General features: G+C 41.3%; 1 protein-coding gene across 1 annotated transcript; it reads right to left on the bottom strand.

The window, feature by feature from the left end:
- Positions 1-19121: 19121 nt before the first annotated feature.
- PRPF19 (pre-mRNA processing factor 19) lies at positions 19122-58473 on the bottom strand. Its single transcript, XM_072424525.1, has 16 exons — positions 58288-58473; positions 55910-56059; positions 52950-53026; positions 50874-51015; positions 49466-49539; positions 49303-49365; positions 47693-47734; positions 39319-39393; positions 37563-37638; positions 36541-36650; positions 33402-33557; positions 33245-33314; positions 33078-33163; positions 30690-30860; positions 27519-27624; positions 19122-19666 (listed from the first exon to the last, which is right to left on the bottom strand). The coding sequence occupies exons 1-16, from the start codon at positions 58304-58306 to the stop codon at positions 19569-19571; spliced, it is 1515 nt and encodes a 504-aa protein (XP_072280626.1). The 5' UTR covers positions 58307-58473; the 3' UTR covers positions 19122-19568.
- Between the last annotated feature and the right edge of the window lie 13616 nt (positions 58474-72089).

Below are 72089 nucleotides of genomic sequence, written 5' to 3' on the forward strand. Positions count from 1 at the left end.
AGCAATATTGTGAGATATTTAAACACATAGGAACTTTAATCAATGTTACATATATATCACATGGACATAAAGTTATTAGTAGTAACCCCTGTAATCATCTAGTAACTACTTAATACACAATACATCAAATAACATAGAATGCAATTCAGGAATGTGTAATAACTACCTGTAAAGATGTTGATGGGTACTCCATGAGCCTGATTCCCTAAGAGCTCCCATCATTCCCCCTTTCTCCTTTGTTATATTCCAGCTCCCCTTTTTATATATTTAAGTCCCATTAGGTAACATTGGGACTCCTTGATTGGTTAGTGGGTGTGTTTGGTACGATGACCATCAGTTGGCACCCACCCCAATAGATTGGGATTGGTTACTGTGAATCTCTTGCTGGAATCTAAAGGTAAGGGTCAAACAGAGGTCCAGCTGGGTTATCAACCCAACCCATCTGTTTGATTATGCATCCATCTTCTGCCCACTCTGGCTTGATGGATTAATTGCCCCTTGAAGGACCTACTAGTGATCTGTTTGTTATGGGAAAATAGGTCTTGTCTTCTGGCAGCTGTTGTATCACCTGTGTGTTACGCTGTGAAGTCCTTGAATTAGAGACCCCTAGGCGGGCCAGAGGCCAGTGCAAAGATACAAAAGGTTTTCATGTTTACTTAGATACAGTCTCACTATTAGGATATCTCCAACAGGGTACTATATACATAAATCTCTGAACACATATACCTATTCATACATCTATGAATGCATCTATATATATATATATATATATATATATATACACCCCTTTATACATATACATATCTATTTACATATTCATAAACAATCTTAAGGTGCAACAGGGTGATTTATGATGACCCGGACCTGACCCAAACAGCGAAGATAAACTTGGAATACCTAACTCAGGTGAGATGTCCCGCGGAAAAATATGCAGCAGAATTTCGGTGCTGGGCCACTAGTACTCGTTGGGGGAATGCAGCTCCCCTCTATCGGTTCTGTCAGGGCCTCAGTGATCAAGTCAAAGACCTGCTGTTGGGTCTCCCTTCTCCGTCCACCCTGGATCTTGCGATACAGCAGTCCATCTGTGTCGACCGGAGGATCTGGGAACGCCGTCTGGAAAAAGTCTTCCGTAGAACCATGACTCATTCGCCTTCTCAGTTCAAACCTCTAACTCTGGTGAATACTTCCAGTGCCACACCACCTGCAAAGTTTCCATCTTCTATGCCTGACCTGGGGGAACCCATGGAGGTTGGTTCATCCAAACTAGCCCCCGCAGAGCGCAATCTGCGTTTGCAAGGTGGACTCTGTCTTTACTGTGGTGATCCCGGTCACAGGGCAAGGACCTGCCCTTGCAAAGGACCTGAAAGGTTCCAGTGTATCGGGGATGCAGAAGGGAGCCTCTCAGACCCGTTGGCCTGGTCTCCACGACGTATCCTGGTTCCGGCTACCATATCCTGGGATGGGAAGTCCCGCCAAGTCATGGCTTTTCTTGACTCTGGGGCAGATGGTAACCTACTGGACCAAGATGTTGCCTCTGAACTGGCAATACCTGTCGCCCCTCTTGGGCCTGAATTGTCCTTAGCCGCCATCGATGGCAGCCCCCTTCGACAGGGTCTTACACCCTCTATTACCCCAGAAGTGCACTTAACAGTGGGAGTCTCCCATAAGGAAGTGATCCGCCTTATTGTGCTCAGGATGGTAAAAACCCCCCTGATTTTAGGCCTCCCTTGGTTTAAATCCCATAACCCTATCATTTATTGGGAGTCAGGTCAGATCATTCCGTGGGGGACCAAATGTCAGGCTAGATGCCTTACTCCAGTAATGCCAGTACAGGCCCTTGAGGTGTTACAAAAACTGCCCGAGCCTTACCAGGTGTTTGCTGATGTCTTCTGCTCCCGGTTAGCTGACAAACTCCCACCTCATCGTTCCTATGATTGCCCCATTGAGTTACTCCCGGGGTACCATGCCCCAAGGGGGTAATTTGTTCAATCTCACCAGGCCAGAGATAAAGGCCCAGAAAGATTATATCCAAGAAAACTTAGAGAAGGGCTTCATCCGTCCATCCTCTTCCCCTGCGGGTGCTGGTTTCTTTTTTGTGGAGAAGGATGGCTGGTTAAGACCCTGTATTGATTACAGGGGCCTAAACAAGATTACTGTGAAGAATCGGTACCCTCTGCCCCTTATGGATGACCTTTTCTCTCAGGTCAATGGGGCCCGATTCTTCACCAAGCTAGATTTGAAGGGGGCTTACAACCTTATACACATTAGGAAGGGTGATGAATGGAAGACTGCCTTTTACACCAGGGATGGGCATTTTGAATACCTAGAGATTGGCGTGGGAGCAGTCCTCTCCCAGTGCTCTGGAGAACCGGGGAGATTGCACCCCTGTGCCTTCTTCTCCCGTAAGTTCTCCGCAGCTGAGAGCAATTATGACATGGGCAACCGGGAGCTTCTGGCAATAAAATGGGCTTTTGAGGAATGGAGGCATTGGCTGGAAGGGGCAGAACATCCCATAACGGTCTATACTGTCCATAGAAACCTGGAGTACATTAAAGGGGCTAAACATCTCAACGCCCAGCAAGCCCTTTGGGCCCTGTTTTTTAAGAGGTTCAATTTCCAAACTACCTACAAGCCAGGTTCAAAAAACTTGAAGGCTTATGCCTTGTCCCATTGTTTCCCAGAGGCAGCTTCCCTTCCGGATCCGTGCCCTAGCCCCATTTTGTCCCCCCAAAGTTTGGTGTCAGCCATACAGACCCCACTGGTATTAGAGAATCTGATGACCCTCTTAGCCCCCCACCAGACTGACTACCCCCCTGCAAAACCTGAAGGGAGGCTGTATGTTCCCCTCCATCTTCGCCTGAAGGTTATCCAACAGCTACATGATTCTAGGACTGCTGGCCAACCAGGAATTAAGAAATCCCTAGATTTAGTAAAAAGACACGTTTGATGTCGAATCCTATGTTTGTGCATGCCCAGTTTGTGCTCGGAGTAAGTCCTTCCGTGCCGCTCCCTCCGGCACTCTAGTTTCTCTGCCCATTCCTGCTGCTCCATGGACCCACATATCCATCGACTTCATCAAAGACCTGAACTCCTCCTGCCCTGATCTTGGATTGTTTGTGACTACTCTTGCCTGCTGCCTCCTCTGACCTCGGATTGTTCCTGACCTGCCTTTGCCTTACCCTTCTGTACCACGCTTATCGGACCAATCATCTGTGATTAACCCTTGCCTTGTTTTATGACTACAAATAAAGCTTGACAAAAAGATTCTTGGAGTTGGCTGTGGTTTGTGGGCCCAGGCGCATTACAGATAGATAGATAGATAGATAGAGTCAGTCAATGTGTTAAATAGTCAGTCAGTGTGTTAAATACACGCAGCCAGAGGCAGGGTACCCTACCTTACTACGTGCACACTATCACACTTGTACTGAGAGACAGACACACAGACGCAGTGTATACTGCACTATATATTTTGTATACTGTGCTGCACATTACAAGCGTCACCAGTGAAGGAAAGTGCTGCAGTACAACACACACAGTGCACTTGCATTTTTGGTGTCAAACCTCCCCCCTAATAAAAAAATCCACACAATTCTACTTTGTGAAGCATATTAGCTACAAAGTATTTTGAAGGGTGTCGAGCCACACAAAAAAATTCTACAATGTCTGGCCAAAGAGGAAAGGGCAGCTTCGGCAGGGGTGGCAAGCAAAGCAAGAACAAACCAAGAACAAGAAGTGCTGCTGTTGGTGGTGGCTGTCCATTATTACCACACCATGAACAAGTGGTGGTGGAGTACATGACCCAGTCTGGGTCAAGTGATGGTATCCCCCCTTCATCCCAGACACAGGCCTTACAGGTGTCCCAAACAGGCAATGATAAACCTGTTCCTCCTAGTTTTTCATCAGCGGCTGGAAAGTCTCGTGTACTGCAGTATGTAGAGGAGTCCCACCGAGGGGTTGGAGAGGCGGAATTACAAGCATTCCTTCAAGATGCTCAGTTGTTTCAGTCATCTGACGAAGAGAGTCAGTTCACGGGCTTTCCCCCCACTTACTTTTCACCAGAACACTCTGAGCCAGACGAGCCAATTCAAACTGGCTCCAAAAGGCCGCTGCTTTCTATTGGCACATACAGGGAAACTGTCTCTTCTGATGATGATGATGATGTCCTTGATCTGACATGGGGCAAACAAGGAGATCATCATAGGCAGGAAGAAGAGTAGGAGGTTGCAGAGCGCCCTCAAAGGGGGAGAGGGAGGAAGAGGGAAAAAGCTGCCCACACTCTGCATTATTCAGGTACCAGTGAGGCAAGTCATAGTCATCCATCGTCGGAAGCTGTCACCACAGCTATGCCTCAATAACCGCGGGCCGCCACCACGAGCACCAGCTCCAGAGCACCTTTCAGCCCAGTTAGATGTTCGCCCATGTGGGCATTTTTTAATGTCCAAAGTGATGACAACACTATGGTCATCTGTAAACTGTGTGCTCAACACTAAAAACGAGGCAAAAACCCAAACAAACTTGGAACAAGTTGCATGAGCACACATTTAAAAAGCCACCACCCGGTAACCTGGCGGGAACACCGGGTCAAAGCACAGATTTCTGTGCAACCACCTCCGCCCAAGAAGCAAGCTCAAACTGCTTGATCTTCCTCCGCTGCCTTTCCTCCTTTTGCCGCCAAAGTTACCTGTGCTGCTGCCAGCAATTTGAGTGGGGCATGTAGCCGAGCATTACCTTTTTCAGGCTCCACCAGCAGTGAGCAGGAGCTCCACCGCAGATCGACTGCTGTTTGTCGCATTGCTAGCAGTCAAGACCAGGCATTATTGCCATCCCCCACAACTTCTACCCCATTGTCCAATCTTTCTGTGGTTAGCATTAGCAGCATCCGGCCTTCCATGCCCTAGATGCTGGAGCGCAAGAAGAAATTTGGCCCAAATGACCCCAAAACAGAGCTAATCAATGCGGCAATTGCACAACTGATTGCGTTAGAGCTCCTCCCTTACCGGCTGGTGGACTCCAATGCATTCCGTTACGCATTCCTCTGCGCGAACCCACAGTACATTATGCCTAAGCGACAGTATTTTGCAGAAAAATGTGTTCCTGCTTTGCATGAACACGTGCAGAGCAATGTGTCCATGGCCCTGCACCAACCGACAGTTGGTCAAGCAAGCATGGAGTGGGAAGATATACAGCTCACTGGGTAACTTTGGTGTCAGCAGGGGAAGATGCAGCTGCAGCAACAACCTGCAGTTTGCTATTTCAGTGCACAATTCAGACATTGCCAGGCAGTCCTGAGGTTGCAAAGCCTGGGTTCCCACAGCCACATGGGCGCAGCCATTCTAAGTGCCTTGTGGGAGCAGGAGGACATATGGCTAACTCCCAACAGACTTCAGCCAGGCAAAGTCGTGTGTGACAACGGGGCCAATCTGCTGGCGGCCCTGCATTGTAGGAAACCCACACACGTACCTTGCCTGGCTCACGTTATGAACCTGATAGTACAGCACTTCCTTAGAAATTACCTAGGCCTCTAGCCGCTGTTGCTGAAGGCCAGAAAGTTGTCAGCGCATTTCCGCCGGTGGTACACAACCTGTGCCAGATTGGTGGATTTACAGCAAAATCTCAACCTGCCAGTGCACCAGGTAATTTGTGATGTTGTCACACGTTGGACTTCCTCCTTTTACATGCTGCAGCAGCTGCCTGAACAACAGAAAACGGTGGTGGATTATGTGGCAGAGTCTGTTCATTTCAGACATATACCTACACTACCTTTCTTCAGCCCTGCAGAGTGGCTGCAAATTGAGGACTTGTGCACTGTATTGTCAGCTTTTGAAGAGGCTACCAGGATGATCAGCAGATCAGCCTGTGTCAGTGACACCATCCCCATCATATGACTGCTGGAACAGATGATGGTGAATCTGGGACATGACACAGAGTGGACGCTACAGCAGGAGATGACGTTTCAAACATCATCTTGGAAATGCGTGCCTACTAGGCATAGTGCACCACAAATCCAGGAAGAGGAGGTGGAAGAGGATGAGGAGGACATTGCAGGCATGGGAGAAGGGGAGGAGGGGGCAGAGGAGGATATTGAGGGTACATGGCATCCATCCACCCAAACACAAGGCAGCATGTTCCGTGGATGGCAAGACTAGGCGGAGAAGGAGGAAGAGGACGACACTGTGATGCTGTTCGACCCACAGGAGTGTGGGTCCAGGATTACCTCAGCTGTGGGGAGTTTGAGCCACATGACAGCCTTCATGCAGGAGTGCATAGCCAAAGATCCGCGCATACAACACATAAAAACGACTGAGGACAATTGGATTGCTACAATACTGGATACACGTTACAAGCCTGAGATACAACAACTCATCTTGCCCCAATACAGGGGACCTAAAATGCAGCCCTGCCAAGAAGTGCTTGTAAGGGACTTGTGCTCGGCCTTTCTGACTGCCAGCAGCAGCTGGGATCCCTATGGCAGTCCCACCAGCCATGGGAGCAAACAATTGCCTCAAGCAGCATGTATGGCAGCAGCAGTAGAGGTCGTCTAAGCCAAACAATGCAGGCTCTTTTTCAGCGGAAGCAAGCCGCCAGTCGTGCAGCAATTGCCAATGACACTCAGCAGCGCTACTTAGTCATGGTGCAGGAATACCTGAGCTCTACATGGGACACCTGCAACCTGCAAAGCCAGGACCCACTGGGCTACTGGGTATCCAAGCTTGAGCAGTGGCCGGAGCTGGCAGAACAAGCCATTCAGATCCTTGCCTGCCTGGCTGCAAGTGTGTTATCTGAAAGAGCGTTCAGTGCAGCTGGGGGCGTAGTGAGTGACAAGCAGATTCAGCTCTCTGCAGAAAATGTAGACTGAATCACTTTTATTAAAATGAATAAGGCTTCGATCGGCAAAGACTTCAACACCCCCTCTGCAGAGTGTACTGATTAGTCGTCAACTGCTGCATGGCCTGCTGACACCTTGATGGGAAGACACAGACACGGTTCACAGCCGTCGGCATCTCCTTCTACTCCTCCCCCTCGTGGCCCTCTACCTCTACTCTGTGTCTGAGGCCTATAACTTGCATTGAAGCTGTGTAACTGGCTAATTTTTTTTACGGAGCACCTCCCTCAGTGCCCTCTGCCTCTGTCCACTTTGAGGCCTATATCACTTGTAATGGAGCCCTGATTCATGATTAAATATTTGTATTTTTAGTAGAGAAATACATCTGTCCTACACTTGTGTACATTTCTGTACTTTTGGATAGATAGCAAAGTGGTATCAAAAATAAATATCTGTATTTTTTTTACAGAAATACAGAAGTTTTTATGGCTTTTTTTGATAGATAGCAAGTGGTATGAAAATTAAATATCTGTATTTTTTTATAAAGAAATACAGAATATTTTCTATTTTGATAGATTGCAAGTGGTACCAGAATTAAATATCTTTTTTTTTTTTTTAAGAAATACAGACATTTTCATTGCTTTTTGATAGATAGCAAGTGATATCAAAATTAAATATCTGTTTTTTTTGTTTTTTTTTACAGAAATACAGATTTTTTTATGGCTTTCTTGATAGTAAGTGGTATCAGAGTTAAATATCTGTATTTTTTTTAAAGAAATACAGAATTTTTATGGCTTTTTTGATAGATAGCAAGTGGTATCAGAATTAAATATCTGTATTTTTTTTACAGAAATACAAAATTTTTTATGGCTTTTTTTAAAGATAGCAAGTCGTATCAGAATTACATATCTGTATTTTTTTTACAAAAATACAGAATTTTTTATAGATTTTTTGATAGCAAGTGGTATCAGAATTAAATATCTGTATTTTTTTTACAGAAATACAGATTTTTTTAATGGATTTTTTGATAGCAAGTCGTATCAGAATTAAATATATGTACTTTGTTACAGAAATACAGAAATTTTTCTGTTTATTTTGATAGATAGCAAGTGGTATCAGAATTAAATATCTGTATTTTTTTTTACAGAAATACTATCTGATTATTAAAGGATGATGGCCTCAACCTCTCAGGCTGTCCTTGCTCTGTCTCAGGGCCCACTGCCTCCTCCACTATCTGTCAATAAAGGATGATGGCCTCAACCTCTCATGCCGTCCTTGCTCTGTCTCAGGGCCCACTGCCTCCTCCTCCTGCTGTTGCTGCTGCCGCCGCCTGCCCGATGACCAGCTTTGGATGGCAGTTAACAATGGTGTCCAAACTCTGTCTCAGGGCCTGCCGCCTCCTCCTCATGCTGTTACTGCTGCCACCTACTCACAGCCCAGTACCCAGCTCTAGATGCCAGACTAGACTCAAGCTCAAAAGGGTTTTCTTTCCCCACTGATTCCGCCAAGCCTGTTCCCTTTCATTTGGTTTCACTGCATAGTAGGTAGGGACAGATTGGAATCTTGTTCATTCATTCATATCTCCAATAGCTACAGCTGTCCATATAGGTGATGACCTCAACTTCTAATGCCGTCCTTACTCCATCTCAGGGCCCACTGCCTCCTCCTCATACTGTTACTGCTGCCTGCCCAGTACCCAGCTCTAGATGCCAGTTACCAATGCTGTCCACGATCCGTCTCTGCCACCTGTCAGTACTCCATTCCTAAATATGGTATTACAGCCATCTAGGTGACATTGATGATGCACTACACCCAGCTCTAGATGCCAGTTACCAATGCGTTCCCCGCTCCGTCTCCGTGCCCACCGCCTCTTCCTCCTGCTGCTGCCACCTGTCAGTTGTAACTTATAACAGCTGTGTAGCTGGCTAATTTTTTGACTGAAAGACCCCCTCAAGGACCTCTGCCTGTACTCTGAAGCCTGTGTATGACTTGTAATGGAGCTGTGAAACCTGGTGGCTAATTTTTGGACCAGAGGAACCTCCCCGTTGCCCTCTCTGCCTCTACTCGGAGACCGGTATAAAATCCAGCATTTGTTCCCTTGACCGTCCCATAAAATGGCCCTGCCAGCAACATAAAAAAGCCTTCCTTATTTTTTTTTACGTGTACAGTGTTGTGCAGAGCTGGGGGAGTCTTGACATGTCTTTTTAAATGTATTTATAGGCTGTAGAAGCTCTACACAGTCCCGAAAAACAACCCAAATTTTTTCCCCATTGACAATAATGGAGTTCGAATTCGACGTTCGGTCACCCAAATAATTTTGCAGTATTCGACCGAAAAGTGAGCTATTCGACCAACACTACTGGTAACCCAAATAACATTTTGGAGGAGGTTGAGCATCAGCTTGCAAAACTACTCTCAATCTACTCCATTTTTCGCTTCTGCTTCGGATAGTTTTCCTTACCTTTTTCTGCCCCAGGTTCCCTAGTAAAACACCTAGAATCAGGTATTACCAGTGCTGAGGTGCTTTCAGCCATCAAAAAACTCAAAATAGGTAAGAGGCAAAGAACCTGATAGGTTGGCCTTTTGACTCCACATTTGGTAGAACTTTTTAATAAAGTAAAGTACATCAAGACCAGGTGGGTTTATCCGACGCTGTCAGGCTGGTGATAATATCAGAAAAGTGGTCTTCATTATTACATACTGCCACTCTTTGCACACTGTTGTTTCTGTTGACTCATAGAGACATGGAAAAGGCTTTTGACTCCCTCTCATTGGAGTACATGTTTTATGTATTCTCCAAATAGGGCTTCCGCCAATCCTTTCTCCCCTGGCTGCATATGATCTACTCTGATCCCAGTTCTATGGTCTGATACTCTGGGTTTCAATCACACCAATTCCCTATTTGCAGAGGCACATGCCAGGGCTGCCTATTATGTCCTATGCTGTTTGTACTGGCATTGGAACACCTAGCCCAGTATATTGGACAATACCAAGATAAGTGGATGGCATGCACCATAAGCTTTGTTTGCAGATGAAATTTTTCTCCATTCTCACATCTACCCTCCTCTTTGCTCTGCAAGTTCTGCAATGGTTCGGTCAACTGCCTGGGTTGAAAGTTAACAAGTCCAAATCCTTGTCACCTAAAGTCCTGCAATATGTACAAAGAAATTTAAAGTTTACCTGGACTAATAGGCTTCCGTAACTGGGAGTTCACCTGGCTCCCTCTTATTAGGAGTTGTACCAAGCCAACTATCTGCCTCTCTTTAGGCATCTACAGTCAACATTGGATGCCTGGAAACACCTCCTATCTCTTGGTTTGGGGGTATAAACACAGTGAAAATTACCTATCTTCCTCGTATTTTTTTACTTCTTTAGGGTCCTCCCGGTTGCAGTGCAGTCTCATATCCTTTGCTCTCATCAATCTAAAATGGGGGCATTCGTTCGGGGCTCTACTTATCCCCGCATACGGCACGCTGTTCTATACTGTACCAAACTACAGGGTCGGGGGTCTAGGAATTCTGGTAATGGCTACTATGCAGCAGCTCACATTGCCTCCCTAACCCAGTTATATAGCACTGTGGACCCGCACTTTTGGGTGCTCTTGGACTTGGTCTGTGATCCAGTTGCTCCTACCTCTTATGTAGGTGCCTCCAGTATACTGGCTGCCCCATTTTAGTCCACCTTTACAGCACTTACTAAGGGTCTTGGATGGAGTCAAGTTCTCTGGAGGTGTCATATGTCCTCTTTCCCCCCGAAGTTGGAGTCTCCACTTTCAGGAGGTGGCTGTATATAAGGTTTGGAAATGTATACTCCTTCCTAACATTTGGTGAAGTTCCTCTTCCAATTTCGTCCCATGAGGCTCCAGAGCACAAACACTATCGATATTCCTGGTGTAAAAGGGAAGGGTCTGGGTTCTTAGAGCACTGGGCTGACTTTTCACTGGTGTACAACCTATATTCCAGAGATGGTTTGCACCTAAATGAAAGGGTCTGCTGAGCGAGGGGAAAGATTTAGGGTATGGTGGAGGGATATTTTAACTAGGACAGAGGGGGGTGGGACAGGTAAATAAGGTGGCAGAAAGGTCAGCCACTAGTGGAGGGTTGATTGGGGATAGTTGGGGTAGGATTATGGATAAATATAGGGAGCTTCCCATGTTACACACAAACAATGGATTGCCCAGTACTATTTGTACTGAAAAACAAAATGATTTGGCAAACAGTGCTGGTAAATGCAGCAATGGTTTAAAGAGCATGTTCACCAAAGTCTGGCAAACAAAATAGGGGAGGTAGAAGTATTATTGAAAAAAGAGCATTATGACTTAGTTGGTATTGCTGAATCCTGGCTTTGTTCTTCACTTAACTAGGCTATCAATATTCCTGCTTATTCCTACTTTCTTTCGTAAAGACAGAGACAAACCAAAAGGTGGTAGTGTCTATATGTGAGACATGATCTGAAAGTAAAAGTGTAAGAAGAAATTGTTGATAGAGCATGTGATGAGGTTGAGACATATGCATAATACACAATAATTATTGGTGTCTGCTATAGGCCCCCCCAGTGCTAAGGAAGAAATAGAGAATCAACTAGTAGCAGATAGAAAAGCAAGAAAAACTGGAAATGTTTTAATCATTGACTGGAGTAATGGCACTACATGAACAGCAAGGGAGGAAATTTATGAATTTAATACAATATAATTTTATGGTACAGTTTATACTAGAAATGATACTCTGCTGGACCTAGTTCTTTCTAACGATGCAGAGCTTATAACAAATGTGCAAATAAAAGAGAATCTGGGTAGCAGTGACCATAATATGATTTCATTTAATGTAAGCTGTAAACAGGAAGCAAAAAAAGGAAAGAAAAACATTTAATTTTAAGACAGCCAATATTTCATTATTAAGGACGACTTTTTGTGACTTGGACTGGGAGACAATTTTGTCCTCAAAGAACACAGAACAGAAATGGGAATATTTCAAGTCTGTTTTACACAAGCATACTGAAAAATATATTCCAATTAGTAATATGTTTAGGAGGCTTAAATTAAAACCTATGTGGCTCACAGCTGATGGTAAAAAGAAAAAACAAAGAACAAGTAAAGGGCATTCCAAAAATATAAAAATGAAGGATCACTTTCATCATTTGAAAACTATAAAGAATATACCAAAAGATGTAAAAGGTAGACAAAATGTGCAAACCTTAAAATGAAAGACAGATTGCAAGGAAAAGTAAGGCAAACATCCCAATTTATTTAAAAATATATTAATAGCAAAAAGATCAGATCTGAGCATGTAGGATCTATCTGGGTTGGTAGCTGGGGATAAAGAATAGGGGAATTAACTAAACACTTTTTTAGCTCTGTGTACACAAAGGAAAATAGCAGAGCTCAAGTCCAAATTCATATTAGCAAGTCACAGCCTTAAATGAGTCAGAATGGTTAAAAACTGATATGACTGGGAAAGAGTTGGGCAAAATTAGGGTTGACAAAGCACCAGGACCCAATAGATTACATCCACTTGTCCTCAAAGAGCTGAGCTCAGTTATTTCAAAGCCATTATTTCGAATTTTTAGAGACTCTTCAATCACTGGCATGGTACCAATGGATTGGCGTAAGGGAAGGTCATTACCAGGTAACTATTCAGGTTAGTTTAACGTCCATAGTTGGAAAGGTCCTAGAGAATTTGATAAAGAACCACACAGAGGACATTCCCCTAGAAAATATTATTATAAGTGATAGTCAGCATGGCTCCAAGAAAGACTAAAGTTGTCAAACAAATTTACTCTCTTTTTATGAGAAACTAAGTAAACAGGTAGACAATGGAATAGCAGCTGATATAATGTACTTGGACTTGCTAAAGCATTTGACACAGTACCCCACAGACCGTTATTGGGCAAGTTAGGGTCAATAGATTTAGAAAAGTCAATCTGTAAATGGAGAGAACTGGCTTAAAGATGAACATCTTTATAAATGATATTGTCACGGTCCCTTCTGTGACTGAAGTCAGAAGATCTGTGAGACAAGCTGCATGTGAGGTTGTCTGACTCTCTCTTTGTTTTTACTTGTTTCTGTGTTGTTGTTTGTAATGACCACACCCCTTGTATCAGCTGCAACTGATGGTCATTACTGCTCCTCCATTTAGTCTGGCCTCACACTTCATGCTATGCGGTTGATATTCACTTCTGGGATGTGAAGAGCTGGTGTGTTGTCCTCTCCAGAGTTCCTGATCTCTATTTGCTATTAAGTGAAGTTGAACTACTTTTGGTGTTTTGTTGTTCTTTGGTTGTTACTAGGCCTCAGGGAGACACTGGTTCTTTCATCAGGGAAGGAACCAGTAGTCTCAAGCCCAGTCACTACTCCTAGGGCTATGCAGGGCTACTAGGGCCTAGGTTCCAGTGTATGAGTATTCCCACCATCAGGGGATATTTATACTGTCAGGAGTTAAGACTAGGTTAGGGTGTCTGTAAGGGGTGACCATTCCCTTTTCCCTAGCCATTGGAGGCCTAGTCCCTTGTATTTACCTTTCTGTTCCCACCTCTCCCTGTTATCCGTGACAGATTTAGATTTTGGGATTAAAAGTACCATTTCTGTGTTTGCAGATGACATCAAACTATGTGATGGAATTACATAGGATGTCTATAAACTACAAGAAGACCTGGAAGTAGATAAATGTCTGCACTTGGGGGACTAACAACATGCATGCTTCATACTGTCTAGGGGTAATACATTTGACGGAGTCAGGAATGGAAAAGGATCTGGGGGTTCTGGTAGATCATAGACTTAATAACAACATGCAATGCCAAGCTTCAATAACAAAAGTCAGCAAAGTACTTTCTTGTATAAAAAGAGGAATAGACTGCAGAGATGGAGACATAATTCTGCCCTTGTACAAAGCAGTGGTCAGACCACATCTGGTATATGCAGTCCATTTTTCGGCACCAGTTCACAAAAAGGACATTGTGGAATTGGAGAGAGTGCAGGGAAAGGCAAATAAACTAATATGATGTATGGAGGAGCTCAGCTATAAGAAGAGATTAGCTGAACGGAATCTATTTTGCATTGAAAAGAGATATTTAAGGGGGTATATGATCAGCCTGTATAAATATATAATTGGTCTCCTCCCAAAAGGGCACTCCTTGCGTCTGGAGGAAAAAAAGTTTAAGCTCCTGGTAAGTAAGGGATTCTTCACTGTAAGGTCTGTGAAAATCTGGAATAGGCTCCCCCAGGAAGTAGTTTCAGAAACTACTATAGAATGCTTTAAGAAAAAGGGCCCTACCACACTGAACACTGTCATGAAGCTGGATGCTTGCAGCCCACACATGAGAGAGTACTATCATATTCCCAGAAATAAACCTTTTTTGGAAACCTACTATCAGGATCCATTATTTCTTTTACGGGAACAGACACCAATGGTTCTTAAATAAAAACCTCTTCATCATCATTGGGTACTTATACTATTTAAACCACATGCCAGTGTTACACCAGAGGTACAGTACAACACATATACAGAAATAACAATTTTCTGGGACCTAATCAACCTACTCCTCTCCAATATTTTCAACCTTTGCTCTCCCATTATTATCTCTTCAGGATTAAGTGAAATCCAAAACCATATTACTATAAATGCTTGTGTAAAATTTTGTTGATGTACTGCTACCTACCTGTGCTCCACCTAACTTGTCGGGTAATATGGCAAGTCCGTTATATGGTTATTTATGTGCACAATATGACAGATGACTACTGTATAGTGCCCTATAGGGTCTGGACTGGTATTATTATAATCACAAGCTATACAGTGAGGGAAAGAAGTATTTGATCCCCTGCTGATTTTGTATGTTTGGCCCTCTGACAAAGAAATGACTAGTCTATAATTGTAATGGTAGGTTTATTGTAGGTGTGAGAGATAGAATAACAACAAAAGAACCCTCAAAAACCCAGTGCTCAAAAGTCAGAGCATTGTAATGAGTGAAATAAGTAGTTGATCCCTTCGCAAAAGATGACTTAGTTCTTGGTGGCAAAACCCTTGTTGGCAAACACAGGTCAGACGTTTCTTGTAGTTTGCACACATCTCAGGAAGGATTTTGTCCCACTCCTCTTTGCAGATCCTCTCCAAGTCAGTAACGTTAAAAATATTGTTATATTTAATTTTATAATAAATGTATTGATTTATGAATAATTAGGGGGTGAATTTTGTTTGCTACAGTGTGAAGTTAGAATGCTAAAGTGTGAAGTTTGAATGCAAAATATTTTTTTGACAAGGGTGAAATTTTTTTTTGTGAAGTTTGGTTGCAAAAGTGTGAAGTCTGAATGCAAAAGTGTGAAGATAAAATAAGAAACCCTGTAATATGCTAATGTATTTTCCACATTGATTAAAGGAAGGCAACATACACACCATTTAACCACAGAACTACTGACTAGGAAGCTGACGCTCTACTGTATTGGCCAGTTTAAACAAAAGACAAAAAAATGAAAACAATGATAACAATTTATTTATTGTTATCAAGTCGCTATAAAATAGTAGCATAGCATGCATAAAAAACAGGAACAGGAACTTTACCAGTTTAAAAATATGAACCACATTCTTTGGTAGTTTTAAAACAAAAACAGCTTAACTACAAGAACAAAAACAAAAGCTGGAAAACCTAAAACAGTGTATATAATAAACTTGGAATATAGTTGTAAAGTAGAAAAGCTATTAAATGCTATCCAAAACTAACTCAATGTAGTGTTGTTCTAAGAAACAGAAATGCTTATGCCAGATGCTCTTTCATAGCGCTTAAATCTGTATTGATTATTTTTGGAGTTGAAAATAGTATTTCAACACCGACTTGGGTGGGTAGCATTGCTGTTACGGTTCTAACCACATCACTAATAATCTTTGTATAAACAAGAATGGCTTCTTCCACAGTCAGTTTCGATGAGCGATCATACTTTTCTACTTTTAATTCTTTAAAAAAACTCCTGCTGGAATCCCTTTATTTGGACATTTTCTGGTTATCTTTCACGCATATGCAACCTTGCTTTACTGTTGAAAGTTCCATTTTGCCCAAATAGGAATCTAAAGAAAATAGAAGTCTAATTCTTCATTTGAAGAGGATGACCCTGAGTTATGAATGTTTATGGCTTCATCCAGTGGTGGTGTTTCAGGTAGTAATCACTTCATGCGAAATGCTACATCAGGGGTCAGCAAACTCCGGCCTTTAGGCTATATACGACCTAGACAGTAGTTGGTTCCGGCCTAACGCCCCCTGGCCGATCTGGCCTAATGTCGGCCGGCAACCCGCGGCAAAACAAACTGCTGGAGCCGCATGCAGCTCCTGAGCCTCTGTGTGGTGACTCCCTTCCATATATGGTGGCCGGCGCTAACACTTCTGCCACCGGGGTAAATAGGTAACATTCCCTCTGCTTCGTATGCATTGCGAGGAAGGGATTTCCCTTTAGGAGGCGTCCCTGCTGGGGGGAGGAGCCATTAGGGCAGAACTCGAGAGAGAGTCCGGCCTAGTGTGCACCTGCTTAGTGGCCAAAAAAAGTTTGCTGACCTCTGTGCTTCATAGAGGGCCTTTTTTGCAGTATCAGTCTGGTCATCAATCAACAAAATTCGGCTCATTGGATCAACATAAATAGCAGCTAACAAGATTTGATTATCCAGTAATATATCCTCTTTTTTCTTTATTGAAGATACAATGCCATCAGCTATTAACCCACCACTTTTGTTCAGGCAATATATTAAGCTCTTCCATTTCAAGAAGAATTCACCAGGTGTTAAATCTTCAGATTGCAAATTCTTGGTGACAGTAAAGGGGTTAGAAAGTAGATTTTCTAGTGCTTTTACTTGTGTCCACTGGCTTTCAGTTATTAAAACATTTTCATTGTCCACTTCAAGAGTCTTTTAGTTCAAGCAAATGCTTTACCATCAAAAAAGTGCTTCCCCAGCACATTTGATCCACAGTGGCTCCTTTTCCTGCAGGTCTTTTCAAAATGGCATCTGTTTTAGGGGCCCTGGCTGCAACAGGTATTTGCCTCACTTTGCCAATTGGAGTAGCTGCATGACGATCTTTCAATACATTTCTTATTGAAAGTTGCAGAGTATGAACAGCACAAAGCATGTATTGAACAGTAGTACTCTTTGATGCTTTTTTAACAATGTTATCCAAAATGTCACTAATCTCTACACTTTCAATTTCTACAATACTTGCAGAACTGTCTTCCTTTATTATCTGTCTGTCACTTTCTTCATCTACTCATTTTCTCAACTGTGCTCAACATATTAGAAACAATATCTGTCACAATACATAAAATCTGTTCCTTTTTAATTTCAAAATCTTCTAGAACATCCTCCACTAACTTCTGAAGATAGTCACTGGTGTGATGTGCCTGGGTGTCCTTTGCTCCCGAGGTTTCCGTTACTGTATTATATTCATCAACAAATCCAACATTGTTAACAAAATAATTGACTCAGACGTGTGCATGCATCCATTTTCTGAAGATAAAAGGTCTCTTCAGACCTTTTCGTAGTTTATCCTTTTTACATTTAGCCTCTTCAATTATAATTTTTCTTATACTTTCTCTTTCCAGAGAAACACCAAGTTTTTTAGCCATTTCTCTTTTTAGGCCTAAAAAGGCTGGCTGTGAAAAGGATAGTGGTACACTATTCTTTACTACCATTTCAATATTGTCGTTTTTGAATTTTTCTGGTGTCATTGTAATAACTTTGTCAGATAAAAAGAATCTTCTTGGTTGCGTTTGGAATAATATATTTGAAACAAAATTAAAACACTCTGTAATGTACATGATCCCGATTACAATAATGTTAATGTCATGTTATATTTTAGCTCAGCTGATCTTCACACTAGTAGAAATACAACTATGTGCTGGGCTTTAGTCTTACATGAGAGAAGTACTTAATTATGACTATTGTTTGAGTAAGTTCAACTTGCTGTATTTTTTTTTTTATTATATTTTAAATTTATCAGGAGTCAGAACATTTTTCTGACTTCAGGTACCCAAAATTATCACAGACTCCTCGATTCCAACTCCACAGCCCTGGCCAAATTTGTCTGTGTTATTCCCCACTAGGTTTTAAAAATTGCAAAGACAAAAGTACAATAACCCATATTTAGTGGTCCTGCTCAAGAGCTGTGAAATTGTGGATCAAAGTCTATATACCCTTGTTCGCACTGTGCTACAAAGTCAATATCAGACAGAATACCCTGGAAGCATTAATAAATAAGCCTATTCCTAGTTTATCCAAAGAACAACAAAAGTTGATATGTTTAATCTTTTGTGCCACTAGATTGACTATTGCACTGTAACGAGCTGAGGCCAGATACCTGTCTCTTCAACGCTGTCCTTCCCCTGGGAACTATTTTTTCCCTTCTTCCTCTTTTATCTCACCCTCTTTCTTCTCCATTCCTACGCTTGGTTTTTCTCTCAAAACCTTCGGGAAAGCGGTTTTGCACATGCAATTGGTTGAAGTTCCTTAAAAAATGCTTGATGTAATGATCCCTGGGAGTTTTTGCATAGCTTTTGATAATAGAATGTTATTATTTGTAATCCTTTTAAATGTATCTAACACCCTTCCTTGTTCTTTGCTATCATTTACTGTACTGATATGTTTCATACCTATTAAAAACTATTTTAGCAAAGTAATAAAATTGTCTCCAAGAAGGAAAAAAATGATTAGGTAACTCTGCCCCAAGACAACACAACACAACACAGCAGACCCGGTAGGACACTGAGGAGTCAATATGACACAGGCGCAGGATGGCTCTGCAGTGAATATCCAAGCCTAGATGTCCAGCAGAAACATGTGATTGCTGCAGTGGTAAACAAATATTATCTAGTGGTACATTATAACATTGTGTTTATTGATTTGATGGATAAAAATCCTGGTCCTAAAGTTTAGTGTGGACTGTTGCAGCTGTTGAAAGAATCTTTAGCGTTAATCTGATCCAGCAGAACTTGAGAGAGACCACCTACTTTGAAGCTACAAAGCTTAATTGTGCCTACTCAGAACATACAGGAGTAAAACCATTAGGTGAGGTTGTGTCTGTGATTTTGTCAAGTAACCTTTAACCTCTGAGTACATACTCCTACTTTTAGGAGGAACAGTTTGTCCAGTGAACCCCTTGGAGAAGTGAATTTTTTTGCAAGTTAGACAAAAACTCCCCAGTATTCAAATCATTTGCCAAGTTGACAAGTTTTCAAACTTGCGTACATGAATGTGCACACGGATGCCATGTTTTGAGCCAACACCACAAATCAGCCAGAGAAATGTAACTTAAATAAACCTTATTTACAAAGATGTAATCTATAATGCATATTTTATTTTTTTCTAAGAATTTAGGAAAACAACAAAAACTAGATAGAAAGCAAGTGAAAAGGAATACAAAAAAATACACAAGTGAAGAACTGAAAAGTACACTTTACTAATCATAGGATGGTGTGCATGTTCAACAGCAAAGTATTGAACGTTCCAATGGGACTTGCAGCAACTTCTGTGATGTGGTTTGGTAAGGGTATAAAGAAAAGCTGTAAGCTCAGTTAACAGCTAAAAAAGTAATTAACACCATTAGCTATATATGACCATATGGGAAAACGCTATTAATTTACAGAAAAAATAGAAGTACAAATTTAATTGCTATTTTCCCCATACTTCACAGTAATCATTCACACAGATGCTGTACACATGCATGTTACTTGAGCTATGTTAACAAAGGGAGCTCTCATGCAGCATGTTCATGCTTTGACATATTAAAGGCTGTAAAATCGAAGACTGCGATCCATTCCAGTTGAAGCCAGGAACTTTGCATTCTGACCAAATGCCAAGCCTGTGGTAAGTGCACTATGATCTGTGGAAGAACATTTAAACATGTTTAGTCGCTTTAAATACAAATACACAATTGCAAAGTAGAATAATTGTCTAATAGCAAAAATATCAATTTAAGGAAGCTTAAAAAGATAATGTATATGGTACGTCTCCCATTGTAGATGAATTTATTGCACCAACTTTAAACTCCTCATAGATTTATCTGTTCACTATCCCTTAAGCTGCGTACACACTTGCAATTGGGGCTGCAAGATGCATGAACGATGCTGTACATACAGCACCGTTCATGCTCTATGGAGAGGGGAGGGGGAGAGCGACGGAGCGGCACCCTGCTGCGCGCTCTCCCCTTCCCTTTCATTAGGATCGGCTGTCGTCCATCGCCCGTGGATCCGGCAGGTCGGTCGTCCGGACGATGGACGACACCGACTGTACACACGGAAGATTTTCGCCCGATAATTGGCCGATGCCGATTATCGGGCGATAAAAATCTGCCGTGTGTACGTAGCTTTAGTTCCAGCTGAGTGCACATTGATATTTATTGCCCTGCCAACCCCTCCCCAGGTTCAACTGATATCCCAAATTCCTTATACTCTGATCAGTCCATCCATAATCAGGGCCCAAAGCACTTCTATTTAATCAACAGGCAAGGTCATGTTGGGACCCTGGTCAAGTGCCCAAATATAAGTGCAATGGGAATAGGAACAGATTTAGATTCACAGGAATTGGAACAGATTTAGACATAAAATTACACTCTGCAACTCCTGCCTTTGGACTAATTTATCCATCTGGACTCCCAACACAACCTCTGCTGCTGCCTTTTTGAACTGGTATTTCATGAAACCATCTCTTTTGACTGAAACATCATCCCCCACTCCTGGAACTCAGCAAGTTTACAAGCTTCACTTGAACCCATATTACTGGACTGCTTCTCTTGGACTTCAGTTTACCACATTGTTTAATGCACGCATATGGTTCACAATTATCTGTAAAAATGTATTATTCACCCTGCTCTCTCTTTGTTGGCACTTCTCCCTGTCCTCCCCAGTATGATAACTCATTGTCTCTCTGCTCCTTCACTCTCCTTATTTCTCTGTCTCCTGCACCTTTTTTCGCTACTGATACTCTCTGGTGACAACTCACCCAACCCTGGTCCCCCACACAGCCTCCACTTTCCATATACTCTCAGCAACACACTCCCATCTTCTAACCTCATCCCCATTCCCCGTACCCATAAGTCCCTACCCCCTCTCTGGCAGTCTATGGAATGCCCGATCTGTTGGCAATATATTAACCTCTATACACAACCTTCTCCTTTCTTAATCTCTGAACTTTCTGGCTCTCACTGAAACTTGGCTTTCCTTCTCTGACTCTGCTGCTGCTCTCTCCTATGAAGGCCTGCATTTTACACATACCCCTAGACCTGGCAACAAAGTAGGGAGTGGTGTGGGTCTCCTTCTCTCACCTAACTGTACAAAGTCAGGAGTCCTTCCTATCCCAGCCGCTCTCATTTTCACCTGTTTTGAAGTCCACTCTGTCCATCTCTTTAGCCCCTTACTCCTCATTGTTGCTGTTGTCTACCGCCCCCCTGGCCCAGTATCACAATTTTTGGATAACTTTGAATCCTGGCTCCCACACATTCTTTCCCATGACCTGCCCACCCTCATCCTTGGTGACTTTAATGTTGCAATGGATGAGCCCAACCTCCCCCCCCCCAGCCTAACTGCTTCCTATTACCTCCTCATTTGGACTCACACAGAACATCAATGACCCCACACACATAGCCGGACACACTTTAGACCTGGTATTTTCTAAACTCTGCAACCTCACCCTCCTTGACAACTCACCATTTCCCCTTTTTGACCACAACCTTATTACCTTCAACCTATCGAACTCTTGCCCTCCCTTGCCACATCCCAGACCTGGTCAATGGCAGAGAGATATCCGTAACCTTGACCACAACCTTTTCTCAAACTGCCTTGCATCCCTAACCCCCGCTCTCCCCAAAATCAACTCCCCAGATGATGCTGCCACTCTCTTTCCTTGGCTTTGGATAAAGTAGCCCCTGCCACCTTCCACTACCCCTGCCAACCCCAGACCCTGGCACAACAATCAGACCAAACAGCTACAAAAGACTGTTTGTGCAGCTGAGCGTAAGTGGAGAAAATCTGGCCTCAGCGCTGACTTCATGGACTACAAAGCCAAGCTACAAAGCTTTAACACAGAGCTCACTGTCACCAAGCAAAATTATTTATCCGCAGTCGTTACTTCCTCTCAAGCTTCCAACCCAGGCAACCTCTTCTCAACAATTGACTCCCTCCTAAACCCCACACCGGCTCCCCCCACAACATCCTTCTCTGCCCAAGACAATGCCACCTACTTTAGAGATAAAAGACAAAAGCAGACAGACATACTCCAACCATACCCACCCCTTCCACCTGTAAATCATCATTGACCTCCCTCAGCCCTGTTACTATGGACAAAGTCTCTTCTCTTCTCTCATCATCTCCATCTACTACCTGTCTGCTTGACCCAATTCCCTCTGATCTACTCCGTGCCCATTCCTCCACCCAGGCCTGACAAAACTATTCAATCTCTCCCTTTCTATTGGTAAATACCCCTCACCTTTCAAACATGTCATAATTCTGCCCATCCTAAAGAAACCCTCACTGGACCCCTCCCTACCCTCTAATTACCGTCCTATCTCCCATATGTCTCTAAACTTCTTGAACGCCTTGTCTACAAAAGAAAGACTCACCGATTACCTGAGCACCAACTCTCTCCTTGATCCTCTCCAGTCTGGTTTTAGAGCTGCCCATTCCACTGAAACAGCCCTTACTAAAGTGGCCAATGACCTCAGAGCGAAGTCTCAAGGCAACTTTTCCCTGCTCTCTCTCCTTGATCTTTCCTCTGCTTTTGACACTGTTGATCACCCCCTCCTAATACAAACCATGCGCTCCATTGGTATCAGTGACACTGCTCTTTTGGTTTGCTTCCTATCTGTCTGACGGCTCTTTTCAAGTTTCTTTCAATGGTAACTCCTCCTCGCCCACCCTCCTCCCTATTGGTGTCCCCCAGGGGGCAGTCCTTGGACCAGTTTTCTTTTCTCTGTATACCTCCTCTCTCGGTAGTCTCTTATGCTCCTTTGGCTTACAAAGCCAAATCTATCTGTCCATCCGACCTGTCTCCCTCAGTCCTGGGTAAGGTCTCACGCTGCCTGTCAGCACTCTCATCATGGATGTCTGACCAATTTTTAAAGCTCAGCCTGGATAAAACAGAATTCATCATCATCCCCCACTCAAATTCCAAATCCCCCCATGATGTATATCTAACTGTTAACAACACTGTTATTTGGCCCTCCCCTCAGACACGTTGTCTTGGTGTCAACTTTGACTCTGCCCTCTCATTTACCCACCATATTTAGAACATTTCCAGGTCCTGTCACTTTAACCTATGCAACATCTCCTACCTGTCCCGAGACCACCAAACTCCTTGTACATGCTTTTATCATCGCTCGTCTGGACTACTGTAACCTCCTCCTCTCTGGTATTCCACTAACCCGACTCTCTCCTCTACAATCTATTATGAATGCTACAGCCAGACTCATCCATCCTTCCCACCACTCCTCTCCTGCTGCATCTCTTTGCAGATCTCTACACTGGCTTCCATTTCACCTTAGAATCAAATTCAAGCTCCTGTGCTTTGCCTTCAAATCCCTCCACAGTTATTGTCCCACTTACATTTCTGACCTGGTAAAGTAATCCCCCAGCTGCTCTCTCCGCTCCTCAAATGACCTACTACTGACTTCCTCACTCATAACCACATCACACACATGGATACAAGACTTCTCTAGAGCTGCTCCAACTCTCTGGAATGGTCTTCCTTGTCCTATTCGGCTTGCTCCTACTTTCTGCTCATTTAAAAGAGCACTCAAAACCTATTTTTTCAAACTTGCCTACCTATCTTCTTTTGAAACCATCACTACTTCCCACCACTACATATCTCCCATCCTATTGTGTGTAAAGTCCCCCACCTACTAGATTGTAAGCTCTTCGGGGCAGGGTCCTCTCCTCCTGTATCACGGTCTGTATTAGTCTATTATTTTCAACCCCTATTTAATGTACAGCGCTGCTTAATATGTTGGTGCTGTATAAATCCTGTTTAATAAAATAATAATACTACTACTACATTATATTAGGGTGCCATTCCAACAGGCATTACAGATCAACTATTAACTAAACTATAATCATGCCATCACATTGTTTTTTCTCACTTTCACTTTTGAAACAGTGTTGCACTGTGTAACAAGTATTTGCAGTACTATATTTGCATGGGCTGCAGCAAACAAACTAGTGTATGACCTGTGGTTATAGCAGTAGGTGAGGCGATCATTCCCAAACCTGTCTAACCAACTTTTAAACTATGCGGCCTTCTCTTTCACCACTGTGCAATGATATGGCAACAACATTATTGTCCCATGTCACAAAACAATTGTTGCATTGCTGCACTTGCTTCGGCTACAGTAACCTGGAACTAAAACTAAGCAGTCTCCTTGGCATGCCTTTGCTACATTTGGAGCTTGCTCAGTAGGTATACACACGGTGAGGATTCACAACTTCACATGTCCGCCTAAAGGAATGGCAGGATCTAGAAGGTGGAGTTACACAGGAACTCTTACTAGTCATAAATTAGCCACCCACAGCAGAACAGTGATGGGATTTGCAATTAAAACAGTCTTTAGGTAGCTTTTATATTTTAATACTTCAGAGGCTGGTAAACTTTAATAATGTATTATTTACCCACTGCATTTTAGGAACCCCCCAAGCCTGGTCATATATCAAAACAGAAGCTGTGCTTACAAATTCACAACGATCCAGGGAAACTGGTTGGATACCCTGAAGTATGTTCATTAAACCAGCCTGCCAAAAGACTACGAGCTTCAGGGATTTGGAGAACCACTTTTTTTGACCCTTTGGAAATCACCTTTCCAAGACCCCCATATCTTTCGATATAGTATTATGACTACTGTATACATTGTTCTCCCCAGAAATTGTTTTCAGCCGGGTGGTAAAAAAAAGGGGTGTGGCAAAACACAGCAAATTTAGTGCTCCCAGTTGTTTGTGTCATGGGTATCCATTAACCTCTTATTGTTTCAGTGTTCTACCTTCTCCCAATTATTTGTTACAATTTTGTAATGCCTGCCCCATTAGTATATACAATTTTTCTATTCTATGTATTTTGCCACAACTGTCCTATGCCATGTATTGTGACCCAACTTACTAGTATTCGAAGTTTTAAGAGTGTAATCCTTTGTAGTAGTGTAATAGTATAATGAATGTGGTGTAACAAGTTAGGCTTAGCTCATATTAGCAGCAAAAAACATTTACCCCTTCTGAGTGACCTCTAGCAACTGCTAGGCACCTAGGATTGGTAACAGGTCATAAGTGCTAGGCCCCTAGGATTGATAACAGGCGGTAAGTTCTAGGCACCTAGGATTGGTAACAGGTGGTAAGTGCTAGGCTTTTTTCAGAGCTAGAAGTTTTTTTAAACAGCAGTGGTTCCTGGCATGAGGAATGGACAAATGTAACCTTACTGCCGGTGTGAATTCAGCCTAACTTCCGATGTGCTCCTGTGTCTATATTTAGTTAAAGTGAACTCTTGTGAAAACATTTTTTTCACTTGATTCTTTTACAAAATTAGCCCAGCAGGCCCATGCTGGCTCAGCTTCCACCTTTTCTCTGATGCTCACTTGTACGTCCAATGCTGCCTTGCGCTGCGCATGTATGAGATTGAACATTTTTTTTTTTTTACATTAAAAGAAAGCTTTTGAAGGTGCATGCACACAAGGAGCAATGCAGAGCCTCTTGGGATATGTGACACAAATATCCCAGGAGGCTGCAGATTTCCCCTTCGGTCTTTACCGAAATGGAAGTGAAGACTGAAGGGGAGAGGTCCTCTCAACAAAAGTGTAAAAAAAAAAAAAAACCCACATTTTTCCATTACATAACAGAGAAAGTCACTCTTTAAAATAATGTTAAAAATGCATGTGATATCAGATGGGGACAAGACAGACAGTAACCCCCTTTCATCACTGCCCATATTCTATATAAACACTGTCGTTGAAGTTTATCCGCAGTGCGTAATGTCATCGGCAGCGCAGTGTGATAGCTGTGTGTGTAAAAGCTGCATGTGATATTCTGCAGCCCACTGTGTTCAAACCTTCATATCTCCTAAACCGTTGGTTGTATTGACTTGAAATTTTTAAGGTACACGTGGAGGCATAGGAAACTGTAGGTGCAAGTGGGGGCATTATGAGAACATAAATCTCTACCCAGCAAAAACTGTCCATCAAAATGCACTTCCTTGTTACACATGACTGTAACCTTCCAGTACCTCAACCTCAATAAAATTTAGTGGGCAGAGTTAATTTTCCAATGATGCCATAGTGATGAAGTTTTAGGGAATGTTAGTCAAATGTTCCCCACTTGTACCTATATTTTTGGTTTCTTACATCTCCCCATTCCCCAACTGAAGTTCAGAATGTTAGAGTGGACAGGAATGTGTAACAGGGCAGGGAGGCCCATTTTGATGGGCAGAGTGTTTTATGTTCTAATGCTGCTGTAGTAATGAGATTGTAAAGGGAGAGTGTGCCCACCACTTGCACCTATATTTTCAGTTTTGTACCCCCACCCTCAGAGAAATTGGTGTACAAAGAAGAGAAGCAGACAGTAGTTTCATAGGTATAGATTTGTGACAGGTAGGTATATATTTAGGGGCCCCACCCCAATGCTCCTTGCTACGTTAGTGGCTCCAGGGTCCCCAATTTGCATTTTCAATTTAGGACTCCTAGTTGCACTTTCCTCTCAAACAGCAACCCCAAAGTTCAATTTTAATCATTTTTTACATTTGTGGCCTCCATATCTTGAAATTCTTTAAAGCTAGTAACTAGTATCTATGAGGGTCCCCTGTGCACCCTGAAAATTACAAGTCATTGTGACATACAGTTTAGGAGATATGGAGGTTTGTACACACAGAGCTGTGAGGATGCAGAACATGCAGACTTTACACAGCTCTAGCAGTGGATACAGATTTTTTTTAAACAGAAATTCGAGCTTGTGCTATGAGATGGGGTCGGGGCTGCCTGTGTCTCCTTCACATGAAGGCTGAACTGTGTGTGCTCACCTCTCATCGGCAGCAGCACAATCCTCTGAACGGATGACACAGAGCAAACCTCACTGAGATCCGTGCACAGGATGAGAGCTGCCGAGGATGGGAGCTGGGCAGGGGTATTCAAAGCAGCCAGGCGGAGCAACCGGCTAAAACCCTCTGGGGAGAACTATGTGTATATCATATCTGAATATCTGTTAAGGGAAATACAAAATCTGGACCTTGCATAACACTAAGATTTAAGTTTTTCATTTTTTTTTTTACACAATAACCCCTTCAAAGAATCAAAATACTTTTAAAACCATTACATTAGACGGTATTTATAGGCTAAAACAGTTGATGCTTCTAGTAATGGGGAATATGTGACCTTTCAATAGATACACTGCAACTATGTCCAACGGCAGGGAGGAGGACATCAGTCTTTCCTCTAAATCTGAAAAGTGTCAGTTTTAGTCCCATCTTCTTACAGATTCAAAGTTTCATCTAAATGCCTTTGCACTACCTCTTCCTACAGTTTTTTTTTCTGGTTGCTGGTAACCAGATCTCCTGGAAATGTATATAGGATTGCAATTACACAAAAAAAAACCTGATCTAAAGACATGTAAGCTAATGTTGTCGAAATAATGGTGTGTGTATATATATATATATATATATATATTTTTTTTTGTCTATAATTTTATAGACAAACATGATTAGCAAATGAAACTGACCTGTGAAATGCAAAACCTCTGCCCACTGCTTGCAAATATAAACCTGTATGTCAGTGCCTCCGACAGCAAGGTAAGTACCACTCTGATCAAACACCAAAGACCGAACCTGTACAGAGAAAAAGGAAATGTATGAGTAATATGCATATAGAAAAAAATGTCACATACTAAATGCTCTATAGGAAAACTGTACGAGAAACAGATTTTAAAAAAAGGTTCCTAACAAATTACCTGCATACATACGTTCTGACTGCTGCCCATGGTTTTCTCTGCAGTAACTGCTATTTATGGTCTCACCTTACTACAGTATTTCTGCATTCTGTAATAATTCAGTAACCCCACTGTTTCTGGCATAATTTTCCCTTTCCTCCTTCAGCGCTACCTCAAAAAAAAAAAAAAATAGAGCTCAAGTCCTCTTGCCTTTGATTCAAGAAAGATACATTCCAAAGCCATCTGTCCTTGGTTATGAGACAGTATTTTAGGAGGACCCCTTCAAGGCTTTCTGTGTTTGCTGAGAGACCTAACTATTTTTTAGAAAGACCTCTCCAAAGGTCGAACTTTTTTGCTTGAAGACTGAACTTTTTACAAAACCTCTTAAAGGCCTTCTGCCTCTGAAGCCTGCCTAGTTTTCAAGGGTCTTTAAATAAACTTTTAAGGTTTCGCTGCTGTCCAACTTTGGTACCACTGGTTAATTGAAAAGTTATATTTATGTACTATACATACAACATTTTTTCAAGAAAGTTGTGCATACACAGGGTGACACAAGTTATTTTTAACTGGTAAACACAAAGGGCTAAAAATCCTATATTTGGTTAAACACTATATATGTCAATTTATGGGATTTCAATTAAAAAAAAAAAAAAAGCTGCTTCTAAAATGACGTCATCAGCAGCAACTCTGATAGAAATCACTGTGTACAAACTTTCATATCTCCTAAATTGTATGTTGTAATGACTTGACAGTTTCGGGGTACACGGGACTCCCATAGCCACTAAAAACCAAAAATAGCAGCCCCCAAGCTATAATCTTATGAAAATAAAACATTGGGGTTGCTGCTTCAAAAGAAAATGCACATAGGATTCCTAAATTGAAATTGCAAATTAGGGACCCCAGGGGCCACTTACATAGCAAGGAGCATTGGGGTAGGACCCCTAAATGTATACCTGTCACAAACTTATAACTGTCAAACTATGCTACCCTGTCTGCTTCTCTTCTTTTAACCTCAATTTCTCTACAGTGGCAGGGTGTATGAAACAGAAAATATAGGTGCAAGTGGCAGATACCTTTTGGCTAACTTCCCTTATAATTCCAATACTATAGCATCATTAGAACATAAACTCTGCCCATCAAAATGCGCTATCCTGTTACACATTACTTCCCACTTCTAACATTTGAACTCCAATTTCCCTGGAATGGGGGGTGTAAGAAACCAAAAATGTGTGGGAACATCTGTGGCTATCATGCCCCACAATTTCATCACTATGGCATCATTAGAACAAACTCTGCCCACTAAAACAAAATGGGGTTCAGGTACTGGAAGAATACAGTCATGTGTACCAGGGAGGGGCATTTGATAGACAGAATTTTTTTATGTTGTAAATAATGCCATGGTGATGAAGGTTTGGGGGGTGTTAGCCACAAGTGTCCCCATTTGCACCTTTTTTTTTTTTTTGTTTCCCTGCTCCTCTGTTCTACAGAGTAGCATAGTATGACAATTATAGTTCTGTGAAAGATAGGTATAAACTTAGGAGCCCCACCTTAATGCTTCTTACTATGTAAGTGGTCATGGGGGTCCACAATTTGCATTTTCAAATTTGGGCTCTTAGACATACTCTCTTTTAAAACAGCAACCCCAATGTTCAATTTTCAGAAGTTTTAAACTTGCAACCCCTATTACTTAAAATTCTTTAAAGAATTTGGTTACTAGTAACTATGAGGGTAATTTCAAGTCATTACGATCAACGATTTAGGAGTTCTGAAGGTTTAAACATAGCGAGTTGTTAGGCTGCAAAATTTGACAAGCAGCTTTTACACACACACACACACACACGCACACACGCACACACACTTTTTTTTTAATAGAATATGGGCAGTGCTGAGAGGGGGGACACTGGCTGTCCTGCCCTCATCTGCTATCACATGCATGATGGTATTAAAGCAGTGGTCGCCAACCTTTTCGGTCCACTAAAATTACCGGCTCCAAACCTCCCCCATGGTGATGTCAAGATGCTAGAACCCCGCCCATTCTCCTGTCACAGATCTGAGCCTGCGATGGGAGAGTGGGAGGGTTGTGTTCAGGGCCCACTCACCTGAGCCTGGGATTTGTATGGGGGACATGATCCTCGGCTCTGGCTGGTGTGTCCTTCTCCTGACATTGCTCGGGAGCGCACCAGCCAGAGCTGCGGACCACCAAAATTTTCTAGCAGAACACCAGTTGGCAACCGCTGTATTGGAGCATCATTACTTTGTTAACATATAAAAGGGGGACTTTCTCCCCTTCGGTCTTTACTGCCATGGTGGTAAAAGCGGAGGGGGAAATCCGCAGCCTCCTGGGATATTTGTGTCACATATACCAAGAGACTGTGGGCTCTCAATGTGGGCAAAAAAAAAAAAAGGGCTCAATCTCATGCATTGTAACTGGACGTTACAGTTGACATCAGAAAAAAAAAAAAAAAAAAAAAAAAACACAAGAGGGAAACTGAGCCAGCATGGGACACATCTGAAATTAGGGTGAATTTACACTGGTAGTAAGATTGCATTCGCTGCATTTGCCCTTCCTCACACCAGGAACCACTGCTGCTTAAAATACTGCTAGCTCTGAAAAAGCCCAGCACTTACCACCTGTTACCAATCCCAGGTGCCTAGCAGTTACCAGTAGTCACTGGGAACAGTAAATGGCCCAGTTTTTTGGCTGCTAAAGTGAACTAAGCCAAGGCACTACTTCAAGGCATTACACTCAAATACGTAGAACACTAAGCAGTTGGATGAAAATACACAGCACTGGACAGTTGGAGAGAAGCAGCAAGAGGCACACAGTATCAAAAAAAAAAAGTAAAGTTAAAAAAACAAAAAACAAATCTTTAAATCCTATTATATTAAATAAGGACAACATTAAAAAACTACCCAATATGCATATATTACAATTGCAAATATTTCTAATTATGTATGTAATACCTGGTAGCCCTCTTCCAGCTGAAGAGTTTTAAAATTCTTCAGTTTTCGCAAGTCCCAAAGTTTAACGCTGGAATCATCAGCAGCAGTCGCCAAATAATAGCCATTTTCTGAGAAAGCCACACATGATATCGGACCAGAATGTCCAGGGAAATTTGCAACATTAGAACGTTCCTGCAAACAAACAATACTGTTTATGGTCTATAGAAAGTTCCATTTTTATTACAAAGCTACATCACAATACTTCACCTACACTAATGCAATACTACACCTGTTCCAGTATTAGAAGGGTCATATCCAAGGCATTTGGCCAATGCCAACCATGAATAATTATTCCTACAACTAGTATGCCTCTGTTTTTCAGCAAGCAGTACCAGGAGCAAGAGTATTAAAAACACAGAAAGAAGGTCCCCTTTGTTCTTCAATGGACTGCAATAAAAAAAGATTTATATATCTAACTCAAGAATATGCTGCGGGACATCCAAAAGCAGCTGCAAAATTGCCTAACATAAAACTGTCAGCTCAAAAGGCTGCCTGAAAGACCTTACATTCAAAGCAGTACACAATCAGCTGAAGTTTTAACAAGTCACCAGGAAAAACTTGGAAGACCAGGTGGCAGACTGGGAAACAGATGCTTTCCAAATCTACAGGAAAAAAAGGCCCAAGTGTCACTAAAAGATCTGGCAGTATGAGCCTTCACAGGAAAGGGAGGAATCTATTCTTCAGACAATAGGTCTAAAAAAATTGTTAGATCAGGGGAGAATATAAAACTGTGAAGCAACACAAGAACCCCAGTGCTTTTTAAGATCTGTCTTACAAATGTTTAGGGCACCCCCCCTATTAACAAGAATAGCCAGCAAGCTCTGTTCTCTCTGCAGGGTACTTGGGTACTTAAAAGGGGAATAATCATGTAGCTCTGCATGCTGGGGGGGGGGGGAATACAGAGTGTAACCATAGTGCACTGGAAAGGTTTTAAGTGTGCATGACCAGGTAAGTCATTATTGCAAGGGACAGGCAATTTCCTCCTGCAATAGTGCATCTTACCTGCCTGCTTTAGGTTTCTATGTGACACAGCCATCTGCCAACAGATTAGATATTTACACTACGTACTCCTGACCACTAAAGTCTGAGGTCAGCCGTATGTCCCATACCTAATTTCCTATGTTGTATGTTACATACTCCTTCCCATTTTATGCTATGTTGTGGGTTCTATGCTACTGGCTGGTCTATATGTTTTATTTTTGTTATTTTATTGTTTTATTTGTTAGTCTCCAAACCTCCTAAGGGTGACAGGATAAACCAGCTCAGGGTACAGTGTGCAAAAAAAACAATGAAAACTAAAAACAACCTTTATGTTCAACATCAAAACCCCGCTTGGTGAACTGGGGTTGTGGCTACAACAATGGAAAGCAACACCCAGACTCAAAAAAAGGAGGCATGATATTAATCACTCATGGACCCTGAGCAGACATACAGATAGTAGCACAGCTTAAATTAAGTGGTTTGAGCAAGCTGATGCAAACCAAGTATGACTGCAGGCAGGAAGCAGAAAGATTATGTTCAATGTGGGATATGTGTTTATTATGGCTCTGTGACAAAAGCGACAAAAGGGAGAATATTTCTCAAAGCAGCCTGGTGAGTAAATAGCCGATTTTGCATCTGTGACACACCACTTAATGAATTAGTGTTGTTGTCCACAGCATTAACCCCTTTCACAACATATCAGATTGGAACAAGAGAAAAGAGATGGATGCCTAAGTGTGTAACAAATTGAAGGGAGTCAATAGATTGAACAAGCATATGATATTGGCAGTGCTCTGGGAAGAGACTGAAAAGAGGAGTCCTGTGCCTGTAGGTCACATCCAGGCTTACCTTACAAAAGTCCAAACAAGCATGGTTAGGTCACAACAGCTAAAGCTTGAAAAACCTTCAAGATATAGCTGCAGGGCAGGTGATAAAACTTCCTGCAGCTGTAGAGTATATAATTTGGAATAAAATGAAAAATTACAAGAACAATGTAGAGATTACGCTTTCAATAAAAAGCAAAAATAGATTTCCTTTTAAGACACATTTCAGTGAAAAAAATAAAACAGTACTGTAATTTCTATTTATCACAAAGTCCTCAGTATTATTGGTTTTAGGACAGACAACAATATTTAATCCATTTTCTCCACCACAGTGCACTGTGGATTGGATGAGAAAATCTGAGGGTTAGCCAGAAGGTACTGAAGTAAATTGCAATTAAAATAACTTAAGGTTACATTGCCTAACAATGCTTTCAAATGATAAGGCATAACCTTTGCTATTACATCTATCTACAACACAATTGCAGAGATATTTACAACTCTGCTTTAAGGAAATGTCTTGCTTCAAAATAATCCAACAACTTGCCTTAAGATCCCATATCTTAATCTGAGAATCCATTGTTCCAGTGCCAAAAATAAGCCCATCGGGATGAAACTGAGCACAGGTCAGAGCTGCAAATAGAAAGTTGGAACACAGGTTTGGAGACAGGCAAAACATAATTTATTATTAAAAAAAAAAAAAAAAATTTTTACCACAGCCTGAAGATTCATCGGTTACTTTGGTAAGTACACGTCCTGCATTGATATCGGAGAAAGCCCAATACTGGAAAAAATATGTATTCGCATGAAAAAAAAAATAAACACAAGAAAAAACAAAACTAGATTTTCTGAATTTTTTTGGGCAGTTTACCTGGTCATCTGAGCAGCTCAATAAATAATCTCCAGTTGCATGAAGACTTAGCCCAGTTACAGCTCCCTCATGAGCTCTCAAAACCTGAATGCAGGAAGCCTCTGGCACTGACCAAACACGTATTGTTGAATCAGGAGAAGCAGAAAACACAAGATCCTTAAAAAAAAAAAAAAAAAAAATTAATGTTGACTGCTCACCCTCACAGAATACAACACTTTAAATGCATCACTGCAACAATCCCACTCTACCCCAAGCACAGATACGGAATCCTCAAAGCAGCCAACTTTTGCTTTGATGACAGCGTTGCACACTACAGACATCCTTTAACGCCTCTAGTGGTAATCCCGAGTGTGACTCGGGGTGGATTCCACTTACAAAAAGCAGTAATACCAAGTCACACTCGGGGTGAGTTTAGAAGCCCCCCTTACCTGCACCCAAGCAGCGATCTGATAATCCCGTCCCGATGCCGGGACGTTTCTGAATTAGGGGGCATGGCCGAGCGGGAAATTTAAACGCAGATTACTGAGTAATCTGCTTTTAAATAGCAGCCGGGGTCCCTGCCACGCCACTGCTCGCAACAGCAGTTAGATGCGAAGCACAATGCAGGACTTCTGCATTGTGCATCATATCTAACTGCAGATGCGAGCAGCAATAGTAAATTCCGGGGGGGTGGTGCCAGCGGAGTGGAGATGCGAGCAGCAGCAGCCATTGGTGGATGCAGGGGGTGCATCTCCACTTGCATCCCCCGGAAGATCAGATTACTATATAATCTGCTTTTAAATAGTTTTTACAGTAAAAAAACACTACACATATAATAAAAATAAAAGTACATATTTTAGTGCACCAAACATCATTGCCCAGTGCCCTGATTTACATTTTGCCCACTATTAAGCCCGATCTTTTGACATTTTTTGATACATTAGTTTTTTCTTACAAAATACATGATCGATTTCATTTTTTTTAATAATTATTGTATTTATAATATAAATATAATATAATATTCATACCAGGGAGTTAATCCTAAGAACTACAGGCCCACAATATAAACAAAAATTTCTATGTAAAAAAAAAAAAAAAAAAAATAGGATCAGTTTCATGAGGTAGTCATCTGGAATAGTTCCAACTTTTATAAGTTTTTAACTTATTGCAAACAAAAATTGGGTTTAGGTCAGGTGATTGTGGAGGCACCTAATGCAGCAGTCTATCACTCTCCTTCTTGATTATACTGCAGTTACATAGCATAGAGGGGGTGTTTGCGGTCACTGCCCTATTGAAAAACAAATTATGGTCGCACTAAGCACAAACCAGATAGGATATCACATTGCTGCAAAATGCTGTGGTAGCCATGCTGGTTAGGTGTGCCTTCAATTTTGAATAAATCTCCAACAGTGTCACCAGAAAAGCACCCCCATGCTAGTCACATGTGGACACCATCTGCTCACCTTTTCTGCCTCTCATATGAAATTGCGGGTGGAAACAAAAAACAAATTTGGATTCATCAGAGCAAAGTACAGATTTACACTAGTCTAATGTTTGTTTCTGGTGTTTCATGGCTCACACAATTATCTTTTGTCCCTAGTAGTAGCAGCTTTGTAGCACAATTGAATAGAGCTATACCAACCCTGCCTTTGCACAACACAACCAATGGTCTCAAACACATTAGGAAGAATTTTCAGAAATCCACTCTTGACAAGACTCTCAACAGAAAACCTTTCCACTACAGCTCATGAATCTGATTGAGAGTATGTCAGGAGTGTGCAAAGCATCATGAAAGCAAAAGGTGGCTGAAGAATCAAATATAAAACATTTTCTTGTTTAACACTTTTTTGTTTAAAACCATAATTCCTTCATAGTGTTCCTTCAAAGTTTGCATGTCTTCAATAATAATTGACAATGTTGAAAATAAAAAGAAAAACAATTGAATGAGGCGGTGCATCCAAACGTAACTGGTACTAAGTAAGCCCCCCCCCCCCTTTTTTTTTTTTTTTTTTTTTTACTGAGAAAGCTTGATAAAGACAATGACATATCTAGCTCATTCCATCTAGAAATTTTGAGGCCAAATAATAAAGGCTTCTAGTGAACCATTGCAGCTACAATGTAATGCAACATGCTCTACATGTTAAATAAGAAGTGGTCAACAGCAATGGTGAATATTAGATCCTTCAAAGGGATTTTGAGCAGGTACACTTGGTTTGACAAAGTAAAATCAGTGCCTGAGTGAAAGCAAACAAACACTTAGGCAGTGCAAACAACCTATCAAGCATTTCCAATCCACATGCCGAAAATATGTAGAAATGTGCCTTAAAACAGTACTGAAAGAAACAGACTTCTCACCAGCGAAGGTAATGCAAACCATATAAGGGCTTCTTTCTTTAGGATCAGACAATAGACTAAGAACAAGCTTAGGTCGTAGTCAAGTCAATTACAAAATCTGCTTCAAAGTATGTCGGAGAACCAGCCCAATCTAAATAAGCTGGGGGAACCCAGGACCATCCTTGCTACCCAGCATGATTTGGCAATGTGGAGCCTCATGGAAAGAGGCAAGGACTCAGGTGCCTATTTAACTCAGATGTTAACAACAGGAAAAGATCAAAGAAGTCTTTTGCATTTCTGAGCTGATTAGGAGCAACTGACCCATCATAACCAAACTATCTTTAGTGCATTGCTGTTGGCCACCAGTCGATCGTGTTGTGTTCTCTATACAAAATGTGTTAGACAGCTTGTCTTTTACAGCTCTCATCTGTCAAACCAGAAGCAAATGCAGTTCTAGGACATGCCTCTAGGTGTCATCCAAGAATAAACCGAGATTTCTTCGCTAATGGCATATTGGTGTCAAAAAAAAAAAATCTCAGTTTATACAATTGTGTACACCAAGAAAAGTTTTTACTAAAAAAAAAAAAAAAAACACCGTTTTGCAAATATTGTGCAACAAATATTTTTGTAATGGCACTGGGCTTTAGGAAAATACATAATCCTTTGTGATTTTAAATAAGGTTCTATCCTAAAATGACCATTTTAACAGGCAAGCTGAAAAAGTGTATGTCTCTTTGGAGAAATGTAAGGCCGATAATTTTTAGTTCTCACCCTTCTTGCTTTTAATGTCACTGACAGATTAAAAATAAGAACAACAGAAACAAACCTGTGAGGGATGGAACACAACACTTGTGACTTTCTTGGTGTGCCCTTTCATAGTTGCAAGGATCTGCTGTGACTGGGAATCAAATACCACCACACTCTTGTCTGCACCACCTGTTTTGAAATAAAGAAAAAAAGTAACCCACAAAACTACAATAGTTTTGTTTGTAATGCCAATTATACTTTCCCTACCACTGCACAAATTATTTTTTTTCTATGTGTAGAATTTAATTTGCAACCACCCATGCGCTTGAGCATTGAGGAGTTAATAATATGTGCTGGCTGTTGAAGGATTAAAATAGAAGAATGTTACAGAAAGTTAAAACATGTACATAGCTTACTGGGTGTTGGGGGCTTGCTGTTCATGCCTGGGAATGAAGCATTGGGGAGAAGAGAGACTGAGAACTGGGCGTTCAGGGGTTATCATGTCTGAGACGAGGAATGGATGCAGAGGCATAACAAACATGAGCTAGGGACTGGATACCAAGGTGCACAGGTCAACGAGGGGTAACTCACACACACACTGCATACACTAGGGGGGTGTATGGACAAGCTTTTGAACAAAGAATACCTAGGTAAAAAATAGCAATGCAATCAGGTCACTAAGGGGTTACCACCTAAAAGCTGTATTGTAACAGCTAGCCTGGTGGGGTAGTTAAGTTCACAGCAAAACCTTCTATATACAAGCACCCCTCCCCCTTCAAATCAACTTCAGGCCTTTTATCTGCTTAATTGATAATGACATAACGAAGGAATTGCCCACACCAGCCCATAAAATACCCTTTGAGTCAATTGTTCAATTACTTTTGAGCCCTTAAAATCGAGTGTGTAAAAAAAAAAAAAAAAAAAAAAAAAAAAAAAAAAGCTTCAGTTCCTCACATTTTTATACAATCTGTTTGTTCAACCCACTAAATTAAAGCCGAAAGTCTGCAGTTTAACTGCATCAGAGTTGTTTCATTTAAAATTAATTGTGGTAATGTACAGAACCAAAATTAGAAAAAATGTTGGCATAAACAAATTCCTCACCAGTAAGAGTTTTATTAGTGTCTGTTGGACATAAATCCAAAGCCAAAATTCCAGGTACGCTGGCACTGTGGAGTCCCTAGGTAAAAAAGTAGAGAGAACAGTTATAAGCCATGTTAACATTTTTCTGCATGTCTTTTTAAGCATCCTTTTTAATAACTAAATAACAAACAGATATTGCACACACTTCATATTCTCCTGACCCAAACATTAAAACAGCTAAGTAAGGATGATGATATAAAGTGATAGGTAGGATCTGTGCCAAAAAACATTTTTTTTAAATTTAAACTAGTGTCAGAGGGGAGAGGTGAAAACTAAGCCAATAAGCATACCAAAGTATCTTGGATTATCAAATTACACAGCTGCCCGAGGACCTTCAATGCAAAAGTTCAATGCAATCTGATCTTTGAGATTATGTACACTTTTGTTGCAATCACTTTAAATATTTTAGCTATACATAGGTCATTCCCATTTCGCCAATTCTGCATCCTTGCAATATATTTGGCTACACCAGTGATAATTTAGTCATAATAAAAGGTGGGTATACTTAACACAAAATAAGTGTTTGCATAATTCATATTGAGGACCTCTAATTTCATAATGGGGCTAGGGGAAATTAGTTTTTTTTATATACACAATGTCAAATCTTTCATATGCCTGGATTATCAAAAATTAAAAAAATGATGTTCAGAGACATGTACTTTATTACCAAATACATGTAAAAATGTACACCTAAGACACGACATAAGATATGGGTAAAATTATGAAGCGTGTGGGTATTTATTTACTCCAACCCACGTTTATTAAGCACCTGGCCGTTAAGCCCGAGCATGTTCGGGGTAAAAACTTTTGCAAAAAGTGTTAACCCCGAGTTTTTCTCACCAGGTGGGTAAATGTAAACAAATGTTATATTGCAATACGATTGTCATACATTTTATGACAATCGGATTACAACTGAAAGGAAATACTTACCCAGTGTCCGCAGCTCCTCTTGCAGCAATAAAAGATTTGCTATTGCTGCTGGCATCTGCAGTGAGATGTATAGCACAATGCAGAAATCCTGCATTGTTCTGTGCATCTCACCGGAGATGCCAGCAGCAGCTTCCAGCATCCAGGGTCCCTCTTTGTCTCTGTCTGTGTGAGCTGGGCAGGGAAATCCCCCCCCCCTTCACATCACTCCGGAGGATGAGTCATCTTCCGGGTGATGTGATTGGTGATGTATGGGGGTGTGTCAGGGAGGGAAATTTAAAAGCAGATTACAATGTAATCTGCTTTTAAATGGTTTTTACAGTACAAAAACACCACACAACATGAAATGAAAATAAAAGTACATTTTTAATTTTATTTTTAGATTACATTGTTGTCTATTATTTCATTATTGTTTATATATTATAATTTATGATTTTAATATAATAAATAAATATAAATTATCATACCCGGGAGATAATCCTAAGAATTACAAGCCCACAATATAAACAAAAATTTCTATGCAAAAAAAAAATAGGATAGGATTTTATTAAAAGTACATTTTTTTTTTTTACTGGATGGGTTTTTCAAACTTTTTTTTATATTCATGATATCTACTAGACCCTTGTTCGGACATATTTCTGTAACTTACAGGTCTAAAATGTAAAAAAAAACAGTGTAACGCTTTTGGTACAGAAATCTAGACATCAGTGTAACGCCCAGGTGGTTAAATCTACCAGACTTTGCAATGTAAAACATTTACAAAAAAACCTAAAATATCATAAATCCTTACCACATGAGAGGAAACTTGGTGATACTTGCTGAGCTCTTCTGGTTTTACAAGATCTTCTGGAACAGTTTTGCCACGCTAAGGAGACGGAATTACATAAGTTTTAAACAAAGACGTTTGTGTTTTTTTTTTTTTTTTAGAAGCAACTAACAATAAGATACAATACAGAAAACCCTGAAACCCAGAAAAGGGCAGTGGGCAACCTAAAAAACATTATGGCACCAATCAGATGATGCAAGCAGCCATCTATAATCAGCTGAGCTCTTGAAATCACCCCAGTAAAACCAGGAGTGTGCTGGTCTCTGTGATGGCTGCTCCCTTGGTTTTGTTAGTTCTTCCATATATTGTATATCGTTCACCCTGGTAATCCATTGTTTATTGTAGGAGGGAAAGTATGTTTCCATAATGGCAGAATACATGCTTTAGCAGCGTTCACCAAATGGCGCAGGAGAGAACGCTTCTATCATTTTTTTTTGAGATTGCGGACACATGTAGTAATGCTAACTCAGGCCTATTTTCAATAGATGTCCCTGTCAAGTCTTTAATAATTCTAGCAATCCCCTCCCAGAAAGGTGTCAGTGAAGGACAGGTCCAGAAAATATGCATTAGAGTGCCGGTGTGTTTCCCACATAAACAACACAAAGGGCTCACCTCATCTACCGGGTAGATTCTATGCAAGAGCTCCGGTGTCCTATACCATCTTGTAAGCAACCTATAATTCGTCTCTTGATAGCGGTTAGTAATAGAGGCCTTGTGACCAGAGTATAAAACACGCTCTGCCTGTTCGTCAGTAAATTTAATACCAAGATCCGTCTCCCAAGATCTGTTGATACATCGCCTGATGTCAAAAGCATTTTATAGACATAGGATTGGACTCCTTTTAGAGGGTCCCCGGGCATACACAATTCTCCAGAGGGGTGAGGGGTCTATGGAAAACTTGGGCAGCAAGGTGAGAAAATACTGAAATTGTATCCTTCTCAAGTTGTCTAGGGGAGGGAGTAGTCCTGCTGAAGCTGTCCAATCGGGGTCCAGTTAGGGGGCTGCAAGAAAGGTATTGCTCTAAAAATATTCTGTTCAATCCACTGCTTAAAGACCGGGTCTGTCCTACTAGTGGGGAAGTCAGGGTGGCCAATTATAGGGGACATCGGGGAAGGGAATGTCTTAGTTCCCTCACTGTGAAAGTATTTAAAACACTACTTTCAGCGTTACTCCAATCAATGGGTGGCTACGGAGGAAACTGCAGGCTTCTGGGGGAGACCAGGCTGCAGTGTTTAGTAGAATGGGGGACACAGAATCCAATCTCACCCATCCCTTTAACAGCAGCGTGTCTGCACCAATCCACCAGACAGGTCAAGTGGACCGATCTGTGGTACAAAATCGGGTCAGGGAAAGCCATTTCACCTTTGTCTTTTGGGAGTCGCAGGAGAAACTTGTTAAGTCCAGGAGTGTTGCTGTACCAAACAAATTTGAGAAATTCAGATCTAAATTTGTGCAGTATGTGTGGGGGTATATGGACAGGTAGGGTCTGCCATAAATGAAGATGAGGCATAATATTCATTTTAAGAATATTGCAACGGCCAAACCATGAAAAAGCCTGCTGACACCAATGTTGGAGATCACTTCGAATAGTGTTCAGCAGGGGCAGAAAATTAAGTTCTAACACCCTGGTAATATCCGCCGGGATATTAGTACCTAGATATCGGATATAATCTCTGGACCATTTAAATGGAAAAGAAGGGGATAGTGTATTTCTGAGCGCTGGGGGTAAATTCACATCTAACACCTCCGATTTTTGGAGGTTGACTTTATAGTCTGAAAATTGGGCGTACCTGTTTAACTCCTTAAGAAGGTTCGGGATAGTAATGCAAGGGGAGGTTATATAGAAAAGGAGGTCATCTGCAAATGCAGAAACTTTATGTTCTGTTTTGTTCACTCGTATGCCCTTAATATCTGGGTTATTATGGATATGCATCAGGAGGGATTCAAGGAGCAAAATAAATAACAATGGGGACAGTGGACAGTCCTGTCTCATTCCATCAATATTCGAAAAGGGACGCGATAAAGAGTCCATTGACTCCAATAGAGGCAGTGGGGCATTGATATGGAGCTTGAATACAGTCAAAAAGCCGGCTCGGAATACCTATATAGGTGAGGACCTGTCTCATATATTCCCACTTTACCCGATTCAAAGGCCTTCTTGGCATCTGCCGAAAAGATCATGGAAGGAATTTTGTTTAATGTGACGCGATTGATTGGGGTTGTGTGTAGTAGTATTATCTCTTGCCTCACGAAGGCAAAAATCCACTTTGATCTGAATAAATAAGACCTTGGAGAAGGGGCGTTAGCCTGCGCGCTAATATACTGGAGAATAGCTTAACATCACAGTTAAGAAGGAATATTGGTCTATAGCTCGCACAAGACTTGGAAGCCTTTTCCGGCTTCAGTATAACAGTGATATGGGCTCTGGCGGCATCTGCTGGAAGGGGGTAATCTGAGGAAAGGCCATTAAAGGCATCCAGAAACGTATGCGTGAGTTAGGGCAGTGAGGTATTGTTGCATAGCTGTCGTCAACACAGCAGATGGGAGGGGCACCCGTGTTAGCTCTCAGAATATATAATTTTGGATAGAAATCCCTGAAAGAGTCCGCAATATACTGTGAACTGTGTAACGGGTCACCCGAGTTAGAATTTATACAGGGAATAAAGGCCCAGGCTCTTCTAGCCCTCACCACCCTAGCCAGAGCCCTCCCACATTGTTTTCATAGAAAAATGCCCTACTCCTGTCAAGTTAAAATTTCGCCTCGGAGCAGCAGTGCATGTTAATTTTCTCACGCAAAACCGTCAGTTGGGCGTCTATGTTCTGCGAGTGATTCTAAAATATGTAAAGCATGAAATATATGCTCTAACTGAGCCTTACATTCCATCTTAAGTCTGTGACCCTTCTGGATCACTAGTCCTCGGATATAACATTTATGAGCCTCACATACAGTCAGTGGATTAGAGACTGAGGTTGCATTGCAGGAGAAAAAAGCCTGAGGCTCAGTTTCCAACGGAGATCCAAAGCCCTCAGAAGTCATCAGAGACTCTTTAAGACACCAGGAAGAATTTTTTAAGGAAGAGGAAGCTGTCTGAATAGTGATAGATAGGGGCATGGTCTGAAAAGGTTTTATTACCAATCTCAGAGGCCTGGACAAGGGAAATAGCATCATGTCGTATTAGAAAAAGGTCAATGCAGGAATACGTTTTTTGGACCGGCGAAAAGAAAGTAAAATCGCGGCCAGTGGGGTGTTGTATCCTCCATACGTCAATAAGTTGATGTAGGAGATTTTTAAGCGGTCAGAGTGGAGTAGGGAAGGTGGGTGGCACCCCAAAATACATCTTGAACAGGATCTAATGCAAAATTAAATTCCCCACCTACTATCACACACACCCTCACATCAACACATGTAAATGTTTCCGCAATATCAAGGAACTCTTCCAAATAGGGCAGCGGATTGGTATTAGGAAGATATAGATTGACCAGAGTGAACATGTGGGATTGAATTTCCTCTTTGACTACTAGATACCTCCATTTAGGGTCAGATTACACAGCAACCAACAACCAAGGCAGGGATTTGTTGATCAAGATACTTACACCTTTTGATTTTGAATCGGGAGGAGCCAGAATAGGCCATCTGAAAACGGCTGTTTTTATGTGCAGACACTTTATCGTGGTGAAAGTGGGTCTCCTGAAGAAATGCCACCTGGCACTTTATGTGATTGAGGGCATAAAGCACCACTGATTGCTGGGTTGGTGAGTTGAGACCATTGACATTCATTGATGAAAATTTTAGCGGCATGGGGGACATTAAACAAGGGCCAGACACTATGTTTGGGTCTACTACAACAGAGCCAATGAGCCTAGGAAAGGAAGGGACTGCCCAGGGGAAAAAAAAAAGGGGGGGGGGGGCTGGGAGGAAGAGACTCAATTAGAAGTAGTAAAAAGAAAAAAGGGTTGAAGGAAAGGCAGAGAAAGAATAGAGAACAGGAGAAGGAAACAAAGAAATGTCCTCAACTTATTGTCGGGGTCAAAACAGGAATGGGAGCAAACTAGTGGGGGAATATGATGCCCAAGGCGAGCATCTGCTCACTGCCTCTGCATCTGGTTAGTAAAATAGTAAAATGTGTAAAATAACTATAAAAATAGAGTAACATATATTGTTTCCCCAATGTAACCACAGACGGCATTAAAATAGTTTGGGGAGCATGGGGATATGTTATACACTAAAGGACATGGGGAAAAACTGCCCATCACTTTGCATATAAAAACATTTTAAATTACCAAATTCAAGAATACGAGGAACAAAGCACGGCAATATACTGAGAAGCGTCAAAGACCGGCGGGCCATCTAAGAAACATTATGCCCGTCAAAAAAAAACATTTATTACTGAATACATCACCGCTCCTCAGATATCGCCTCTTAATTGAAACTAAAACTCAGTGCAATCATCATTTGTAAACCTGAGAGCAAATAAGCGCAAATATGTATAGAGGGCCACAAAGCACCAATCCTATCTTCCCAGTCAGAGCCGAAACTGACTAGCAAATCTGGTAAGATAGTATATGTGCCAGTAATCGGTCCTCTAATCATGTATAACCCGGTATTCCAGAGAGTTACACTGAAAACAACAGTAGTGTCACCCAGGTCATGCCACCTAGGACAGAAAAGATCAATTTGTCATATATCAAATCTAGACAATCAGTATCAGAAAAAGCCGTAACAGGGTAAATACATATATATATTGCGATATGACTGTGCAACCTTGAGTTATCATAAAAAAAAAAAAAAGCAGCATGTAACAATGCTGGAGGTAGATGACCAGGTTCCTAGGGGAGAATTAAAAATCAAGTTTCATTGGATAGCGGCGCCAGGGTAACCCACACATTAGAAATAGTGTTGCGTCGAGGACTTTGTGGCATACCCAGCCGAGGTCTCATCTGCAGGGGGGCGCTGTATCCATGGGAAAAGCGAGCCAATTCAGAATGTTAATAGGGTCCACGCCAAGCATGGTAAACAGGGAAGGAAGTTGTGCATGGCGATGGAGGGCAAAAGTCCCACCACCTTTTGATATAAGCACATGGAATGGATGTCCCCATCTGTAATAGCCTCCAGAGGAACGAATCAGTTCCAGCAGAGGGCGCAGTATGCGGTTAATGGGACCATGGAATCATACCTTCCTCATAATTTCCTCTTTCAGAGTGTAGTAATGAACACTGCATAACACATCATTAAGCAGATTAGAGCTTCTATCGCGGATGCTGCGAACCCTGTGTACCTGGTCAAGTTCTGGCCATATCTGGTGGGCGGTCAAGAAGCATATTAAAAATGACAACAACTGAGGCACGCAGGTTAGCGTTAGCTGTAGCTGAAGGGATACCCTGCAAACGGACATTATTCCTATGGCTGCGGTTTTCCAAGTCATCAGTTCGAAGATACAGGGAAGTGACGTTGTGAACGCATTTCTCCCATAGAATTATCCAGGGAAGTGACAGATGACTGGATTGTACATGTAGAGGTTTCTAGGGTTGTGACCCTACCAGCCACAGCAGTTACATTGGTTTGCACTGCTTCCAAATCTGTGCGCAGGGAGCGCTTCATACTTGCAAGCATGGCTTCCATGTCACTTTTAGTAGGCAGGATAGAAAAAATTTCTTGGAGCAAGGCATGTGATACATATGGCCGCACAGGGGAGGCAGCTGTGTCCAATGCAGGAAAAACTGAGCTGTGGGACTCCTCTGGGAAAAGAGAAGGGCTCCTGGGGGTGGCTAGTACTGAGGCTGTGGGGCTGTCAGAACCTGTGCCCCAGGTTCCTGTGCTAGTGCCTGGAGGTGAGGAGCGTGAGGACGCTATCTTGGAATCGGGAGTCTTATCGCGCGGCATGCGGTTTATTAAGGGGAAACACCCGATGCGAGGCTGCAAGGACTGAAGATGCCTCATGCCGCCTTTGAGCTAATATTATTTTGCCGATTGTGGTTCTACAGATCCTCCAGCTGAAGCTTAATCTGGGAAAGGTGAGCTGAGGTGACAGAGGCAGAATATTCCAGAGTATGATTTTTATCTTCCAGGAAAAACCATCACTAAGCAAACAAGTACATATCTGCGGTTCAGGTAGAAAAAGATCCTTGAACGCCCTTGATGTCACAAAGTCAGACCGCAAAGCAATGTATTTCAAAGCTGAGCTGAGACTGTCTAATAGAGCAACAGGTACAGCAAGTCCTTCTGTGGATGAGCTGAGGGGTCCAAGTCAGTGGAGGATGGCAAAGATAAGCAGGTAGGCTGTCTTATTAGGTTTCTAGAGAAGTGGGCACCATCTTAGGTACCCAGGGGCTCAGAATAGAAAACATCAGCAAGGTAAAATTATGAAGATCTGCATCAGCGGCAGCTGATCAAAAACCACGATCATCCTACATTTGGTCGTGACAGCAATAATACAGTCACAGCCAGGGGTTTCTAATGTAACAGAGAGGTTCAGTAGGACACCAGGATCCCAAAGAATAACTCCTTAATCTACTGCTAGTGTCCATCGGGGGGGAGGTTTGTTCTATGCTACAAAAGGCCTGACTGAGGATAAGCACCAGGACAAAACCTTACAGACAACACACCTTTATGCCAATAAAAAAGGAGCATCCATTTATGGGAAATCATTATGCATTCTATTTTACTAGCCGTAAACAGACAGGATCAGTAAATCAAGAGTAGGGTGTCTTACTGAAGTTTAGCTAACAATAGGACACCCAAGGATGAGTACAGAGTAAAGTCTTTGCTCTAACTTTACACCTTGGGTTCAAAAACAATAGCAGACTTTAACTGATGGCTATATTTGTAGCTAATAAATGAACTCACAAATAGAGTTTTTTAGGATCCCAGAATAACAACACCTCTGTAAAAACTTCAGATGTTACAAGGCAGAATATTAGGATCAAATATTTGCAGTCTGAGCTGGTGACTTGTAGGCTTGGCAAACTTGTTAATGTCTTGGGAGTACAAAAAGCAGCAAACAAGTATACAGATGTGCTCTTCAGTCAGTAGCGTACACTAGAAAGGACAAAAAACATTATGGGGAACAATCTCAGGACAACTAAAGAGTGTCCAATCTAGCTAGCACTGGTCATATTAGAATAAACAAACTGCTCCCAAAACAAACATGAATGAAGGAAAAGGAAAATAACATTTAAATGTGAGAGAAAAGGCCCAATACTCCCACATGGTCACCCAACATGACGTTGAAGATCTTAACAGGTCTAAGTACAGCCCCCTCTACATTGGTAGTTTGAAAACTTTGGTTTCAAAAAGGTCTGTCTGTAAATTCAGTATGTTGTATCTGCTATGCTCTTCTGGATCCTATGACTGTAGCAGATGCAAAAGAGTAGTGGTAGTGCATGAAACAGAAGAATACCTCATGTTAAGGAAATAAGATAGCGTGTGGAAGTGGGGGACTGGGGAATCCATCAGGACAAAAAAAAAAAAAAAAATATTCTGAGACAACATTATTAGATCGAAAACAGTACATTTGTTTCTTAAGAACAGTAAAGTGGGAAGGGGGGTCATTTTTACAGAGGTGCACTATTGTCCCAGAGAGGAAACCTGCTGCAAAGTGAGAAACCAAGGGCAGAGAAAAAGGGATGACACATACAGCTCCCCTCTCCAAGTAGAGCAGTAACTGCAAAAGGTTCTACATATACACATTTATGGCAGAGGAAGAAGCCTCTGCAATTAGATAGTTAGCTGCAGGAACAACAGATGGTCCAGGAGTAGGGGGCAACCAAAATAAGCACCTTGGATTAAACACACACTTGTAATCAAACAACAAATATATAAATATTGACCAGTGCCAAATATTGTGCATTCATTTCCCCAACAATAGGAGATATTTTTAACAAAACTATTTATCTATGACTAGCAAAAACGAAAAGATCAACCTTTGAGTGCCACATGGTATCAGTGACCAAAAAAAGAACAAGAAGAAGCCTAAACAGCATCTAAAATTTGTACCATCGAATTCATAAACCTGAAACAAGCATGCAGCTGTGTGGAAACAAGCTAAACACCCGAGCTGCATAACTTATTTTAGGTCCATGATTGAGAAAGCAGAAAACAGTTTAATTATATGAAACACTATATCCCTCATAAGATAAGAAAATTAAACTGTTTTTAAAAATTACATACATACACCTATAAAAGACATGAGACCTATTTCTATCTTTTAAATTATTAAATTAAAAAACAATATTGGAAAAAAAGTATGCATAATGTTTAGACATTAAGATAAGTTTCTGAAAACCTCTTAAAAATCTATACATTTTGCCTTTACATTTTTTTTTGAGGCGGGAACTATACCTTTTTACGTTCAGTGGTAAGTACAGTTGCTTTGTCTTGAAGCTGCAAAACAGGAATTAGAAGAAAAAGGTGTGGGTAAAAAAAATAACTGATCCAATATTTAACCACCTAGAAAAGGTAACTGATACGGTGACATGTAAAAAATTTATGAATAGTACACAACCTTGCCTGTAAGGTTTTTTTTTTCTTTAAATTTTGCATGTGTGAAAGTTTCATCTATATGCACATAAAATATAAAACCGCTGACACAGACACTGCATGAATGGCATTATTCTAATGTTTAAGCATAATAAAAAGTAAAATACATTTGCGACGCTGATTGCTAGTTGCCCTTGCTAAAGATTTAGTACAGTATACCTAAACAGGCTATGATGATTCAGCAATTGTGATAGTTATTCACCAAAGGCCAACGTGCCCAAGCTTGTAGCTGTTGCTATCTGCCATTAGGTTTTGGCTGTTTATACATCTTAGATAATTGTCGCCCACAACAAACTTTCTCACCCAGTGTCAATCAGCGATCCACCACAGCAGATGAATCAAGATTGGGAATGACCTCTATGAACGTCAATGGTGGAGAGCACCATCTCTTTTAAATAAAGTTTCATCTTATTATACATAGGAAAGGAATTCAACAGGTGACCACTGACCTGCACAATAGCCAGAGGGTTACAGTACAATGCTAGAGCATTTTGTATCAAATTCCCATAGAAAGGGGTCTCTTTCATATAATAATACCAAGCCACTGCTCTTTGGCATCGGTAGGGGAAAAGCATTCTTTTTGGTGTTTGACACATTGATAATATTGTCTAGTGCCTTGCATGCAGGAAAAAAAAGCCTACAAAGCAATTAGTCAGGATAGTAAAATTGGTCTGTAAATTCTCAAAATGTTTTTTGGGTTCTTTGGGTACTATAGTAAATGTGGGCCTTCTAGAAGGTTTTTAAAATAGTTCTAAATGTGGTCAAAATTAGTTAAAGTGAACCTATACTAAAATTGTTAATTTACATAGAAAGGTGGACAATACTTTTATACAAAGTATTTTTTTCTTATAGGTAACACTGAAGGCAAAAAAAAGTGAATGAGAGTACAGATCTTCCCAGGATATATACATCACACAAGAGGAAAGAGATGCCGATCTCATTCATGCGCATTAATTTCAATGACAAAAAACAAAGCTGAATGAACAAGCACTATACATACAGTGCCATCCTGTTCAATGGAGAGGGGAGAACAGATGAGAGAGAGTGTGAGTGTGTGTGAGTGTAAAAACCCATAGAAAGTCATAGGCACCAACACACACAGACGAGCACGTGCCCACACACACACGCGGTTGGCCAGGGCAATATAGCAAAGATTCATGGGCTGAGATAAAAGTTTTTTTGTGTGGGCTTCGTTGTGACAGGGTGTAGGTGATGTTCTTAGGATACACCTGCTGACAGATGATCAGATGAGAACAAAACTGGCAGCAGACTTGCTCATGTATACCTGTACTTGGACTAATGGACCACTACACTAGGAATTAGGTTGTTCTTTTCTTTTTACACAGCTTCTGCTGTGTAAACACCCCCTAAGCTATGTTGCCTGAAATGTAACTGTAGCCTGCCATTCTTACCTTCTGAATAATCTCTGCAGACATTCCTACAAGTTCTCCCAGATCCATTGCTTCAACAGAACCCTGGAAGGACATGTGAAATACACAATAAATAGGAGTGTAAAAAAGACAAAAGCATACAACACAACACTTGTACAATACAATACAAGCTAAGTGTACTTACAGCTGCTCCTGTTTGTGGCGCAGGATTGGCCTGGAGAACAGAAATACCTGCCTGAGGTTTAAGAGTAGCAAGAGCTAGAAGATAAAAAGAACAACATTGTTAATTCAGGTAGTAGAATCCTGGTAAACAATAGGCTGCAGGTTTTGCCACTTCCTGGTGCTTGCCTGTTCCTTCGCACACGTTTGTATAGGCTAGTAAAGATGCCCACAAGCGATGGGTAAGTGAGATTGGGCAAAAGTACCCCAAGATTTGAAGCATTTGTCGGGATAAAGAATGCACATGAAGATACATTGTTTTATTTCTGGAACCTGTTCAGTAAACTTACAACAGTTTTTTTTTTAACAAATATTACATACAAATGGCTAAATATTTAAATCACTCATGTTATATCTGCAATAATGAGGTTTTCGTAAGGACACACCATAAAATCCCTTTTTGAAGACACAGGAATTTGGTACCTTTAAAGTTATGATGCCATCTTCAGGAAGGCTAGACACTGGCAAATAACCTGTAAGCCTGACCAACATAACTCACCTGCATGTGGCATACTTCAGTTTTGCAGTAAACCAGTTCTAAGAGCATCACCATTAACAAAGGGATAGAACCTGTGTCTCTAAATGGACTTCACTAAACAGAGTTTTATTACCAGAGTTTACACAACTCTTCTCTTTCATCAAGGGACGCAAGAATCTGATTATCACAATTCAAAATACAAATAATTCTGAGGAATAGACAACATAAAACAAAAAATGACAATCCGATTGTGAAAATAGGAATAGGTCACCTGCAGAGGCAGATAGAACTTAGAGAATGTTTGATGTCAAAAGGCATAGGAGAAACAGATCTGGTAGTTACTCTACCTTCACAGAGAAAGGAAGAGCTCTATTCATGGTATAACATGCTTGAGTATGGTTTTGTTCAAACACCCATTATACTTGCCATATAGATTCAAAAAGGAAATGCATTTATCCAAAAGACGCAGTGGCTAAAAAGGGAACTGAGGCCAGACACACAAAAGGAAAATGTCCTGGTTGAAGTTAAAAAGTCACCAGTTTAAACACTCCCTTCACAGAGTTGACAGCCACCAGGTGACAAAAAAAAAAGCACACCATCTAGTGAGTAGGAAGAGACTGAAAGATGTCACCAATGTGTTTCAAAAGCAGTTCCTAGAGTACAGAGAGAACCAGGATCAGGACCCCAGATCCCTGGACAGTGCCAAATCCTCCTGAGAAATACTGGAAAAATGAATTTCACAGAAAAAACACAGTTTAAAACCCACAGTTGATAAGAGCATCAAAATTCAAGCCATGGAACAAGCCAGAGAACATCGCTAAGCAACTCACATCACTAGAATTAAGCTTTCCAGGTACAAATGGGAGACCGATTTACAAGTAAAAAAAAAACGTACCTTCACGGGCAGCCGTTACCTCTTTAGTAAGACGTGCTATAACACGACAAGCAGCATCATGTTGGTATAGGGCATGCGAAAGTTCTTGACGAGTGGTCTGTAGCTGCTGTCGCAAAGTGAAGCTATGAAGCATAACTGCATCCTACAAGAAAGTTATAGAATTACATAATTTCATGAAAAAGCGGAAAACTGACAAAGTTATACATAGAAGTTCCAGGATCTTTAAAAACAAATCTATGGACATAAATCCAGCAACAAACCACTCATATCTGGATCTTATGCAATAGTAGCAGAAATTTGACATTTCTAGCAATCCACAATGCTGCTGTACTCATTGCAACAGTAGCATCTAGGTTTTCAATTTCCGCCCAGTTAGTTGGCTATCATCAGACAGCCACTCAATCCAGACTTCGATCACAGACACCTGTCAGTCAGTCTGGGCAGGCTGCTACCTCTACTTGAGGATCTGGAAGACATTCTTAACACCCATTAATGGCAGAATTATTTAGGTTAATCAAAATGTAGGATTTTAAACAAAAAGGTAGCTTACACATGTAAAGATGAACGAACAAGTCCTGTACACACAGCACCAGTTCTGTTCTATGGGTAGGATTTATACATGATGTTGGGCAACCACTGTACATGTCAGATTCTCACCCGCGATAAGCACGACATGTCCACAAAGCTTAAACAAATTAATGCAACTTTTTTCAAAACATAGTTAAATAACACTTTTATGTTGAAGGGCCATACCATTATGACACAATACCTTGAGTAACAGACAACATTTAAAACCTTAGGGATGAAACAAGATAACCTATAGATTTTGAAAACTTCTGCTTATTATTTCTTTGCTATATACACACACACAATATTAAAATTTAGTTTAGGAGCTCACAGCTGTAATTTAGAAGTAACATTAAGTCAGCAATAAGGGAAAGAATAAACACACTGGGTCTTTTTTTTCTTCTTAACTAAGTACTCTGTGAGGCAATGCTGCTTTTATGCACTTTGTTACATGATCTGTGACCCGATTATGCTTAACCTTTACATAACAGCTCTGTACTTGTATGCATATTTACAGGAGTGCTCTTTGTTTGTCTGCTATAGTGTCACATTAAAGACTATTTTGCATCATATTTCTGCTGGTTTACGGACTCTATACAGTAATACCCCAAAATTTGTGGGGGTTACGTTCCTAGACAACCCCGGAAATTTTGAAAATGCGCGAATTTTGGATGCCAATGTCTTCTCTTAGACACTGAACTCGTTAGAAATAAAAATACATACTTTCAGTAATCATCAGTTTTCTTTTAAAATCTTAAAAAAATGTTTTCCTTCAGTCTTTGTTTATGCTTTTATGGATCAGCCGATTTGGATACTGTTTAGTCGTGAATTTTAAGTGTTAAGGTTCCAAGCAAAAAATATGGGAACTTGTGATTCAAAAGCACAAATTTTCAGGGTATTACTGTATCACTGAAGACAGATGATAATGTTGATTGTGGAGACATCTGGGAAGAAATGGCAGCATCAGCCTTAAGGATTATCCTGACCTTGAAAACTCTCTTTGGCTGCCAAGTCTGCCAAAATGTGCAAATATGGCATGCATACTTTAACATTTTGGCAAATCCCTTGGTGCTGGTAGCTGCCTTAAATTTATTTTTATATATTTAATATCACTGGACATGTGGGCAATTCCTACTGACACTCTAGCAGCGGGATTCTCTGGGACCAGCCAAGCAGGGGAATATCTGCAGCACTGCAGGGCTAGAAAATAATTTCTGTGCTCCCTGGAAGGACATGAGATACCTGGACAGGGAGAGTACACTTTGCTTTACATGGTAATATGAACAGAAAAAAAAAGCCTTGGGTAAAAACAAAGACAACACAATGAAACTTGATCCTAATTAAAAACAAGAAAAGGGCTGCAGCCTCAAAGGAATTTATAATTCTTTGTTTTGTTTTTTAATTTCCAAATGGAAGGAGCTTTACATGCTGCTTTACTGGACAACAGCTAACAAAAATCAACAAAGAATAATATGTATACATGCAAATATAGTCTAAGCTGATACTTACCCATTCATCTTGCAAAGACTTCAATATTGCTGGAATACTTGTCGCTGAGGGTGGCTTTGGACGAACTGGGTGAGCAACTAAATCACATCAACCAAAAAAAATCAATTTAAACATTTATAACAATGCAGTCAGAAAGTAAATCCACAAAAAGCTTTAAAAATAAATCCATTACCCAATTAAATATATACATATAATGATGCTATCTAGAGCAGGGGTGTCAAACTCTGTCCCGTGGGCCAAATCTGGCCCTTGAGGTCCTTTTGTTTGGCCCCCAAAGAGTTCCTAAAATGAAGTGCATCTGGCCCACCCGGCCACCACTACGTATTGCAACGACTGACGCCGCTACTACAATTCCCCGCATCACTTGTGTCTATAGAGCAACAGCCTGTTCCATTCTATAGATGCAAGTAATGCTGGGAATTGTAGTCTCGGCATCACTCGGGTCTATGGAACAGCTTTCTGCCTATGCATAGCTGCACATTCGGCTGTTCCTGTCTTCTTCTGTTTAATAATAATAGTCACTTTCAGCACCGGAGAGGTTTATCTACAAATGTGGGAAAAAGAAGGTAAGGCTGGAGTTAAACTCTAATTATAATTTCTGACCCCCAAAACTTTGAAGGTCAGCCATGGTAGAAAGAAGAATAATTTGAATGGTAAAGTTGCAGCTGCTGAAGAATGCAGTGTGGAATGTGGGGGCAGAGGTGCTAGAGAAGACTTAAAAGACTTGAGGGGGGCTGTTAGAAAACATGGTGCAAAAAAAAGGAAAGGGATGGAAGAACCAAAAGAGAATGAAGTGTGGGTGGTATGGGTACATTATGCAGGGTATGTGGTGTGCATGATAGGAAATGGTTAAATGAAGAGCTGTGACATAATAAAGTGCGAAATTGTGGCAAAAAAGTTCCTGCAAATATTATATAGAGAGCTGGTGAAAGCAATAGCAAACATTGGAGACAGGTTAGCATTGACATTTTACTGAGAAAGCTACACACAGAAAAAGGCAAAATATATATATTTTTTTAAATAAAATGTAAAACAATTCTTAGGCCTATATTAAGCAATACCTGTTTCCACATGAAAATGTTTTATATTTAATGAGAAGGAAAAACAAGTTTAATAAATTTCAAGATTGGCCCTCGACTTGGTCTAAGTTTTTAATTTCGGCCCTCTGTGTATTTGAGTTTGACACCCCTGATCTATAGTACAATGAAATACAGGGACATACAGTAATATAAAAAAAAAAAGATTGTCCTTTTATTTAAAAGTACCACTGTATATTGTTGGTCAACTTACAAAAAACATATTTCTCAGAATGGCCACAATGATTCTGAATATTTTTTGCATGAATTGTAAAATTCAAGTTATCAATTATGTCAGATCAATATGATTATGAATATGCAAACTGAACCTTTAACCCAGGGGTGTAAAACTCAAATGGGCCAAAATAAAAAACTCGATTGGCCAAACTTGAAACTGAAATAGCACCTATACTACAATTCCCTTTGTCAAGAAAACAGTCCAATGCGGGGCCACGCATAGGCAGAGTAGTAGCGGCGCTATTTCAATGCAGTGGTGGGCCAGCTGCAATTCATATTTAGTATTTAGGATTCCTTTGGGTGCCGAAAATAGGGACATTGCGGGCCAGAGTTTGACACCCCTGCTTTAACCCAAAACTATAGTATATTAAAATTTATATTGTGTCATTCCTCTAGATACAAACTTTCACTGCAAGATAGTGTATTTAACTTCACAGATAGCAGCAATAACAACTCTATATACTGCACGTGGACTTTGACAAATGGACAGCAACTTGACTTTCCAAAATCAACATGGACATACATTCACATCTGTTGTTGTCATATGCACGAACACATAATTTGCATTCACATACATATGCTGTTAACTTCTATTGTTTATACAGACTCCTGCTGCTCTGTGGATCATTTTTGAACATTACAAGACATAGGTGTATTTATTAGTATTGAAATTTAGAGTTATACACATATCACTAAAGTTCTGTATCCACAAAATGACAAATGCTATTTAAAATGCTGCAAAATCACTTTACATATCAACAATCATAACAATATTTAAAAATACAAACTATCTTGTTAGGAATAATATATATCATACAAAGCAACTGGTAATATCAAAAAGGGCAATCTCATGAAACTGAGTTTATACATTGATCAACAAAGGCCCTAGTAGGTAATAATAATTTTAATACAAACAAAAAGTTGTTAAAGTGTTGTCCATTAAAAATAATATTAAAAACTATTTAATTTATACAGAGAGAGAGAATACTGAAAATGTATGAAGGGTCATGTGTCTGTAGCATTTTTAGGTTTCAATTTTTGTTTCTTTTGGATTTTTATTAGCAAAGGTTTAATTATGTCATGTGATTTTTCAAATGGATTTCTAGTGTTTTAGGGTGAGCAATTATGTATTCATGTTAGGTTCAGTAGTAGCAATTGCTACACACAAAACAAGTTACTTCCCATTGAGTGAGGTTCATATATAGCATGCAGCATCTAAAGCAGGGGTTGGCAAACTCCGGTCTTTGAGCCAGATATGGCCTAGCCGTTCAAGCCTAACGCCCCCTGGCCGATCCGGCCTAATGCCAGCTGGCAACCCGCGGCTACCGGGTGTTAGGGACTACTGGAGCCGCCAGAGCTCTGGCTCCCACAGCAACGTGGCTGCCGCTGCGGTAAATAGGCAACGCTCTCTGAAGGGAAATCACTCTCCTCCGCAATGCATATGGAAAAGAGGGATTTCACTTCAGGGGGCATTCCCTGGTGGTGGCCGGAGCCATTAGCCTACTGAGTCTGGCCATCCCTGAAATGGTCTAGTGGCCATAAAAGTTTGCTGACACCTGATCTAAAGGTTTTCAATCTTTAGGTAGACTATAAAGACTAAAAGATAAATATAGGATGTCACAGCATTTAAAATAAAACTTTACTGACCTTTGATATCAATCAACTGATCTTCACTCAAAGGCTGGTTTGTTACTGGATCTGTGCCATTTTCAGCCAAATACTTCTCAATGAGCCGCCTATCAAATACATGACCGGAAACAGGGGAAACACAAGGACGATCTGTGACCTCATTACTTACTGTAGAAAAAGCACAAACCATATACAGACATTACAGAAATGCTAATGAAGCATTAGCTTATAACAGTACTGGCCAATTTTTTTCGGCCTGCATATTTCAGTTTGAACAAGGTTATGTAGCCAAATGTGAATGGTCAGTGCAAAGTATGAAAAATGTACCAGCATTGCAGAGCTTAGAAGATAACGAAATAAGGAAGCCAAACAAAATTTTAGTAAAGTGGGAAAAGAAATTAAAATGCCCACTACCTAATGCAAAATTACTAAAAGAAATACCACTAGAAGAAAAGGAATCAAAAGTACTTTATATAATAATGTAATTATTAGCCAAAAGACAGGTAATTATAAAGCAGTTTTCTTTACAGGGTATGCACTGATGTCAGTCAAGTGCACTAGTCCCAGTGAAAGAACTAGTGCAGGTCCATGCTTCAGGGAGCTCCAAACTGCAGTCTGCAAAATGACTGGACTGCTGTGTGCCTGCAAAACTACTGCCAACAGAGCACCAGCATTTTAAGGGAGCCCTGACTTGTCTCTGAGTCTAGAGAGTGCACTGAAAACGGGAGGATAGTGGTGAACTGTGGACAGACTACTGTAGACAATGAGGCGCTGTGTGAGGTTTGCGAGTTTGACTATTGGGAGCTCAGGTTGCTCAGCTGCAGGCTCACAGTTGACAGAGATTACTTTTTGAAATTTCTTAAATTATCTACATAGATACTACTGTAGATGTCTTGCATGCGAATGTGTTAGGGGGCACACCTGGGCATCCTGCTTAGAGAACCAAAATAGCTTGAAAAGGCCCTGCCAGAAGGGTTAAGTTTAGTGATAAGCTTGGGCACCAGGCAGGCACATTTGAAGTTAGGCAGTAGGGAAATAATTGTGGCTTAGCACCAGGGTAAGGGTTAAGTATACACATCAGGCAGAAAGGTTAAAGCAGAACATTCAATAAAGGGAATAAAAAAAAATAAAATAAAAAACACCTATTAAAGGTGGAAAGCCGTTGATCTAACTTTTTTACTGGGACAGACTAGACAATGGACGTCACAATCATCTTTTTACTTCACCTGATCTTGCACTGTGCAGGCCCAAGATCAAGTGAAAATGTAAAATAAATAAATAAATGTGACAGTTTTACTGCAAGATCAACACTATTTTAACAATCCAGGAAATATCAGACATGTACATAAGCAGCAGCCAACAGCCTCCTGGGATACATTACTTATGTATTAAAGAAGGCTACAGGTTTTCTCTTCAGCCACAACAGTAAAGATGTTAGGTGAGTGATCCTTCCCAAACAAATTTAAAAATGTACCTAACTGACTGTGCATGTGCGAGATCAGCACTTTTTTTTTTACATTGCAGAAAAAGCTCCTTCTGACCACATTAAAAATGTGATAGCTCTGCATTGGATAAATATAAGTATTGTCATCACACGAGCAGAATAACTTAAGACAGCTGAAAGAAGGAAGTTAAGGGTTAGGCACCTAAAAAGGGGGTTTGGGGCCCATAAACAGACAGCTCTATTAAGTGCAGTGCCTGCAGTGCAAGTAGCAAAGATAACTAAAGCAAACACCACCTGGCAGAGCATGGCAGCATTAGACTCATTTTTTACAAAGCCACTTGAATGTACAGCTCTGATAGCCACTGTAAAAGGAATATTCCATTATTATTAAACAAGATTTATATAACCACAAAATAGACAGGGGCAGACAGATACAGACAGTAGTACAGGAGGACCTTGCCCAGAACAGCATACATTCTAGGAGGGGGGAAGACCCACCAATTACCAATGCAAGGAGCAATTTTCCCACTGGCCTTAACAAAAATGGTTTTAGCAGGAGTACCTTAAAAGACCCACAGGTAAAGGTCAACAGTGGTCATTCTAACATTTCCTTATCCTGGTCGAAAAAAAAGTACAAAAGTTTTGCTTGGTCAAACTATGTTTGAGGGAGCCAAGTAAGTGTCACTTCCTTTCTTCACACCGCTTCACACCTTTCGATGGTCAAGCATATATGGGTACACAGGCACCTCCTTACAGCAGTCTGACGTTTCTCTGCAAATACCCAATTTATTTACAGGTCTGCTAGAAGAAAACATATCTGCTAATGTGTGAAGTCCAAGCGGCAATAGAGAAACTAGACCGGGGGAAGAAGTCAGATACGGTTACACAGCTTCTCTTTATATGTGCGTACAATGATTTCAGATATTACAAAGCTAAATAAATCACCACTTACTGAAGCAAGTCAAAGACATTGTGACACAGTCCTTGTTTACAAATTAGACGCGAGACTCACTCTTCGTTTATTCTCACTCTCTGTTTGCTCGGTTCCACAGGCTGACCCCGTGGTAGACAATATAAAGAGCGATACAACGTGCCGCCAACTCACATGCACAAACGTCCGCCTTGTTGAGTTTCCGCTTCCGGGAGGGACAAGTGACGTCGCTCCTAGTAGATTAGCCTCTAAAATGGAGTTGTTTCTTCGAGGAGGTTCTCTCTCCAGAGTCTCTAATATAGCCAGCTCTATTGGAGATTAAATAATTTAGCCAATTGGAATTTATATATCCAAATCATATTCATATACCAAATCAGTGCAGATAAGGCTAGAATCCAGCTGACAGGGAGAATTGTAGAATTAAAAAAATATTTTACAGAATGTTTTTTTTTAAATAAAATAAAATTAGTATGGACTTAGAAATATATTTCTTTGCCCATTTGTAACTGTATTCCAATTTTTTTTATCATATATTGAAATAACATGTATTTAAAAAAACAAAACAATCACACCTTTAATTCAGCAGAACTCTGATTGTGCTGTACCTTTCCTCCATCGATTCCGCTTTCTTGGAATTCTCCTTTGTTCCAGCAGGAGACCTGCTTCTTCTGCGTGAGATGCGTGATGTAGTTATCTGGGGGGCTCTATGCACACCTTCTGCGGCAATCAAGACTGAAAGTGAAGGTGCTTCATCCTTTTTTTTTTTAAAAGTGTTGCATAAAAAATATATATATATATATATATATATATATATATGTATATATATTGTCTACCCTTTTTTGTAAAGGTAAAACTTTGAATTAAGCTCCCCTTTAGGCTAAATTTCTCCTTTAAACCACTCCATTCTACCCTATTCTGTACAGAGCAGGCTAGAATTGAGCTGTTTAGAGGAGGTCTTCCCCTAGAGAGCATAATCTAGCAAGCTCTATAGTGAGAATGTTAGAATGGAGTTGGTTAGAGGAGGATATCATTGCAAATAACATATTCTCGCCAAATCACTGCAGACAAGGGCGCATTGTACAATTTAAAATAGTTTTTTAATTAAAATAAAATTAGTATAGACTTGAGTAGTATAGACAACAAATTGCTTTAGCCAGTAGTAACCTTCACAATTGTTTTATTATATATAGAAATTACATGTATATAGACTAAATTCCTTCTTTAAACCACTCCATTCTATCCCCTTATGTACAGAGCAGGCTAGAATAATGGGTGAGAAAAGAACAGCACTGTGCTTTCTATAACTCACCATATTTCACACAGCCTCCCTCCAACCATTCATATTCTGTACAGAGGAGGCTAGAATGGAGTGGACAAGAGGAGGGCAGCACTTTGTCTGTTGTCCTTATCGCTTTTAACCCAGCCTCTCTCCAATCACTCCATTCTATCCCATTCTGTACAGAGTGAGCTAGAATGTGTGCAACATATAAACCTACATTCTATTCCTCCTTCATCACTGTTTGTGTCTGTCATTTGCAACCCCTATTTAATTTATGGCACTGTGTAATATGTTGAGGCTACATAAATCTTGTTAATTATTAATATTAATGTTACCTAATAAAGTGGCAGCTAGAATGGAGTGGGCAAGAAGAGGACAGCACCTTGCCTTTTTTTCCTTACTAAATTTTACCTCCCTCTAACCACTCCATTCTATCCTATTCTGTACAGAACAGGGTAGATTAGAGTGGGAGAGAGAAGGACAGCACTCTGGGCCTGATTTATTAAAGCTCTCCAAGGCTGGAGAGGATACACTTTCATCAGTGAAGCTAGGTGATTCAGCAAACCTAGAATGGATTTCTTCAAAGTCATTTTGCTTTTTGATAGCAAATGTTTTGAATCCTGGTTCTCTGTACAGAATGAGGTAGACTGGAGTGGTTGGAGGGAAGCCTTATAAAATGAAACAAGATTTACAGAGCAGATTAGAATGCTAACATGGAGTTGGTGCAAGGATGAGAGTAATTAGTATAATTGAACTCAACACACTGTAACCATGCTAGAGTGTAGTGTGTCTAAAATGATCTATAATTTTACTTCTAATACCAGGCGTTATCAATTAATGAGTTGTATTTAAATGAAGTGCCTTGTGTATAGTTAATGCCAAACACAGTTGATTTTTTTTTCTGTATCCATTTTTTTTGCTTATTGTTTACCCCTGGCAGTATTCTCGAGTGTGGCTCAGGGTTATTTTTAAGTACCAGAATCGGTAACCCCTGAGCCACACTCGGGGTGGCATTGTAAAGATCTTACCTGTCTCCACGATCCAGTGGCGTCCTCGAGCGACGCCCGCCTGGCTTCTGTGTCCCCTGGCCTTGCATCCCCGGCGTGATCGATGGGATGCGTAAAGTGTCAGTACGCTGGGGGGGGCGAGGCCTGGTGAGAAATTTAAAGGCAGATTACCTTGTAAATCTGCTTTGATCACATTAGTGCATCCAACAGTTTGTATATTAGATAATCCAGCAGTTTATCTATTAGTGTATCCAACAGCTTTGTCCAGTGCCCTGCCTTACTGTTTGTCCACTACCAGCTCTAAACTTTATCTGACCTTTGTCTGACCTTTGCCTGACCTTTTCCTCACCTCAGAACACGTCTCTGACCTTGAACACGTCCCTGACTTTTGACTAGAAACTTGACCATATCCATGGCTTCCAATAGGCGTCTTTCTAGTGCAAAAGCTGTTTTCGAACAGCTAGAAAACAGTGATAGTGATTTAGAATCACTCGAAGAATCGAGCGATAGTGATTTACCAGTTGGGATGAGTGGGAAGGCCTCTGACAGTCTCGCTAAAATTTCCTCGAACATCTGATGAGTCCACGAAATTTCAGCGATCCGATTTTGTGACTTTAATTAAAGTCAATGGACTGAATTTAAACATTAATAGCAAAGCGTCTATACATGTTAGAACCACCAAATTTGCTAGGTATGTGTAGGAGAACAGTGACAACAAGGGGAAAATACAAAAGTTCCAAAAGACCTCGTGGTTTTCCTGAAAATGGCAGGTAAAGTGACAGCAGGAAAATAGGATTTTTGCATGATGGACAGCGTACAGAAGGCAGCATAAACTTTAGGACATTGAGAAAGGGTGGCGCTATGTGTGAACTGAACCCACTAGCACCAGTCTCTGCCATCAAAACAGCAGGAGACCGCATTGCTAGCTGGAATCATGACCTGGATGACATGTGTTAGAAATGCCGCCCATAAAGTTGTAGACAAGTAGTGTGGTGACATTAGGCAAAAGGATGGAGGACCAGAGACGGAGCGTGGGTCAGTGAGAGCAGTAGCAGTGTGTGGCCTCTGGTCAGCTATCACCAGGGAGACCGCATTGGTAAGTGTCATAGAGAGCTGGGTGTAGTGCATTGTCAATGCCACCCAGAAGTTTGTAATACAATTTTAATAGATGGAGTACTGACAGGCAGCAGCAAAAGCAGGAGGAGAGGGCAGTGGGCCCTTAGAAGAAGCGGGGACCACATTGGTAACTGGCATCTAGTCCATGTAGGTGTAGTCCATTGTCAGAAATTTAACTGTACCAAACGGTCTTCCTTGGTAATTAGGAACAGGTATCAAACATTAAAATATCTGTATTTATTTTATACTAGGACAGAAATTTCACTATACCAAACGGTCTTCTATGGTAAATAGGAACAGGTATCAAACATTAAAATATCTGTATTTATTTTATAGTTGGACAGAAATTTCACTATACCAAACGGTCTCAAAGGAACAGGTATCAAACACTAAAATATCTGTATTGGGGCTCCCTGATATTTGCAATCCCACCTAACTCACACAGCAGAAGCTGCAAAAGGCTGACATTTATTTGTATAATTTCATTACCATTTCTATATGGCATCCACTTCTGTTGAACGTTTTCTGAGCTGTATTTGTAAGGAACTTACCCGTCCTGCCAGCCCGCGGCGTCCCTGGGGATTCCAGCCGCAGAGGGAGACGCCGCTGTAGCAGGCAGCATGGCTGAGGCTGCTGCTCTGCTCGCAGCGTGTCTCTCTCTGCAGGCGGAGGGATCCGTCCTGGCCAAACTACTGTTCGGCCAGGCGGCATCCCTTGCATCTCTATGGACGTGGTTACAGAAACTCCTGTTCTCAGCACTCCTTTGGATGTGCAAAGTAGTGCACGTCCTAGAGGTGCTCTGGGAAGAGGTGCGCGCGCTACCATGCATGCCTCTTGTACCCCCCGAGGGCGTGGCACTCGGCTGCATCGCCACGGGGCGGGACATAGTTTAAATTCTCTGCGGCCAATCGGCGGCAGGGGATTCAGTTACTGTCCAAACAAATGGCGCCAGGTGGCGCAAGGTTATTGGTCACTCTGGCTATTTAAGGAGACCTGTCCTGTACACCATTGCCCGCTATAAGCCTCTGTGAACACAGTGTGCTTGGGTGCATCCTTGTATTGGTTTATGCTTATCCCATTTGTCATTTCCATAGCGACCTGGTCTGAACCTGACTCTTGCCTGAACTCTGCCTGCCCTGACCTCGGATTGTTAATGACCATTCTTGTCTGCTGCCTGCCCTGACCTCGAATTGTTCGTGACCTGCCTTTGCCTAACCCTCCTGTACTTTGCTTATTTGGACTTAACCCTTGTCGTGTTTTATGACATTAAAAAAAAGTGATAGAAGGATATCTGGAGTTGGTTTTGGTTTGTGTGCCCAGGCGCATTACAGTATTATTGGGAAGACTATCAAAATTACAACCATTAATGGAAGATTTCAAGAAGTTTTACTTCTTGAAATGTTCATGCAGACCACACTGTTCTCCTGATTAAAGTCAAGGATTTGAAGACTGGTGAAGCTGTGTGAGGAGCAAGGCTGTTTTTTTGGACAAAATGCTTGAAATGTGGAACCAGTAAAAGACTCAAGAGGCCAAGAGGTTGAAAGAGAGACAATAGAAGAAAGATTCTGTATCTCTAGCACCAAAAGAAGGGAGCTTCTGGCCTGAGCATATGTCGCTATGGGAAACTGTTGGCTGCAAGTAGGCACGGAGACTGGTGGTTTTCTTCCTCATCGAACATCTCCTGTGAAGGAATGTTTGACTCGATATCTAAATATGCACAACCTCGTTTCTTAAATATCAAACATTGATGGAGCAAAATCCTAATATGTGTTCTGACTGTCCATTGTCTGCTACTTTGCTGAAAGTGTTGGCTCTGGAAGCACCTCCTAGATTTGCGTCAAGCTATGTTGGATGGCATGCTAGCTGGCTTTACATGGTTACTTGACAGCTATCCTAATGCTCCTCGCCTAGCAAAAGCAGATGCTTAAGCTGTGACTGAGAACCTGAGCTTCCCAAAGAACTTCAGCAGTTTTGTGTCCTACAGCAAAAGAGAAAAGGCTTTAAAAGAATATGATGTTACCAGCCATGGATTCCTTGTGGGATAAAAGAAAAGAAAGCCATGATCTCTAAATGGGTCATTCATAAAATAAGACTGGTGCTAGGAGAGCCTTAGCACATACACACTTTCTCCTCTGTTTTGAGAACCACAGAACAATATAACATTTGGTTCTCTCGTATCAGCTTACTGGTAGCATTCATAACAAATAATTGACATTTGGAAGAAGAACTATTCTAATAATGATACAGTTGCATGTCTGCTTAAATACTTGTTGTTGTTGTTTTTTTTATTAGTACATTTATATGTGGGGAAAATTAACCACAGAACAACTCAATTTGCCTCTACTCTATTTTGAGGTTTCAGCATGTTAAAATGTATCATTGTAAAACTTATAGCTACTTTGGTTTGTTTAATACAACTGTTTCAAATATTGGGCATTTTATACAATACTGTACATTTGTTGATTTCCAAATAAATTGACAATATAGTTTAAAAAAAAAGTAAACAATTTGTATTTATTTTAAAGTAGGCCAGAAATTTCACTGTACCAAACCGTCTTCTTTGGTAAATAGGAACAGCTATCAAATACTAAAATATCTGTATTTATTTTACAGTAGCACAGAAATTTCACTGTACCAAACGGTCTTCCTTAGTAAATAGGAACAGCTATCAAACACTGAAATATGTGTATTTATTTCACAGTAGGCCAGAAATTTAACTGTACCAAACATTCTTCTTTGGTAAATAGGAAGAGGTATCAAACACTGAAATGTCTGTATTTTTTTTTACAGTAGGCCAGAAATTTACCTGTACCAAACGGTCTTCTTTGGTAAATAGGAACTGCAATTGATTTTATTTAGCTTTAGTGAACAGTGTCTTCGCTAATACACAATATAGATTACACTAAATGTGCTGGCTGCTGACAACTTAACAAAACTGAGTGTGTAATACACACAATATCCAATTGACAATTTAACAAAACTGACTAGCTAGTAGCTCATATAAAAGAAAATGCCCTATAAAACACTGAAAAATACAGCTAACAATGAACTAAGAAGGCTCCCACACTTTCCCTGTCACACTACAAGACTCTCCCTGTGTCTATCCTATACACAACTGGCATCTAGAGCTGGGTGTAATGTGAAGTGTGTAATACAATTTTTTGAATAGAGAACTGACAGGCGGCAACAGCAACAGCAGGAAGAGGAGCGGGGACAGCATTGGTAACTGGCATTTAGAGCTGGGTGTAGTGCAGCATTACTGCCATCCAGAAGTGTACAATTTTAGTGAATGGAGTGCTGACATGCAGCACCAGCAGCAGGAGGAGGTGGTGAGCTCTGAGATGAAGCGTGGAGCGCATTGGTAACTGGCATCTAAAGCTGGGTGTAGTGCATCATCAATGCCACCCAGAAGTGTACAGTTTTACTGAATGGAATACTGACAGGCAGCAGTAGAAGCTGGAGGAGGCGGTGGGCCCTGAGACAGAGCGTGGACCGCATTGGTAACTGGCATCTAAAGCTGGGTGTAGTGCATCATCAATGCCACCCAGAAGTGTACAATTTTACTGACTGGAGTACTGACATGCAGCAGCAGCAGGAGGAGGTGGTGGGCCCTGGGATGGAGCCTGGACCGCATTGGTAACTGGCATCTAAAGCTGGGTGTAGTGCATGGTCAATGCCACCATGAAGTGTACAATTTTAGTGACTGGAGTATCGACAGGCAGCAGCAGCAACAGCAGAAGGAGGAGGCAATGGGCCCTGAGACAGAGCGGGGACTGCATTGGTAACTGGCATCTAGAGCTGAGTGTAGTGCATCATCAATGCCACCTAAAAGTGTACAATTTTACTTAATAGGTTACTGACAGGCGGCAGCAGCAGCAGGAGGAGGCGGTGGGCCCTGATAGAGAGCGTGGACCGCATTGGTAACTGGCATCTAGTGCTGGGTGTAGTGCATCGTCAATGCCACCCATAAGTGTAAAATTTTACTGAATAGAGTACTGACAGGCGGCAGCACCAGGAGGAGGAATTGGGTCCTGAGACGGAGCAGGGACCGCATTGGTATTTGAAATTTGTGATTAAACGTAGATGGGCCAGACCAAGATGTTTTGTGCGCCAGCACTTTTGCTGAGGTCTGTGATGCCGGAAGTGGTAGGAAGGTAGACGACATTGCTAGTTTGCATCATGAAGTGGATGACATGAATGCCAACACTCAATCTTACAATACTTAGCTGAAAAATTAGGCAAAGGCAATGGTACCTATCAGTGTGGCAGTACTGGGGGTTTTCATCTGCAGTTTGTTGACCTCCCGGAAGCAGCAGAAATGTAAAGTATATTGCTAGCTGGCACAATGGCAAGCATGACATTAGGGATCAATGCCACCCCTGAACGTTGGGATAACTAGCGTAAAAACTCAACCGAGGCGGGCTCAGCTGATAGGGTGTTTGTGATAGGCAGCCACAGACTCAGCACAGGAGAAGTGTGGGTTCACAGAGGCATCTTGGTTGGCCAGTGAGTCCTTGTGTCAGTCAATCAGTGACATCTGCAGTGGGAGTATGATAGTTGTTAGTAACACAACTTTTGTTCATTTTTGGAAAAAGGTCAGGTGATTGACATTTTCCGGCGAGAGTTGTGATTGGTTGTCTTTGACCACTCCGCCAGTGGCACTGAAGGTTCTTTCGTACAGAATACTGGATGCCGGGCATGAAGGAAGCTTGATGGCATGCTGTGCCAACTGCGGGCAGATTTCAAGCCTGTTGGCCCAAAAATGAATGGCTACATGCCCCACTCAAATTGCTGGCAGCAGCACGGGTAACTTTGGTGGCAGAAAGAGGAAAGGCAGTGGAGGAAGATCGAGCAGTTTGAGCTTGCTTCTTGGGCGGAGGTTGTCGCACAGAGCTCTCTGCTTTCACCAGTTGTTCCCGCCAGGTTACCGGGTGGTGGCTTTTTAAATGAGTGCTCATGCAACTTGTTCCAAGTTTGTTTGTGTTTTTGCCTCGTTTTTGCCAAGTGTTGAGCACACAGTTTGCAGATGACCATAGTGTTGTCATCACTTGAAAAACCAAGAAGCAAGCTCAAACTGGTCGATGTTCCTCTGCTGCCTTTCCTCCTTCTCCCACCAAAGTTACTCGTGCTGCTGCCGGCAATTTGAGTGGCGCATGTAGCCAAGCATTACCTTTTTTTTTACCTTGTAGCTAATATGCTTAACACAGTGTAAATATGTATAGTAAGTGGATTTTTTTATTGGGGGGGTTGACACCAAAAATGCAAGTGCGCTGTGTGTGTTGTATGCAGCACTTTCCTTTAGTGGTGACGCTTGTAATATGCAGCACAGTATACAAACTATATACTGCAGTATACACTGCGTCTGGGTGTCTTTCTCTCATTACAAGTGTTATACTGTGCATGCATTCAGGGAGGGTACCCTGACTTTGGCTGCCTGTATGTAACACACCGACTATCTATCTATCTATCTATCTATCTATCTATCTATCTATCAATCTATCTATCTAACAGTGAAACACTGAGTACAGTAGATTTCAGGACTGCACCAATACAGTACAAGGAAGCAGCGGCCTTTTGGAGCCAGTTTGAAAAACCAACCTGGACCACCTGTTTATTCGGCTCACCGAGGTGCTGAGCCCCAGATCTCTGGAGATATGCAACATGTTCATGTCTGTTGGATTCAAAGCTGGTGAAGTGCTAGAGTACCCCATTCCTAATGTGTGCTGGGACATCATAGAAGGGAATTTCTACAGGGCCACACTGACAGATTTTCACCAATTGGATGTGATTGACATGCACTTCGACTTACGCTTCGAGCTGCGTTTCAGGGTTAAAATAGCCACCCACTCGAATCAGCTGGCTTATCTGGAAATATACCTGCATCCTTATGCCTCATATTGGTCAAGCCAGGGTCATGCAGCAGGAAGAGCAGGAAGAGGCTCTGAGACAGAGCGTGGACAACATTGGTAACTGGCATCTAGAGCTGGGTACTGGGCAGGGGGCAGCAATAACAGCATGAGGAGGAGGCGGTGGGCCCTGAGACGGGGCAAGGACGGCATTAGAGGTTGAGGCTATCACCTATATGGACAGTGTAGAAGCTGTAGCTATTGGGGATATGAATGAATGAATGAGATTCCAATCTGTCCCCACCTACTATGTAGCAAAACCACATGAAAGGGAATGGATTTGGCGGAATCAATGGGGCAAAAAGACCCTGTTGAGCTTGAGTCTAGTCTAGCATCTAGAGCTGGGTACTGGGAGGAGGAAAAGGTGGTGGGCCCTGACACGCAGCAAGGAGGGCATTAAAATTGAAGGCCCTCACCTATGTGGGCAGTGTGGTACTGGGCAGTGGGCAGGTGGCAAGAGCAGGAGGAGTAACACAGCCATCCACACTACCTCTCAGGGCCTGTCTTCTCCTCCTCATGCTATTACTGCTGCTGCCTGCCCACTGCCCAGTACCCAGCTCTAGATGCCAGACCAGACTCAGGCTCAACAGGGTCTTCTTTCCCCGCCTATTCCGCCAAGCCTGTTCCGTTTCATGTGGGTGGTTTCGCTACATAGAAGGTACGGATTGGAATCTCGTTGATCCATTCATGTCTCTAATAGCTACAGCTTCGACACTGTCCATATGGGTGATGGCCTCAACCTCTAATCCCGTCCTTGCTCCTTCTCAGGGCCCAACACCTCCTCCTCATGCTGTAACTGATGCCGCCTGCCCAGTACCCAGCTCTAGATGCCAATTACCAATGCGGTCCCTGCTCCGTCTCAGTGCCCACCGCCTCCTCCTACTGCTGCTCCTGCTGCCACCTGTCACTTGTAAGGTATAACAGAGCTGTGTAGCTTGCTAATTTTTGGACTGAAAGCCCCCCTTAGAGACCTCTGCCTGTACTCTGAAGCCTGTGTATGGCTTGTAACGGAGCGGTGAAACCTGGTGGCTAATTTTTGGACCAGAGGAACCCCTCCATGTCCCTCTCTGGCTGTACTCGGAGACGGTGTAAAATCCAGCATGTTCCCTTGGCTGACCCATAAAATGGCATGAGCTATTCGACCAAAACTACTTGCCAGCAACAGAAAAAAGACTTCCTTATTTTATTTTTACTTGTACAGTGTTGTGCAGAGCTGGGAGAGTCTTGACATGTCTTTTTAAATGTATCTTCCTTATTTTATTTTTACTTGTACAGTGTTGTGCAGAGCTGGGAGAGTCTTGACATGTCTTTTTAAATGTATTTATAGGCTGTAGAAGCTCTCCACTGACCCGAATAACAACCCAAATTTTTCCCCCATTGACTTTAATGGAGTTCGAATTCGATGTTCAATCACCTGAATAATTATGCATTATTCAACCGAATAGCGGTCGAATCGAATAGTGACCTATTCGACCAACACCACCAACTAGTCAAGAGCCCGGTCATCATGATGACCAGCGGTATCTTTATAGAATAATCTGGCTGTGAATTGAGCGGCTAAAGTTTGTAAATTATAATTTATTAGGGATTCCATATACGCTCTATACATATAAAGGTTGTCACTTTGTGAAATCAATGTGTCACCCAGTATTATGTCCAGCTGAATAAAAAGGCTGGCTATAGGGTAATTAATAAGACCAGCATGGGACCCGCCAGGTATAGGGGTGTTATCAGGGTTAACGATTCGGCAAACGACGTATAACAGCGTGTTATTTAGGTCGTAATAATACTCCCCGCTCCCAGGGATGAAGAACTCCAACGACGCATTGTTCACTAGTGCCGCAATTAGCTGTACCTCTTTATAAAGCGATTTTTTAATACTTGTCTGTGTGGGTGGTATTTGAAAGATATCCAACTCTGATTTGGCGTACTCTGCAGAGGCATCATGTATGAAAGCCATAGCTGGCAAATAGAAGATGTCACCTGGCAAACAGTTTCTTGCTTTCTTTCACCGACGTTGCTATTTGATTCATAAAGGGGAGGAGGATGACGCCGTCAAGACCACATTTTCTTTTGTGCTGTTTTTTTCTAATTTGTACAACTACCTAGCCTTCCTGCTCATGCTTAGGTCTATTTATTCTATCCATAGCGGCTGACGATGCTGTGGCGACAACGTTTTTGGCGATGTTCCTAGCCACTGTTTTTACATGCGGTTTTACAAGGGACATACCTTTCTTGAACAGAGGAACTACCCTACGGAACAGACCCCGAAATAGTCCAGCGATGCCGGCGCTGTGCATGAATTCAGCGCCATGGAAACTGTCCAAATGATGGCTGGCTGGCGTTATGTAATAATGGGTATATGCAACCGGGTCGCCGTACACTCTCTGGGACAGCATTTTTAATACGTCGTCACTCCACGAGGTCTAAAGTGTAATCGAATATTCGTTTTACCGTATTTGAATTTAACAGGTTTAACTTGATCCGATAGTATCGAAATTGTAATGGTGTCAAAGTGTTGTTTGCAGAGAGGTATATAGTTAGGTCTAGTATACTTTTGCGTAACGGCGTCACCATTTTTTCCATTAATCTCCACAGTTCTTAAAAGCTGAACATAACTATCAAGCTGATGTTGAATTATATCGGTATAAGCAAACATCGTATGAAAACCTAATATCCGGGTAAAAATGTTTCTGTATAGATAAAGCATCATTCTCTTTTGTTAAAACTGAATCATCATCCATCGAAACCTCCGTTATATGGTCGGTTGTTACAACAGGCACTCCAAACTTGTTGTAACGCAAAACTATATGTGTCGGATCGTCTAAATTCTTTTTCAAGCGTTCGTGCGCATGCCCCACCAGGCCCAGTATACGGCCCAACTTTTCCCCGGGCATAAACCTGTATACAGCCGACTTAGATACAAGAACAGTTATTTGATCCTTGTAGTATCTTAGTCTCAATTGTTCAGGTCGAATTTTTATAGAGTCGAGTTTGTTGTTAACGGCTTTGATCAGTACGATCGTATTAGCGTAATATCCTGATATAACAAAATATTCTTTGACCAGATCATCACGCAGGCCAATGTAAAAAAAAACATTCCCATGCTCAAAGGTATTACATGTATGAGGGTTTAACTTTTTTATTGGCCGCGTAATCACTGTAGAGTTCTCTTTTGTCACATCAACAAGGTGGCACCTTGTGGTTCTATGGTATGAATGATTATAACTATACACCAGATCTTGCAACTTGTCAATGTACCTGAATGTGTTTTGCTCTCTCAGATTTGAAAGTATATCCACAACCATTAATATATATTTTACACCCTCATTTTCTTTTGAAAAATCTATCATTGACACAAGATCGGCCTGCAATTGAGCGTCTATATCGGACACAACAACTTTGTTTCTTTTAATGCTTTTTTCACCAGTTTGAGCAGCGTATAGGTGTCTTAATTGTTCAACCATTTTTTCACGGAACCTTTACTTAAACCAAATTTCTGTACTTCCCTGAATAAGGCATCAACACCGCCGTAAGAACCGACAGCTTTTGGTGTTTAGTACTGTTTTCTCAATATTTCATTTTTTGCAGGCATTTTAGGGTCCGATTTTAAGACCGACTACCCTGATGCATCCACATGGGTAGTTTATATACTAAATGCAATTACGCCATTTCAAGATAGTAGAGTTATTATATTGAAAATAATAAAAAGACTTTAGTTTAATAAACTTTTTACATTTTACAGAACATTTTTATTTAATTTTGTGACACTTTATATAGATGATATAAAAAGATGACTACATTTTATTACATTTTTTTTTTATTGAGTAGTAACATTTTATTAAATGCTTTTATTCAAAGCAATAGTATATAAACATATATATAAGTATATACAGATATACATGTATATACAGAAACACGTGAAACAGATTAGCCTACATAATTTTTAAAACAACACAGCATGCCTGGGAAATTTTTATACACATTCAATGTAAAAATTATATTATTATAACATTAGTCATGCAGTATGTAACAAAGGAGACGCTCTTTTTTTTATGCAATAAAGTTCCCTGCAATACCCCTTGGTAAAGGTTTTGCGAACAATGGCTGTCTAAAATGACTGCTAAGCAAGCCAAAAGATTTGTCGCGCGAGCCCCTTTTTAAAATGTCAAGAAGTTCTCTTGTTCTTGTATTAGCAATTACCGTAGAGGGAACGTTCAACTCCGCTATGGTGTCCCTGAACAAATCCCAACCTTGAGGGGCTTTAGCTTTAAGTACATTATGACTCTGTGTGGGGGACATGCAGTGGGGATCAGGTCAATGATATTGGAACCGGGTATAGGCCAGCCTTTGTAAACGAATTCGCCTCTTGCATTCCAGGAGGCCTTGTCACCAGACTGATGCAATTTATTCAGCAAAAGTTCAGCATTTTTCTTATATCTTACATTAACATTATTAAGTATTTCCCTAACATCATCTCTGTTAGGGGATTTATTTGGCAGTTGTTGATCAGAC

The sequence above is a fragment of the Pyxicephalus adspersus genome, chromosome 10, assembly GCF_032062135.1.
Source record: "Pyxicephalus adspersus chromosome 10, UCB_Pads_2.0, whole genome shotgun sequence".
Taxonomy (NCBI): Eukaryota; Metazoa; Chordata; class Amphibia; order Anura; family Pyxicephalidae; genus Pyxicephalus; species Pyxicephalus adspersus.

What these genes read in the sequence shown, in the direction of transcription:
- PRPF19 (XM_072424525.1), bottom strand. An exon ending in TCAGTTGATTGATATCAAAG is followed by an intron (nt 53,027 to 55,909) that starts GTCAGTAAAGTT and finishes GATGTGATTTAG; the next exon opens with TTGCTCACCCAGTTCGTCCA. An exon ending in TTAAGATATGGGATCTTAAG is followed by an intron (nt 30,861 to 33,077) that starts GCAAGTTGTTGG and finishes GTTTGTTTGCAG; the next exon opens with GAACGTTCTAATGTTGCAAA.